Below are 72,089 nucleotides of genomic sequence, written 5' to 3'. Positions count from 1 at the left end.
CCCTTCTTGTCATTTAGAGCTCTAGTTTCCTAAATTACAAGCTTTAGTATTTATGAGAACTAAGAAAAACCCAGCGAAACAAATTCAATCACAAAATTCATCAACTGTGGAGTTTGCATTTAAACAAAATACACTCTCATCTCTATTCTCATTGGTTCTTTTTCCTTTTTGGGTGATGATAAAGGTCGCAAGTTGCGACAATATTTAGTTGTCGCAATCTTACGTGTCGCAGTTTAATTGGTACATATAGGCGACACGTAGGCTGTGAGTCATAATAATATTTTTACTATCAATGCAATATTTTTACTATGAAAATATGTAAATAAGGTAGTCGATATAAATAAGGAAATAAATTAGAATATTAAGATTTTCCTAGCTTTTTTTGAAACATTTAAAGTAGGATATATAAATTAAATATTTTAGTTTCCAATTTAAATCATGACACATAAGCATGCCATGTCATCATTGTGACACGGCTTAAAGGTCGCATGTTGCGACCTTTATCATTTTTGTTCCTTTTTACTCCCTTTTGAAGGTTAGTGTTCTTTTGTATGATGCAATATGCTAATACCGGTCTTTTGATTTTATTTATATTATTGAACTTGTTACACGTCAATTTTTCAACAAACTCAAAGTTCTTATTGTATATGTTTACCGGCGTCATTCCCCCTTTTGTCGTATCATTCATGATAAGTTTTACAAGAGCATGATATGCATGTCTAATGGATGTGTATTTAGTACAAATCTTATTCAAATCTCACCAATTGAACTTTGTTTTTGCAGCTCATCATGCATACTTATGATCTTAAGTAAGTTTTAATCAATTTTTGTTAATGGATTTATTCATCTTAACTTGCATATATATATATATATCAGATTTGAAACCAATTTCACAAAGTTGTTGAGATTAATATTATATATGTTATGATTCAGGACTCGTCTTGTAGGCGAAGTCCCTGTACCCGTTGTCACATCGTTTCATTTTCCGAAGCTAACAATGGACAAGGAAGCGATGAAGATTTACGTGTAACTTGTTACTTTAATTATTTTTTTCCTTATTTAGTCTTTTCTTTGTACTCTGATCTGATTTTGTTTAATTACAGACGAAAGTATCTGAAGAAACTTCAGGAGGAGCATGGACCATTCCCAATCAAAATGGTAAGATCTCTTTTTTATCACTACAAGAAATTGTACGATTAACGACGGGAAATCCCGTCGCGAAAGGCCAACAATCGATGATTAACGACGGGATTTCCTGTCGCGAACCCGTCATAAAAGGGGGTCGTCGTTAATAGAAATCCCGTCGTAAAAGACATTTGCGACGGTTATTCCCGTCATTGTTTGGTTGTTAGCCCCGTCGTAAAAGGCTTTTGCGACGGGATTTTTGACCCGTCGTAATTAGGTTGTCGTTAAAGATACAAATTCTTGTAGTGTATACACAGCTGTTAATTAATTAGTATCGATTAATAAATTTCTTTGTAAATCAGTTTGTTAATCCGTGCTCTTCTTTTCATCAGACACCATATAATCTCGTCATGGATGGACGTGAAGAATGGCTATCCCTGAGTGCTACTGTAAGTAATCTTGTTGGAAAACACATACATGCAATTAGTTTCCATAAAGCTAATTAAGCTAGATGAGATTTTCAATTAATTTTCTTTGTATTTTATTCTTTCAGCAAAAAGCTCCATATATTGACCAGGTCAGACAAAATAGGAAGAAAGAAAGAGAATGGAAGAAGAACAACTATCATTGTTGTTATCCCACTTTTTGGACTAACGACATAACCGTTCTAACGTTTGGTCATGTCGTGTCAGCCAGGTCATGTCGTGTCGCAGGTAAACACAGCTCCAGGGAGATACGTCCGACGTAGCATCATACGACGAGGTATAGCCGACGAAGGACAGGCGACAAAGTACAAGCAACTGAGACACGTCCTCGAGAAACGGGTTGATGAAGATAAGTTGACCTAAAGCCCATGATAGGCAGCGCCGTCAAGCTAGCAAGAACGAGTCCAAGACTCACGCGAGAAGCGCGGAAGCAGTTGAAGGCTGAAGAGACGTGTGATGAAGATACTCCTATCTTTGTGGGATTTTCTCAACCGATTAGACCGTTGAGAATACCCTATAAAAGGACGAAGATAATGATAAGCAAGCCACGTTCACTCAAGCACCGAAATTCTTAAGTTATAAACTGTTTCAGTATTCATTATTGTACTTGAGATTTTAGTTATCGATTCTCAGAAAGAAAAGCATAAACAATCATATAGAATACTTAGTGGATTGATAGCCTCATAGCTATCCGCGGTTTTTTACCTTATTCCTGGGTTTTCCGCGTCAACACTCCTCTGTGTCGTGTCTCTTTATTTGTGTCGTTGATTCTTTGCTTAGTTAGTGTCGACCCTAGCCGAAAGTCGCCCCCATACGAATTTTGGCATAAACAGTTTGGCGCCGTCTGTGGGGACATTAACTAGGTTTTACACAAAAGCACCCCTCTCACCATGACTACTGGAGAGATGACGATCGCAGAGATGAAGGCGGCTTACGAGAAAGCCCAAGCCGAACTAGCCCAAGAGAGGGCATCCAATGAAACCCTCCAGAAAGAGCTCGAATCTGTAAAGAGCAACAAACACCAGTCCCACTACAAAGGTGGGAAGCCAAAAAAGCTAACGTTCGAGATGCCCGATGACTTTGAAGACGTGACCGACGATGAGGAGGAAACCCGTGAGGAAGAAGACAAAGAAGCTCCCGATCCGGTGACCCAACGCCTGAACAAGATGGATGCACGCATGACAAAGCACTATTCCCGCCTGATGAAGTTGATGACCAGGTTCCCCGGGGCACCTACACCAGTGGAGACCGAGCCGACCGACGGATATTCCGCGTCGCCGTTCTGCGAAGCGATCGCTAGAGTGACAGTTCCGCACACACTCCGGCTCCCAACCTGGACCACCTTGTACGACGGGACATCCGACCCCTATAGGCACGTCAACTTCTACAAGCAGCGCATGTGGCAGATCGGGATTCCGCACGACCTAGTGGAACCTGTTATGTGCAAATCATTCGGCGGCACCCTTGATGGAGCAGCTTTGGAATGGCTCACGAACGTCCCTCCCAGATCCATCTCCTGTCTGTCCGACCTCATCAACGCCTTCTATCAACAATTCGCCAGCAGTCGCCAGTTAGAAAAACAAACCAGTGATCTCTATCGGTTGGTTCAAGGGCCAACCGAGTCGGTACGCGATTATTTTAACCGTTTTAATTGTGAAAAAATTGGTATAAAAAATTGTGATGTCAGGACTGCTATTGAGGCGTTCAAGAGAGGCCTCATCCCCAATTCGGAGCTATACCGGGAAATAACCAAATACCCCTGTGCAACTTTCGAAGAGGTGCGATCAAGGGCCACCGCCCAGATGCGAATCGAAGACGACGAGGTTATCCGAACAGCATCTCAACGATCGACAGGGGGCAGCAGCGACAGAAGATCGTACACCCCAAGGAACAACAATTGGCGACACCAACCATATGTTCGGCAAAACCAGGTACAAAGTGTCAATCAGTATTATGATACTAACAATGTTTACAGGAACGAGCGGGTCGAACACCCTAACATCTCCGACTACGGCTTCAACGTCGACATTGGAGGTGTGGTGAACGCCCTTCAAAATGTAGGTGGAACAGTCAGATGGCCCCGGAAGAACGACAGACCGGACTCCATGAAGGACATGAGCAAATGGTGCGACTTCCACCGCGACAACGGACACACAACCGAGGAGTGCATCTCCCTCCGAAAGGATGTCGCATACCTCCTGAAACGGGGGCATCTAAAGGAACTGTTGAGCGACAAGGGAAAAGAAACATTTTCCAAAGAGCAAACTGTTAGGTTATGATACATATGACATTACATAGATCATGCGGAAACAACCATTAACCCAGGAAACATATTATTTACACATAATCATTTAGCATAGTTTAGATGCATACTCTTTGTTGCGTGCCTTCCCTAGCTGCGCCAGAACCGAACAAGAACAAGTCTTTTAGGACTCCAAGTGTCGTCCCTCCGTAGAAAGTCCACAGCACGTCCGGATCCGCCTTAAGATTGACCAACTAGAATCGCCCTTAAGGTACTCAGAAAATTCGGCACTTTTGGGGCAAGATGGGTGTTTGAATTTTCTCTCAAAAAACTCACTTTTGAATACTTTGAAACTTGTGTATAAATTATGACCCCTAGGCCTTTATTTATAGAGTTATGGAAAAGGAATCGTAATCCTAGTAGGATGCGAATTAATTGGAATTAGAATTCTACATGAATTCTACTTAATCAATTTATCCAATAGGAATAGACATTTAATCATACACTGACTCTTGCAGATTCAGGAATCTCGCATGAGCTCAAACTCACACACACACGGCAGCCACAAGGGCTGCCCACGCATGCGAGCAGCAGCCCACGCAGCGCGGCCCACGCATGCGTGGCCTTGTGCGCGCTGGGCTGTGGCGTGCGTGCTTGCTGGGCGATGGCCTGGCTTCGTGCTGGGCCTTCGTCCGGCAGGCCTCGTCCGATGCTAATTCGTACGATACGCTTCCGATTAAAATTCCATTTCCGGAATCTATTTCCGATACGAACAATATTCAATATTTCCGATTCCGGAATTAATTTCCGTTTCGAACAAATATTTAATATTTCCGTTTCCGGAATTATTTTCCGATTCCGGTAATATTTCCGATTCTGACAATATTTCCGTTTCCGGCAATATTTCCGATTCTGGTAATATTTCCATTTCCAACAATATTTTCCGATACGTACCATGTTTCCGTTTCCGGCAACATCTACGACTTGGATAATATTCATATTTCCGATACGATCCATATTTCCGTTTCCGGCCATATCATCGTTTCCGGAGTATTCATTTCTTGCCTGTGACGATCTTAGCTCCTACTGAAACCAAGATCCGTCGGTTCCGAATATTCATAGATGGAGTATTTAATGCCATTAAATACTTGATCCGTTTACGTACTATTTGTGTGACCCTACGGGTTCAGTCAAGAGTAAGCTGTGGATTAATATCATTAATTCCACTTGAACTGAAGCGGCCTCTAGCTAGGCATTCAGCTCACTTGATCTCACTGAATTATTAACTTGTTAATTAATACTGAACCGCATTTATTAGACTTAACATAGAATGCATACTTGGACCAAGGGCATTATTTCCTTCAGTCTCCCACTTGTCCTTAGGGACAAGTGTGCATTTCCTAATTCCTTTGTCGCTCGATGCTTGCTCTTGAACATAAGGTAAGAGTTGTCATCCTTATTATGTCCAGAGGTGTTCCTCGGTTTCAGAGTTCAACTGATCAAATAAACAGATAATCATAGCCTATGATTCATCCGAGCACGGCCATGCATTTCACAGTTTCTAGCTCTCCGAGTGGCCTTGTACAACTTTTAAGCATCTCATCCCGATTTATGGGAGGACAATCCCAATCTTGCGATCTTGAGATTAGACTTCGTTTGATAGGTGATTACCTGAGCGTTGCCTTTATAGCCTCCTTTTACGGTGCGACGGTTGGTCAACGTCAAAGCAACCAGTTCTCAAACAAGTAATCTCAAATCACTCAGGTATTGAGGATTTAGTGTCTAATAATTTAATGAAATTTACTTATGACAGACTTTCATCTCTTACAGTAAAGTTTCATAGGTCTTGTCCGATACTAGTCTTCCCAAAGTAAGTATCTATGCAAATGATTATGACATTGCCATGTCCACATAGTTCAAGAAACAGAACTACTAGTCATCTTGCATTCTAATCGTCTAACGTTTTCTATGCGTCCAATTTTATAGAAAACTCCGACTAGGGACCATTTTCAACCTTTGACATTCAAGTTCACTTGATAGACATTTCTTAGTCACAGGACTGGTCCTGACAGTCTATCTTGAATATATCGTCAAGTTGAAGGGACTCATCATTTAATAAACCACAAATTAAATGGAAAAATGAATTCCTTTCATTTATTGTGAATGATTAACCAATAATGTTTTACAAAGATTTAAACTCTAAAACTTTAAAACATTAAACAGAGACATCAAAGCCATTCTCCAATATGCTTGATTCCCATAGCTGCAGTGTGCGAGTTGTGCTTCGCTTGCGGCAGAGGTTTAGTTAATGGATCTGATATGTTGTCATCAGTTCCAATTTTGCTTATCTCGACTTCTTTTCTTTCAACGAACTCTCGTAGAAGGTGAAATCTACGAAGTACATGCTTGACTCTCTGGTGGTGTCTAGGCTCTTTTGCCTGTGCAATAGCTCCGTTATTATCACAATACAGGGCTATTGGTCCTTTAATGGAGGGGACTACACCAAGTTCTCCTATGAACTTCCTTAGCCATATAGCTTCCTTTGCTGCTTCATGTGCAGCAATGTACTCCGCTTCAGTTGTAGAATCCGCAATGGTGCTTTGCTTAGCACTTTTCCAGCTTACTGCTCCTCCGTTGAGGCAGAAGACAAACCCAGACTGTGATCTGAAATCATCTTTGTCGGTTTGGAAACTTGCGTCCGTATAGCCTTTAACAATTAATTCATCATCTCCACCATAGACCAGGAAGTCATCTTTGTGCCTTTTCAGGTACTTCAGAATATTCTTGGCAGCAGTCCAATGCGCCTCTCCTGGGTCTGACTGGTATCTGCTCGTAGCACTGAGTGCGTACGCAACATCCGGGCGTGTACATATCATAGCATACATTATTGAACCAATCAATGATGCATATGGAATCCCATTCATTCGTCTACGCTCATCAAGTGTTTTTGGGCACTGAGTCTTGCTTAGAGTCATTCCATGAGACATGGGTAGGTAGCCTTGCTTGGAGTCCGCCATCTTGAACCTATCAAGCACCTTATTGATATAAGTGCTTTGACTAAGTCCAATCATCTTTTTAGATCTATCTCTGTAAATCTTGATGCCCAATATGTACTGTGCTTCTCCTAGATCCTTCATCGAAAAACATTTCCCAAGCCAAATCTTGACAGAGTTCAACATAGGAATGTCATTTCCGATAAGCAATATGTCGTCGACATATAATACTAGGAAAGCAATTTTGCTCCCACTGACCTTCTTGTATACACAAGATTCGTCCGCGTTCTTGATGAAACCAAAGTCACTGACTGCTTCATCAAAACGTATATTCCAGCTCCTGGATGCCTGCTTCAATCCGTAGATTGACTTCTTTAGCTTGCATACCTTTTTAGCATTCTTTGGATCCTCAAAACCTTCAGGCTGTGTCATAAACACAGTTTCTGTTAAAACGCCGTTTAAGAAAGCAGTTTTGACATCCATCTGCCATATTTCGTAATCGTAATATGCAGCGATTGCTAACATTATTCGAATAGACTTTAGCATTGCAACTGGTGAAAAGGTTTCATCGTAATCCACACCGTGGACTTGCCTGTAACCTTTCGCAACCAATCTAGCTTTGAAAACTTCAAGTTTCCCATCCTTGTCCTTTTTCAGTTTGAAAACCCATTTGCTTCCAATGGCTTGGTAGCCATCTGGCAAATCGACCAAATCCCATACTTGGTTTTCAGACATGGAGTCTAATTCAGATTGCATGGCTTCTTGCCATTGCTTGGAGCTAGGGCTCGTCATAGCTTGCTTGTAGGTCGCAGGTTCATCACTTTCAAGTAATAGAACGTCATAGCTCTCGTTCGTCAAAATACCTAAGTACCTTTCCGGTTGAGATCTATATCTTTGCGATCTACGCGGGGTAACATTTCTAGATTGACCATGATTCTCACCAGATTCTTCTAAAGGTCTCTGAGTTTCATCCTGAATGTCATCTTGAGCATTCTCTAGAGTTTGTTGTTCGACTCGAATTTCTTCGAGGTCTACTTTTCTCCCACTTGTCATTTTGGAAATGTGATCTTTCTCCAAAAAGACACCATCTCGAGCAACAAACACTTTGTTCTCAGATGTATTGTAGAAGTAATACCCCTTTGTTTCCTTTGGATAGCCCACAAGGATACATTTGTCAGATTTTGGATGAAGTTTGTCTGAAATTAATCGTTTGACGTATACTTCACATCCCCAAATCTTAAGAAAAGACACATTTGGAGGCTTTCCAAACCATAATTCGTATGGAGTCTTTTCGACAGCTTTAGACGGAGCTCTATTTATAGTGAGTGCAGCTGTATTTAGTGCATGTCCCCAAAATTCTAATGGAAGTTCGGCCTGACCCATCATTGACCTGACCATGTCTAGCAAGGTTCTGTTCCTCCGTTCTGACACACCGTTCCATTGTGGTGTTCCAGGAGGAGTCAATTCTGATAGAATTCCACATTCTTTCAGATGGTCATCAAATTCATAGCTCAGATATTCACCGCCTCTATCAGACCGCAGTGCCTTGATCTTCTTGCCTAATTGATTCTCTACTTCACTCTGAAATTCCTTGAATTTGTCAAAGGATTCAGACTTATGCTTCATTAGGTAGACATAACCATACCTACTGAAGTCATCAGTGAAAGTGATAAAGTAGCTGAAACCACCTCTAGCATTTGTACTCATTGGTCCACATACATCTGTATGGATTAAACCCAATAGTTCATTTGCTCTTTCTCCAACTTTAGAGAAAGGTTGCTTTGTCATTTTGCCAAGTAAACATGATTCGCATTTACCATAATCCTCTAAGTCAAATGGTTCTAGAATTCCTTCCCTTTGAAGTCTTTCTAAGCGTTTCAAGTTTATATGGCCTAATCGACAATGCCACAGATAGGTGAGATCTGAATCATCCTTTTTGGCCTTTTTGGTATTTATGTTATATACTTGTTTGTCGTGATCTAATAAATAAAGTCCATTGACTAATCTAGCAGATCCATAAAACATCTCTTTAAAATAAAACGAACAACTATTGTCTTTTATTATAAAGGAAAATCCCTTAGCATCTAAGCAAGAAACTGAAATGATGTTTTTAGTAAGACTTGGAACATGGAAACATTCTTCCAGTTCCAAAACTAGCCCGGAGGGCAACGACAAATAGTATGTTCCTACAGCTAATGCAGCAATCCGTGCTCCATTTCCCACTCGTAGGTCGACTTCACCCTTGCTTAACTTTCTACTTCTTCTTAGTCCCTGTGGATTGGAACATAAGTGTGAGCCACAACCTGTATCTAATACCCAAGAAGTTGAATTAGCAAGTATACAGTCTATAACGAAAATACCTGAAGATGGAACGACTGTTCCGTTCTTCTGATCTTCCTTTAGCTTCAAGCAATCTCTCTTCCAATGCCCCTTCTTCTTGCAGTAGAAGCATTCGGATTCAGAAGTGGGTTGACTGACCTTCCTCTTTGCAGATTTGGCGCCAGTTTGCTTAGTTGGGCTGGCCTTGTTGCCACCTTTCTTAGCATTCCTCTTCTTTCCAGATTTCTTGAACTTGCCCCCACGCACCATAAGCACATCCTGCTTATCACTTTTGAGCGTCTTTTCAGCGGTCTTCAGCATACCGTGAAGCTCAGTGAGCGTTTTGTCCAGACTATTCATACTGTAGTTCAGTTTGAACTGATCATACCCGCTATGAAGAGAATGGAGGATGGTGTCTATAGCCATTTCCTGAGAAAATTGCTGATCCAGCCGACTCATATTCTCAATGAGTCCAATCATTTTGAGAACATGTGGACTTACGGGCTCGCCTTTCTTAAGCTTGGTCTCAAGAATTTGCCTATGAGTCTCGAATCTTTCGACTCGAGCCAGATCTTGGAACATGTTCTTCAACTCACTGATGATTGTGAAAGCATCTGAGTTGATGAACGTTTTCTGCAGATCCGCACTCATGGTGGCGAGCATTAGACATTTCACATCCTTGTTGGCATCAATCCAACGATTGAGGGCTGCCTGAGTGATCCCGTCGCCTGGAGCTTCGGGCATCGCCTCATCTAGGACATACTCCTTTTCTTCCTGCATAAGAACTATTTGCAAGTTCCTTTGCCAGTCAAGGAAGTTTTTCCCGTTCAACTTCTCCTTTTCGAGAATTGATCGAATGTTGAATGAATTGTTGTTTGCCATATTAAAAACTACAATTGAAAAGAATAAACAAATAAATAACCATTCACAGTTTCTCTTAATAAACTTAAATTCTAGCATTCATGCATAATTCAATGTTTATTAAGCATTTTATTCAAGTTATGTGTTCCGGCAGGTGTGAATAAAATGATTCCAAGATCCTAAAATCATTGAAGAACTAAGCACAGTTTGTCGACTTAATCCTAGAACATCTTAGGTAAGCAAAAGCCTTTTGCTAATAGTCTAGAAACTATTCTTGGTTGATAGGTACGTCTAAGAACTTATTAGGTAAACCTATCGAATTTGCCACGACATAAAAGGACTCCTTACTTATATCGTTGAGTTTCACCAAAACTAACATGTACTCACAATTATTTGTGTACCTTGCCCCTTTAGGACCAATAAGTAACACCTCGCTGAGCGAAAACTATTACTAGATTGATGTAAAGGATATCCAAGCAAGTGTATATTTTGGCATGGCACCTTTTAACTCAATTTTTAAGTTTGGAACTTAAGGCTCTTACTATGTTGGTTAGATTTTAAGTGAACTAAAATCCTTAATCATGCAACATAATCAAGCTTTTGATCTCATGCATTTTAAGACATATTTAAAGCAATAAATAACTTAAAACATGCATAAGATATTTGTGATCTAGTATGGCCCGACTTCATCTTGAAGCTTTGACTTCAAAGTCCGTCTTGAAAATCTCCGTGGGAGGCACCATTTTCTTCAAATAGGATAAGTTATAACTAATTACAACTATTTGATGGTACGCAGACCATATTTGAATTGAAAAACAACTTTGGTACTTTAGACCAATTACATTCAAATTAATGGTACGCAGACCATATTTTCTATCCTATTTGGGCCATACTAGTCACTTCATAACCTGCAAAACAGTACATATACAATATATACCATTCACCCATTCATTATCATGAATGGCCCACATAGCTGGTTAGTAAAACACATTATGCATCACGTAAACATTTGCAGCAATTAATCAAGGTCACCAATAATCTACCAATTATTCAGTCCTTATTAATTCTAATCGAGTTGTTTTAACCTTAAGGATTTGTAGACCTAATCAAGAGTTTATGACTAAAAGCACTCCCACTCAAACCAATAAATTCATATGCTTTACTAATTTTAAACATAAAATTGTATTTCTAGTCTAACCGGAAACATACAAATTTAATTAAAATTTAAAGCTCATATAAATTTATAATTGAATCCAAAAATTTAATTTTAATTTCAGTCATATTTAAATTAATTTATGATTTTAATTTTAGTAAAATAATTAGAATAAATGCCATTTATTATAATTATAATATTCAAAATTAAAATCCAAGAAATTAATTCAAATTATTAATTTTAAAATCAATTAAAAATTACGTGAACTGAAATTTTCAAATTAAACATTCAAAACGATCTAATCGTAACGCAAACACCCTACGCGTTGCACGCCCATGGGCTGTACGCACACAGCCATTGCTGGCCATGTGCGCGCAGCCCATGCGCTCGTTGCATAGCTGCTGCTGTCCCATACGCAAGCCTCCGCACAGCGCCCACCGCACGCGAGCTATCGCTCGCAGCGCGCGCGCGTTACCGCGCTCGCTGGTGCGCGAGATCGCTCGCTGGTGCGCGCGAGCCATCGCTCGCTGGGGCGCTGCATCGCTCGCTGGCGCGCGAGATCGCGCGCTGGCGCGCGAGATCGCTCGCTGGTGCGCGCGAGTGATGCTGGGCGCAGCGCTCGTGGCACGCGAGCTTGCGCTCGCTGCGCACGAGGCTGCGCGCTGTTGTGCGAGGCAGCGCGCGCTGTGGCGCAGCTCGCTTGCTGCCCACACGCGACTGCCTTGGCTCGCCCCTCGCCCATGCCCATACGGTCATTGCTCGTGGCACACGACACAAGGCAGGGCTGCTGCCTTGTGCTCGTGCACTACGGCCTTGCTCATTGCATTCGTGCCGCACGGGCGACGAGCTCCCTTGCTCGTCGTCGCATGCCCGCATTATACAACACCCCTTAAGGGTAACACGAAGCGTCCATTGCTTCGTGCGTGCAAGTTATTTGAACGAATCGCATAAAAATTTAAAATTTATATTTAAAATTAATGACAAATTAATAAATATTATTAATTTCATAATTTTAGGGCGAAAAATCGAAAATTTATTATCCAATTGATTTCCGATTGATATGGATTCAAGTCTAGGTCATAAAAATTTAAAATTTATCGTAAATTTACAATTTTTATGGTGGTTTTTAATCATAGGTTTCTAATTAAATTACAATTAATTATGAAAATCAAATTAATTCTAAATTATTCTAATTTTCAACAAATTAATCATAATTACAAATTAGATTGCATAATTAACAAGACTAGGCATTCAAACTTGTTAAACATATGCAGTAGGTCAATCAAAAATTCAAGATTTATCAACAGGAATCGCAAATATTTAATTTAACATCTTAAATTTACGAAATTTTGCATTCGAAAAACTAAAACCTTCGAAAAGTCATAGTTAGGCTTCGAATTTGAGAATTCTGGGTTCGGCAGAAAAATACTATTTTTGTCAAAATTTTAGAATGCCTTTTACATGCGGAATTGACACAAAAATCACTCAGTTCGGATGAGTAATGAAGAAACTGCCGAAAAACTGCGTACATATAATTAAATAAACGCAATTTGCAACTAATTAACAATTACGAAAATTAATCACCCCTTTTAATTCTTGCAAATTTGTAATATTTAACCATGTTCATGCAATTTAGATTATGAAAATAATAAGGGGCTCGTGATACCACTGTTAGGTTATGATACATATGACATTACATAGATCATGCGGAAACAACCATTAACCCAGGAAACATATTATTTACACATAATCATTTAGCATAGTTTAGATGCATACTCTTTGTTGCGTGCCTTCCCTAGCTGCGCCCGAACCGAACAAGAACAAGTCTTTTAGGACTCCAAGTGTCGTCCCTCCGTAGAAAGTCCATAGCACGTCCGGATCCGCCTTAAGATTGACCAACTAGAATCGCCCTTAAGGTACTCAGAAAATTCGGCACTTTTGGGGCAAGATGGGTGTTTGAATTTTCTCTCAAAAAACTCACTTTTGAATACTTTGAAACTTGTGTATAAATTATGACCCCTAGGCCTTTATTTATAGAGTTATGGAAAAGGAATCGTAATCCTAGTAGGATGCGAATTAATTGGAATTAGAATTCTACATGAATTCTACTTAATCAATTTATCCAATAGGAATAGACATTTAATCATACACTGACTCTTGCAGATTCAGGAATCTCGCATGAGCTCAAACTCACACACACACGGCAGCCACAAGGGCTGCCCACGCATGCGAGCAGCAGCCCACGCAGCGCGGCCCACGCATGCGTGGCCTTGTGCGCGCTGGGCTGTGGCGTGCGTGCTTGCTGGGCGATGGCCTGGCTTCGTGCTGGGCCTTCGTCCGGCAGGCCTCGTCCGATGCTAATTCGTACGATACGCTTCCGATTAAAATTCCATTTCCGGAATCTATTTCCGATACGAACAATATTCAATATTTCCGATTCCGGAATTAATTTCCGTTTCGAACAAATATTTAATATTTCCGTTTCCGGAATTATTTTCCGATTCCGGTAATATTTCCGATTCTGACAATATTTCCGTTTCCGGCAATATTTCCGATTCTGGTAATATTTCCATTTCCAACAATATTTTCCGATACGTACCATGTTTCCGTTTCCGGCAACATCTACGACTTGGATAATATTCATATTTCCGATACGATCCATATTTCCGTTTCCGGCCATATCATCGTTTCCGGAGTATTCATTTCTTGCCTGTGACGATCTTAGCTCCTACTGAAACCAAGATCCGTCGGTTCCGAATATTCATAGATGGAGTATTTAATGCCATTAAATACTTGATCCGTTTACGTACTATTTGTGTGACCCTACGGGTTCAGTCAAGAGTAAGCTGTGGATTAATATCATTAATTCCACTTGAACTGAAGCGGCCTCTAGCTAGGCATTCAGCTCACTTGATCTCACTGAATTATTAACTTGTTAATTAATACTGAACCGCATTTATTAGACTTAACATAGAATGCATACTTGGACCAAGGGCATTATTTCCTTCACAAACCACCCTGCCCGGCCCAGCGACAAGCAGCGAGCGACCAGACCCACCACCGTTCAATAAAGTGGTAAATGTTATTTCCGGTGGTTCAGATATTTGTGGACTAACCTCTTCTGCAGCTAAAAAAATTAACAGGGGAGAATCTGAGACCGTAGAAGAGGGACAAACCGAAGACGAGGTCGCACTACACAGGTCCCTGACCGCAATGGCTATCACTTTCGACGATTCAGATTCTGTAGATACACAGCGGGAGCACCACGACGGGTTGGTAATATCGCTCCCAATAGGGAACGCATTGATCAAAAGGATACTGGTCGACAACGGAAGCTCAGCCAACGTACTGTTCTTGGAAGCACTACAAGAAATGGGATTAGAAGAGAAAAACATAGTAAGGAGATCAACAGTTCTGGTAGGGTTCAGTGGAGAAGCACTACGGACGGTAGGAGAAATATCGCTGCCTACATACGCAGAAGGCGTCAACATGATGACCAAGTTCAACGTCGTCGATTGTCCATCAGCGTACAACGTCATCCTAGGACGACCATGGATCCACAAAATGAAGGCAGTGCCATCAACATATCACCAATCAATCAAATTTCCAACCAAGTGGGGGGTCATGGAAATCAAAGGGCAGCAAAGGGATGCGAAGAAATGTTACGAGACAGCACTGAAACCATCCAAGTCACCCATCTAGCAATTACAGCCAGGGTCGACGTCGGACGACCCCGACGACCAACAAATCGACGAGATAGTACTAGACCAGACAAAGCCAGACCAAGTCATAAGGATCGGAGCCTCACTGCCTGACAACATCAAAACTCAGATAGTGTCGTTTCTAAGAGAAAACTCGGACTGTTTCGCTTGGTCGCACGAGGACATGACAGGAATTAGCCCAGACGTGATTACCCACAAGCTCAACATCGACCCCAGCTTCAGACCGGTAAAACAGAAACGACGTAAGTTCGCACCCGAAAGGAATAAAATCATAGACGAAGAAGTCCAAAACCTGATAGATTCAGGGAAGATCAGAGAGGTCAAATATCCAGACTGGTTAGCAAACGTCGTCGTCGTCAGCAAAAAGAACGGAAAATGGAGAGTCTGCATCGACTTCACAGATATCAACAAAGCTTGCCCCAAGGACCCATTCCCTCTGCCGCACATCGACGCCCTGGTCGACGCCACAGCCGGACACGAGCTACTCACATTCATGGACGCCTACTCAGGATACAACCAAATCCTTATGCACCCAGACGACCAGGAAAAAACATCTTTTGTAACGGATAGAGGAATTTATTGTTATAAAGTCATGCCTTTTGGTCTTAAAAATGCAGGTGCGACGTACCAAAGATTAGTCAACAAGATGTTTAAAGACCAACTCGGAGACACAATGGAGGTATACATTGACGACATGCTGGTGAAATCGAGGAAGGCTGACGATCACGTGGAACACTTACGACAATCCTTCGACATACTAAAAAAGTACGGTATGAAACTTAACCCGACTAAATGTTCTTTCGGAGTGTCCGCAGGAAAATTCTTAGGTTACATCGTCACCCAACGAGGAATCGAGGCCAGCCCCGACCAAGTGCGCGCGATCATCAACATTCAATCCCCGCGAAACATAAAAGAGGTACAACGCTTGACAGGGAGAGTGGCGGCACTGAACCGTTTTATATCACGGTCGTCGGACAAGTGTCGATTATTTTACGACGTCCTACGCAAAAACAAGGGGTTTAACTGGTCCGACGACCACGAAGCAGCCCTGCAGAACCTCAAAAAATACATGATGTCGTCGCCCCTCCTATCCAAGCCAAAAGAAGGAGAAGTCTTACAACTCTATTTAGCCGTTAGCTCGACGGCAGTGAGCGCGGTCCTAGCTCGAGAAGACGAAGCACAACAACTACCCATTTATTACATCAGTAAGTCACTACTGGAAGCAGAGACCAGGTATTCTTCACTCGAAAAACTCGTTTTAGCACTCGTTACCGCAACCAAAAAACTAAGGCATTATTTTTAAACTCACCAAATAGTGGTGATGACTAACTATCCAATCAAGTCCGTGATGCGTAGGCCAGAACTGACAGGTCGAATGGAGAAGTGGACAATGGCACTAGGAAGGTTCGACATCAGGTATCAACCAAGGACGGCTGTAAAATCACAGGCCCTAGCAGATTTTGTGGCAGACTTCAGCCCCGACTTAGAGAGGATAGCAGACGACGAAGTCAAACTCATCAACAACATAGAAGGAATATGGACACTCTTCGTCGACGGCTCATCTAACTTTCGTGGTGCTGGTTTAGGCGTCGTACTAAAGTCACCACAAGGGGACATGATAGCACAGGCAATCTGCTGCGACTTCAAGGCAACTAACAACGAAGCAGAATACGAGGCGCTAATCGCCGGAATGACATTAGCTATGGAATTAGGGGCAAGCGGACTCAACATCTTCAGCGACTCACAACTAATCGTCAACCAGATTAACGGCGACTACGAAGCTAAAGACCTAAAAATGACCTTGTATCTCGAGAAAGCAAAAGAGTTAACTTCCAAATTCAAACCCTTCTCCATCAAACAAGTCCCAAGAGACCTAAACACGCAAGCCGACGCCCTTGCCAACCTAGGATCCGCACTCAGAAAATCACCATTCTCGACCATACCTCTAGTGCACCTACTATCGCCCGCCGTCGAAAAAGACATACCACAAGACGCCAGCCTCGTCCTATCAACCTTAAACACAGACAGTTGGACCAAACCCATCTTCGATTACCTAAAGCACGAAACTCTACCCGACGACAAGCTAGACGCCAGAAAGATACTTTTCAAAGCTTCACGATATGTTATTTTGCAGGACGTACTATTTAAGCGATCAGCAAACGGAATGTTGATGCGATGTGCCGAAGAGATCGAGTGGGAAACACTATTGAAACAATACCACGAAGGAGAATGCGGAGGACACGAAGGAGGACGAAGCTTATCAACCAGAATCAAAAGAAATGGATACTATTGGCCAACAATGCTTAAGGACGCCATGAGGTACGTATCCAAGTGCGACAAGTGCCAACGACACGCAGGTATGACACATAAACCATTCGAATTCTTGCATCCAACCCTAACTCCGTGGCCTTTCATGAAATGGGGGATGGACATCGTTGGCAAATTGCCCGTCGCCCCAGGACAAAAGGTCTTCATGTTAGCCCTAACAGATTATTTTTTCAAGTGGATAGAAGCAGGTGCATTCCAACAAGTAAGGGACAAAGAGGTATGCTCGTTCATATGGACTAACATAATATGCAGGTTCGGAATACCGTCAGAAATCATCTGCGACAACGGATCACAATTCATCAACGACAAGACAAGAGCTTTCTGCAAAACATGGAACATCGAGCTAAAGACGTCGACGCCCAGATACCCCCAAGCAAACGGACAGGCGGAATCCAGCAACAAAACGATCATCGCGTCGCTGAAAAAGCGGTTGGACGACAAGAAGGGGCGATGGGCAGAAGAATTGCCATCCATCCTATGGGCCAACAGGACGACGCCTAGGACGGCGACGGGACAGACTCCCTTCTCACTCGTTTACGGGTGCGAAGCGGTACTTCCCCCTGAAGTGACGCTGCCCAGTGCACGATATGGACTCATGACGCCAGAGCAAAACGACGTAGAACTCAGCGAAAACCTCGACAACACAGAAGATCTCAGGGAAGCAGCATTGATAAGGATGGCGTCACAACAACAAATCGTGGCAAAATGTTTCAACAAAAATGTCAAAGTGAAAATGTTCAAAGAAGGAGATTGGGTACTGCGCAGAGTATTTCAAAACACGAAGGAATTGAACGCGGGTAAGTTAGCACCAGCTTGGGAAGGACCGTACTTGATCGACAAAATCGTCGGAAAGGGGGCATACAGACTCATTACCAAAGATGGCAAGTCGGTCCCCCGAAGCTGGAACGCAACACATCTTAAACTCTACCATTTTTGAAATCTCGTCGTAACCAATTTTATCAGTCGTCGTATCGTCGTCTTTACTTTTCTTCATCGTTTTATTTTAAAAACCATTACTGACTTAGGCATCGGAGGGCCGTTGGCATCCCCAACGGCCAATCCTCCTAGCGACCCCTGTTTTCTTTTGCAGAATGCAAGACGCACGACGAATGACATCCATAAGCAACAACGTACGACTCAGAACGAGATCGCAAGAGACAACGAAGTAACAACGCAGGTATGATTTTACACATCAGTCGGTTCAATACTTATTACTTGCAAAGCATCTGCTACACGAAACTAAGACATCAAAACGCAACGGGATAACCATAAAGAAAAACAAACTTAACACACACGACGCGCGACCTCTAAGGCCACGACCTCCGAAATTCAAACACTAAACATTATCCAAACACCGCGTCGCCACTACCGACGACGAATAAAAACATTCCAAACACAAAAATAAAACACAAGTCATCCAAACCACCTCGTCGCCGCCATCGACGACGAGTAAAGAAGTTCACCAACAAAACACAAAAACCAACAGAAAATTCGAAAACTACAAACTATTACATCCCTTCTTCCTGGGTAGAGACCACGACTTCCTGCTCCGGCTCTTGCTCTGGGGGCACGACTGGCACCTCCACCGACGCCACGTCCAACGTCTCGTCTTGAGAAACGACGACAAGGGCCTCCTCTTCGCACCCAACAGCTAAAACCTCCCCCTCTTGGTCCGGAACAGGCGCACTCACCACCAACAAAGCCGCATCCACCTCCTCCGAATCCACCACAGGTACCGACAGGTCAGCCATGGTACCGCCATTAGCCAGATAGTCATCCACCTCCTTTTGACACGGCCAAAGGCTAGTCTCCCCAATCAGGCAGGAATACATCATCTGCGCACGCGTCCTCCATATAGCAAGAGCCTCGACGTCCTTCGCCTCCTCCTGCAGGGCGTCGTACAAGCTCCTCAATCCATCCAGCTCCTCTGTCGTCGAGGTCAACTCCTCCTTCACTTTCTCCAGATCTTTAGCCACGTCGGCTAACTGCTTATCCTTACCTTTCAATTGATCACCCTTGGCCTTAATCACCACAGCAAGATCCACGACCTTCTTCTCAGCAGCTTTCCACTTCGCTTCCCACGACGCGGCCGCCTTCTTCGCCGTCGCTGTCAGCTGCCTTGCATTCGTCACCTCGTCGCACAGCAACGAACACTGCCTACGTACAGCCAAGGCAGCCTGCGACGCCTGCGCAAAACCAATGCCAAAACAGATTTACACAACATACATCTGTCGCAAACAAAAAAGAAGAAAAAACTAAATAAAACTCACCCGCAGACTAAGCTCAGCGGCGTCCGACGCGACAGGAAGAGGATCCACCTCGTGGTATCGTCGATACGTCGTAGGCAAGATCAAGCGATCAGCGAAAGGCCATATAACCGACGCCTCTTCATCACCCAAGAAGCTTGGGGGCAAAGTGATAACCGTATCCTCGACAGGATCCGTCTCGACAGGTCGCTTCTTGGCCGACGAAGTAGACACTTTACTAACGTCGACAGCAGCAGACGACGCCTTGAACGGCTGTGGAGGCGACGACGAAGCAATCGGATGAAAGCCTTCGGCTCCTATGACGACAGGCGTCTCGGCCGATGAACCTATCGCAGAAAACCGAGGTACGACCGTCATACCTCGTCCACCAGAAGTCGAGGACGACCTCAGTCGCTTCCTTGCACGCTCCTGAATCTCGCTCTGAGACATCCTCGACACAGGCCGAGACGAAAGAGTATGTTCTACGCCCAATACAAAAAATAAAGGTCAAACATTATCCAAAGCAAAAACAAAAATATATACAAACCCCGAAATAAACAAACGACAAATACCTGAGTTGTCAGCCATATCACCTACTTCACCTTCGGCGGACGACGAGTTTGCCACTACCTCCTCAAGCAAATCCAACCTTTTCCGACGACGAGTCAGTTGACCTGATTCCTCGTCTATCTCCTCCTCCTCGGCGACGTCGCCTGACCGGTCCACCTCCTGCTCGTCTAAAAACTCTCTGTCGCGACTGAAAGACCTATCCTCGACAGAATAACCCAAGAACTTCCGATACTTATCCTCAGAATCAGCGTTCAACTCAGTCAACGACGACGCCTTGACAACTGCAAAACAAAACCAAGTAAGGCGACGTTCAACAAAACGACGAGAAACAAAGATAAAACGACACATTTACCTTCCATCGTCCATCCCTCGACCAGAAACCGCCCTTTATCTCCCAGAGAATCTTTGCCTACAAAGACAAAACGACTCTGCCAACCCCTGTCGTTCACACCTAAACCAACACCTAAGTTCGTCTTCCCCTTCTTCGTAACCAAGGTATTCCTACAACACTTCTGCAGTGCTAGGTCGTAAGAGTACATCAAATCAGACAGGTCAAACGGCGTACGCCAGTTCGCAGTAACTCCGTGCACCACCGTGAAAACTCGCCATATCTGGGGCATCAACTGACCCGGACTCAAATGGAAAACCTCGATAAAGGACCTAACTAGAGGAGTGAAAGGAAATTTGAAGCCAATTGTGAACGGATACTCATACATAACCACATACCCCTCTGGACAGTCAAAGGCTTCCTCATCCGAGCCGGGAATCTTCACTTCCGCCGACGGCGGCAAACCAGCAAGTTCAACAAAAGCCGCCGGATCCACCACAGTAGAATATATCGGGTTAAGGGACTTAACCCGAGTGGAACCCGACTCCCCCTTTCCTCTCGCTACAACCGACTTAGATCTACCCATCTCACTTACAAAAATCTACAAGGAAATCGAAAAAGAAAGCAAATTTTACCTGAAAATCGAACAAACACAGTGCGAAAATCGACTTCGCTTTCTCCCTCTTCTCTCTCCTGCTTTCGGATCTAGAAATTTTTTGAAAAACTTGGTGTGAAGAACTTTATCGCATGTCGTGAATTGGTATTTATTACTCTAGAATTTTGAACGGTTTTATCCCACGAACTAGGCAGTTGAAGACGGTTTTTTAATTTGAATTGTTTCTTTTGCTTTGTGTGACTCCGCAAATTCACAATTGGGGGCAAACTGTTATCCCACTTTTTGGACTAACGACATAACCGTTCTAACGTTTGGTCATGTCGTGTCAGCCAGGTCATGTCGTGTCGCAGGTAAACACAGCTCCAGGGAGATACGTCCGACGTAGCATCATACGACGAGGTATAGCCGACGAAGGACAGGCGACAAAGTACAAGCAACTGAGACACGTCCTCGAGAAACGGGTTGATGAAGATAAGTTGACCTAAAGCCCATGATAGGCAGCGCCGTCAAGCTAGCAAGAACGAGTCCAAGACTCACGCGAGAAGCGCGGAAGCAGTTGAAGGCTGAAGAGACGTGTGATGAAGATACTCCTATCTTTGTGGGATTTTCTCAACCGATTAGACCGTTGAGAATACCCTATAAAAGGACGAAGATAATGATAAGCAAGCCACGTTCATTCAAGCACCGAAATTCTTAAGTTATAAACTGTTTCAGTATTCATTATTGTACTTGAGATTTTAGTTATCGATTCTCATAAAGAAAAGCATAAACAATCATATAGAATACTTAGTGGATTGATAGCCTCATAGCTATCCGCGGTTTTTTACCTTATTCCTGGGTTTTCCGCGTCAACACTCCTCTGTGTCGTGTCTCTTTATTTGTGTCGTTGATTCTTTGCTTAGTTAGTGTCGACCCTAGCCGAAAGTCGCCCCCATACGAATTTTGGCATAAACAATTGTTATTATTGTTGACCAGGTCAGAGCAGTGCTGAGGCTATATAAAGTGTGCTCAATCTCAAGCTTGGATGAATCGAAAAGACAAGTTTTAGAGGCTTGAAGGTTTTTTTGTTTTTTGTTGTATGTATTTTGGACTTTTTTAGGAGGTTGGGGCTGTATTGGAAATCTTTGAGATGCAAGTTTTTGGTTTATATTGATCCTTCTTTGCAAAGGACTAAAACCTAATCTTCGTTGTTGTGTAAAAAGACCCAAGTCAGACAAACTTGGACGATGTTTCTTTACAAAGGACTAAAACCTTAACAATATATGAAGTAGCACATAACCATTTGTTCGAGAATTCTTGGAGTTTATACTAAAACCTTAACAATATATGAAGTAGCACAGGACTAAAACCGTTAATCGATTATACAAAGACTCATTTGTTCGAGAATTCTTGGAGTTTTATGGTGTTTCATTTAACTTAGGTTGCATCAAAACGAATACGGATACGGACACAATACGGGTACGGAGATACGCCATTTTAAAAATGACGGACACGGGGACACGCGAAATAATAATATTAAAGTAATATAATATATCAAACAAAATTAAAATTATTAATAAATTAATATGCAAAAATTAATTAAATTTATTAACGACATTCGAATAAGAAAATAGAACTATACTACATAAAATGACATGATAATCATCTCCTCTCACATCCCTCATTTTTGTTCTTCCCTTGTAATAACTTTCACTCCTAAAAATTAGACGGAAATTGTTGTGAATGAACACCAAGCCTTTATAAACATAAGATCAGATTCACATGATGGATAGAGTAACCCACAAAGGAGACCGTAATTAATGTCATGGTGGCTTGTGAATCTGGTCTATGTTTATGAAGGTTGTTGATTGCTTAGGAGTTCTTCGAAAGAATTGTAAAAAAGAGATAGCAATCTGAAATATTAATTAATATTGAAATATGTGTTCAAGACGTGTCCAAAACGTGTCCATCGTGTATCCGATCGTGTGTCTCGTGTCCTAATTTTTCAAAAAAAATCGGACACGTGATTTCGCGTGTCGGACACATATTTCCGAGTGTCCAAGGCGTGTCGGTGTCCAATACGTGTCGGACACGGGACACGGCAGCCCAATGGCGTGTCCGTGCTTCCCAACATTTAACTGCTTTACACTTATTTTTTTTTATAAAACTCTTATCTTACCTAAATTTTTTTAACTTAACAGAATTTATATCAACTTATTTTAGTTATAAATTGTACTTGGTAACGGATAATCCTTATTTTTCCAGATCAGAACTGATCTGTATAGATCATGTCCAGATTAGAATTGATCTGTACAGATCATGTCCAGATCAGAATTGATCTGTATAGATCATATCCGGATCAGAACTGACCTGTACAGATCATGTCCAGATCAGAATTGGTATATACAGATCATGTCTAGATCAGAACTGAACTGTATAGATCATGTCTAGATCAGAACTGATCATGTCCAGATCAGAACTTATCATGTCCAAACAAAACATATCTGTACAAATCATGTCCAGATCAGAACAGATCTGTACGGATCATATCCAGATCAGAACTTATATGTCTAGATCATAACCGATCTATCTAGATCATGTCTATGTCTATCTAATATAAGAAACTAGATTAGATCCCGTGCACGCACGGATTTTGATCATTTTTTCACCAAATATTTAACTGAATATCCCCAAACTACTGCATAGTTATAACATTTTTAACATATTCATTTAAATTTATTAAACTAATATACATATTTAAAATGCTAATATGGTTATTTGACCAAAATATTGAGTGATATATTATCCATTATTAATATAGCGATTTAACTAAAATATTGCCAACTTAGAATAATTATTATTACGTCGTATCTATTATTGCTATAATTTATTAACTAAATTTTATTTTCATACATAAATAGTTTATAAAAAAGGTAGAGAATAAAAATAAAATAAAATAGATACACTTTTTGGAAAAGTGATTTTTGGCGGGAAAAAATCGCACCAGGAATTGACACGTGTCATTCATGGTATCTCTTTTAGTATATAGAGTAATAGATAGTTAAATCATGAGTAAAGTCAAATAAATAATAACAATATTATAAATTTGTGTAACATATATTTTATACGTAAGTCGTTTTTTTTTTTTTTTTTTGACATAGGCTGATTTTACATAAAATAAAAAGTATTACAACTATACGCTAACTTCTACAACAACACTAAGGTCTTTATAGACCATTACACATACTAAACCAACAAAATACACATGAATTAACAAAGAAAGGGAAAAGTGCTCTTCTTGCTTGAGTCCGTGATTGTTGAAAATGCCTTGCTTACACCACCTACGATTGGTCTTGCCAAGGCAATTTGCGACTGAGTTCTCTTTATAGAAGATGGTACTGATGTTAGGCCAATTTTGACTAGGAATCTCCTGAAAGTACCTGTAGAACTTGGAAAACAAGGAAAGGAGAGACAGAGAGACAATGCTATGAGCTAGACTCATAGACCTTGTGCTTTTCTCACAAGCGTCGAAACAGAAATGGTTTAGCATACTATGAAACCCCATAAAATGGGGAGCAGCGTTCAGATATTGATTTTTGAAAGCGCTAAGAACTACTCTCAACGCTAACCTGAAAGAAGGGATAACAAGAACTACCCTACAAGACCAAAGGACAACCCAACCCCAATAACACCAGACCTTCCCATAATCTATTACTCCTTCCTTAATCAAACAACTAAAACTACAACCTCCAATCCTACACCCAACTCTAAAGGACAACTCCATTATTCCAACATCATCTACGGTAGAGGGAGGGCACACACAACAACACATTAACTCCCCCCACCTAACAACCCACCTACAGACTAAATATATCTTCAAGATACATCCAATCAACACCAGAAAACTCAGACGAACACCAATACCAACAATCTTATACGGACAATACTTATCAAAACCAAGAAGAAAACAACACAAATTTTCCCAAAACAAAGTGTTAATCCAAAACATATTAAAAACAAACCTATAAACTAACACAAGGCAAAGCAGGGGAGGTGCGGGCATAAGCACAAGAGGGAAAATTTAACCCAAAAACTGAAACCCTAAACTAACCTTTACCTTTACCGTCCAGGTCGGGGTGGTTCGACACTAGAAAACGACGGCAACTACCTTTACAGTCAAGATCAGGGTGGTTCGACACTACAAGACTGCGACGACTACCTTTACCGTCCAAATCGGGGTGGTCCGACACACACAAGACGGCGGCGATTGAAAGGGCTTGGGGAAAACAAGCCACGAAATCCCAAAACAAGGGAATTCCAAAAACTTACACAAGATAACACAACCCACAAAAAAAACCAACAATTAATTCTTCCAAACAAAAACCCTAACCCTAATAGATTACCTTTACCGACGGCGGCGACTACGATTAAAGCAGGGCTGGAAGATGACTCGATTTTTTAACCTCCGAACCCAAAATTCACGAGCTTTGCTTGCTTATTCCGATTCTCAAATTAAAAACCCTAAAAACTAACAGAGATCGGCGAGAAGAGCTTCGAACTAAGAGGAGGTAAAAGCTAAAACTTGGCTCCTCTTTCTCTTCGCCATCGATAGAAAACACTATGATGCTCGCCAGCGACCCGAGTTGAGCGGCGTACTCAGGCCGCCGACGAACAAAGGAACCTAGGGTTTGGGATTTTTTTGGTTTAGAGAGAAGGGAGAGGTTTCTAGAGAGAGAAGGGGTTTTTCTCGTATGATTTTGTCAACTGACGATATATGTAAGTCGTTTAATATTAATTAATGTAGATTTTTGTTTAAAGTTAATTATGAAGAATCAGATCAGATCAGACCAGATCAGATCAGATAAGTTCAGATCAGATCAGATCAGAAAAAATAAGTTCAGATCCGATCAGACCAGATCAGATCAGGAGAAATAAGGTGAACTAAACAGGGCATAAGTACAAGTACATGTGTATATTTTACTCTGTATTATCTTTTGTTTATGTTTTTGCTAGTGTTAAGACTTGGAACGACAATGCGCATAAAACAAGTCCAGAGACTTGATATGGGAAAGGCTCCTCCTAGCCCTAGGCTCAAATCGCGGAAGTCTCCGTCTTTTCCAAATTAAAGCTGGTCATCGATGCTACGACGTGCTAGCCTGATCCGACATGACGTGAAATTATGGGAATTTGGACAACCCCCAAAAAATACTTTTACTCCAATGCTCGAATCCAGCCCTGAAATTCTCGCTCTGGCCCGGAGAGCTCGTCTTGATTTTGGTATTTTTCTGATTAATTCGGATATGAGTTTTATAAGGAGTATTGTATTAAATGATAGAGATGTATACTCCGTATTAGATTTCTAGTCATATTAGTGTTCCTAGTTCTATTAGGATCTCATATTGTAATCCCTATATATTTTTTGGTGTTAGTACCCGGTTCACCCTTAAGGCTAATCCGGATTCGGGGGGAGTTCTGGGTGGTAAGGATCCAGTCCCCTTCCAATTGTTGTTGCGGGGGATCGAACACGGGTTTTCCCTACCAAGTTCAGCCCCAATCACCACTCAACCAATAATCAATTAGTATAATCCCTATATATTCGACCTATAAAGTATTCTCCAATATATTCAAAGAGTTTATCATAATCTAACATTAAATTTCTCTTAATCCAAAATTTTATCACCTCTAAACTAATAAATGAGACAAAATGTAAAAGTGATTATTTGCGGAGTTTGGTCTTTTGACAATTTGGCCCATCCAATAAGTACGTAGTAAGTATAAATAAAAATAAATTGATTGATTAGAGAAGTCACTAAATCTGTCACATTTTAGTAAAATTCTATCACATCTGCACTTTCAACTTCACACTTCTAGAGTTTGTGCGCTGTTGGAGGGTTGAGCGGCTTCAGCAATTGCGTATTTACTCCGTTTATTAATTGCACGATTTCACGTTTGCCAATATCAAATTTTATACGTTAATATTTCTAGTTAAGTTTTAGTAAAATTTATAAAAGTTGTAATTTGAATCTTCTCCCTCTATTACGGAATACTCGCACCATTTTGACTTTTTGCATTATTCACATAATTCATTTTGACACTTTTTTATTTCTAGTATATGAAAACAAATGTTAGTATATATAATTATTGGCCTCATCTTAATATATATTTTCAAAATATTCGGGGCGTGGCAAAGTAAATGGGGCCCTGTGCGATTTCAAAAATTCGGTCCCTTTTGTATTGACCGTAGTACTTGAATATGTTTAAAGTGTCAAATTACAATTCAAACACGAAACCATAAGTATTAAAATATAAACTGATAAATAAATTACAAACTTTTAGGAAAGATCGTCTAACGCTTAGACCACGTTGTTGTCACCTACTGAAACTTTTTAAATAAGCACGGAATCATGGATAATAATTAAGTTTCTTTATTGTATTTATAGGAGGTGATTTCTTGCTTTGAGTTGTGATTCGCACAGTGGCCCCCGTACTTAGGTATTCCAGGTACGTACATGACTAGAGTGACCACCTATTCTATGAGGATTATATGATGTTTATTAATTGTGAATCATGTGAACTTAAAGTGTTGAGAATTCATGTTTGATGTGTGAACAAGCATGTTGTGAATTATTCTTGAATCTATGAATTTCTATGTGGAAAATCATGTTATGGACTTTTATAATCGTTGAATTATGTCAAGCATGTTGTTCAAGTTTATATGCATGTATGAGTGCTTCACATGCAAGCTTTAATGATTATTCTATTGTACGGGATGTCTAGCATCCTTTGAGCCTAGTGGATTTGCCTCAGTGCATCATGTTTGAGTAGAATATGTTTGGGAAGTTTATGTGAACTGGACTAAGGACTAATCGTGCTATGGGCACACCCTGCTTGTTAACTGGCAATGTCGGGTTATCTCAACAGTGTTTGAGAAGGAACAATGGGAGTAATTTCACTAGAGTCATATGTTTGATCACAGGTACTAAAGGATTAAAATAAAGTGTCATTGTTTAATTGATTGCATGTAATGTTTTGTGTTGAGTCGTGAGTCGCCTTGAACATAACATAAAAATTAAGGTAAAGTGTAACCCGAATGAGATTCAAAATTCTTGGAACGTATATACCTTGAGTATGAACAATGGGGGGGAGTCTTGCCGGGAACTTGTACTCCTTGAATGATACAAGATGTTGTTTCATTCTTTTGTTTATCGCTTTTATGCGCAGGAATATTCCGTCGGTATGGCCCGACTGTCGGTAGAAATTTCGACTCTTATTTATTTAGTGCTTGGTTGGCTCCCAACACCCTTATCTTTCGCTCTGTAGTTATTATATTTTACCCGTTCGAAGCTAATTCTTATTCATCTGTGAGTCAAGAGTCGTGTCAAGTGTCGAGTCTTGTCCCCATGATTATTTGTTTATTAAATGGCTTTTGCATGTGGATTATCGTTATTAATTCGAGTGAATCATGTTAGGATAGAATGTTATTCTAGCTTGTTCGTACTTAGCTTTTGCTGACTTCGTGCTTCATGTCTTCCGGTCATGACCTTCGCCTTAATGACCCTATGATGATCCACCATTGCATTTGCATTGTTGGGGAGTAGATTTCGAATAAACAGGTTGATAGAGATAACTTGCGAAAGAAGTTATCATGGGATTGTGATGAGAGTTTATACTTTCCTACTTCCGTATTTTATAAACTCTATTTTATTTTATAGTCATGACTACACAACTTATTTAATTATTAGTTAATGGATTTTAACGGTTTTTGTTTTGGGCCGTAACGGTTCCGACTTTGTAAGTCATACCATTAACTATTTATTATGTTTTAAAAGTTAGTTATTTTCGCTGCGTAATTCTGGTAAATAGCCTTAGCCGTTATCACGGTGTCGGCAATATCTTGGTAATTCTTTTATATTAGTGTGTTATAAATATAAGGAATTATCAGGGTGTTACATCCATGACATAATGTACAATCTATTCAACTGATACCCTTAAAGAAGTAAGTTCTACATAGCCACACAAGACTATCACAATTGAAACAGCTACGACACGACACAATCACAATTTTAATCATTGCATCTAGAGATGGCCAACGTGACGGGTTGGGTGGGTCGTGGCCTCGTGGGTGGGTTTGGTGGGTCGTGGGTCGGGGATAATTGACACAGGACCCGCCTAAGTTAAATTAGGGTGGTTCGAGTCATGGGTTGTGTCAGAAAAAATGGACACAGTACATGATGGGTCGTGGGTTACGTGGATCGTGGGTTGATGTGGGTTGTGCGGGTCAGGGAGGTCTAATGGGTTACAACTTATGGATTCTGATGGATCGAGTGGGTTTGGTGGGTTTACATGAGTTTTAGGAACTAATTGGTTAGGTGAGTTTGGACAATTAATTAAGTGTTAAAAAGCTACAAATTTGTACTTCTATGAACTTTAATTAATTTTTTATGTAGGTAATGTAGGAACTAATTTGGGTTTACTTAAATGTAGGTAATGTATATTTATACAATAAAATTAGAATTTATTAGCATTTTAAATATACAAAGTTGTTTAAATTAGGCTGAGTTTCGCGGGTTAGGTTCGTATGTTGGGTGGGTTGGGTTCGTGTGTTGGGTGGGTTGGGTTCGTGTGTTAGATTGGGTGGGTCGGGTGTGCCGTGGCGGGTTGTGTTGGATCCGATGGGGTGAGTCGAAATGGGCTGTGTTGAAAAAATTCGACCCACAACACATCAAAAAAAAATATTCGGGTTGGGTGGGTCGTATCATGGGTCATAACTCATAAGTGTGTCCGACCCATGTGACCCACCATGGGTTGTGTCAGGGTGGGCTGGGTCAAACCCGATCCACTGGCCATCTCTAATTGCATCGAACAAGAGCATAGGCGTGCATGTATATAATTGGCTATAATGAACAGACTAATTATAAGCAACGGGGGAAATCATGTGTGAATAAGGGAACAACAATTAGGAAATTTCACGTTATTCTTATTGTTTATTGAATCAGACATACCATATCAAATTAGACCAGATTAGACTAGGCCAAAAAGAAGCAAATGCACTCAACCCCAGACTTTCACGTGGTCCATCAACCTACAACAATCAATTGAGTTTAAAACCCCAAATTGAAAAACCCCCCAAATTTTACATACGAAGAACCCTAATTTCAAATTTTCACAAATTACCGACTTCACTACGCGCACCATGCTGATAATTTGGAGAAATTTTCGAAATTTGTTAGCTAATGAAATTTACTTGGAAAATTGGAAGACCAAATTGATTTAATTTGGGGAATTTGGAGATACTTTTATGGAGCAAAGTATGTTAATGGAGGAACCGATTAAACAAAGAAAGAAGGAAGGAAAGGGGAGAGAAATCTCATTTAACCGCTGGATGTGGGCCCCACAAACGGAATATTTGACGGAAGTTGTAATCAGGTGGCGATTTCCTTAATAGAGAAAGTCTAAGAGCATCTTCAACGGTAAGCTAATTTCTAAATTAGCTTGTCATGCCACATAATATATCAAGCTACTTCCCTTTTTAGTTAGTTAGTATCCCAATGGTTAGCTACTAGCTTGATATTAATGTAGTTATATTTGTCCATCAATATTTTAAATATAAATTTTATTTAATATTATTTCATTGGCCAATTTTTTTCCAGAAAATGAGCTTGATTAAGCTAATTTTCTTGGCCAAAATAATTTATCATTTGAATTTCAATGGTCAACCTAGTAGCTAAAATTGATCGAATAGTAGCCAAGTTTCTAGAGAGAAGGGCTCCTCCTTCTCTCTAGAAACCCTAGCCCCAAATAATAGGAAAAAACTCAAAGCCGTTTTTCATTCAGCCACCCATGAAAAATTAGATCCAGAAAGTGAAAAATTCAGCCAACCTCTTCTTGAATTAAGGTACTTCTTTACTCAATTCAGCCAACTAGTAAAGAAATTACCTTTCTTTAAGAATATTAATGATGGAACTAGCCTTCTTTTTATAATTTTTTCTGGTTCTTTAGATCCATCCCTTGCCCGAAATTTTGTCATTTCAAATTTCGGTAGGTTTGGTCTAAGATCTAGACTACCATCACAATCAATTTAACTCCGCGTTGTGTTCATGTTGAGAATGCCCAGCCCTTTAAATGCCTCAGTCGGCTAGATCTGGATGTTCTATAATTCATTAACCCCGCCATCGATTGTGGGGCCGGGTGATGGAGGAGCATCACTTTATCAAAATTTTAGTGAGAGTTGCCTCCAATTTCAGTTGCAACGTCTTCATCAATTTCATGAGTTTCGGCAAAGATAGTCCAAAGTCCATTTCAATTCCTTTGTATATTTGTATATATGCATTGTTGCAGTTAGGGATGGCAATGGATCGGATTCGGGTCGGATGTAGTAAACTCCAAATCCGATCCATTTAAAATTCGGACTCTAAAATTGCATCCATATCCATATCCATTTAAAATTCGGACTTCAAAATTGCATCCATATCCATATCCATATCCAAATCCATTTAAAATTTGGACTCCAAAATTGCATCCATATAATATCCAAATTTGAATCCATATCCATATCCAAATCCGAATCCATATCCATATCCAAATCTGAATCATGCGTTAACTTTACTTACATAGAACTTGTATTTCTTAATTTTAAAATAAATTAGAAATTATATTTCTCATTTACCAAAATCTAATGAGTTTCTAATAAATTAATAAATTAATAAATTACAAATGTATGCGCTTTAATTAAATATATTAGATTAAATTGGGAACTTCCTTTTAAAAAAAGTCATGTACGAAATATAATACACTTTGAAATAATTTTGAGTCGGATTTGACTCGGATTCGGACTCGGGTCGGAGTCGGGTCGGAGTCTCTGCAGACTCCATATCCGATCCATATCCATTCAGATGTTTTTAATCGGATTCGGATTCGGACTTTTTTTCTCGAATTCGGATCAGATTTTTTCCTTTGGATCGGGTCGGACTCGGTTCGGATTCGGATGTGATTGCCATCCCTAGTTGCAGTATAGTTTACTAGGGAGCTTTTTTGCATTTCTAGGGAGATATATGTTTTTATAGGGATTTTTTTTTTCTTTTTCCAGGGTAGTTCAGTCTAGGCAGTGTTCTTTGGTCTTCGGGTTGTCTGTGAAGTCGAAAGTTGTATCCTTTACCGCTCGGCTAATCATTCACCATTGTAGTCTATTCACCGAGTTATCTCGGAACTGGGGCTGGGTAGTTTGAGGTTAAAGTGTAGTTTCGTTGTTCTTCTCGATTTCATTTCTTTATCCCGGAGTCATTGTATTTCATCCGAAAGGGTGGGTCACCCGAGAGGGTGAGCTAGGTAGTCCGCCTAGTTTTCTTTCCTTATCAAACAAAAAAAAAAAAAAATGGTCAAGCTAGTAGCTTGGAATTTCTAAAAATTACAAACTAATCTCTAGCTACAACCATTGGAGATGTTCTAAAGTGATTTTTTTTTGGAAAAAAAAACTTGTAAGGTGAATATTTAAAAAATGACTATTTTAAAAGGTGATTTTATAAAAAAAATTAATGAAAAAATATTCAAATCAAACTAAAAACTAGACAAATTTGAAAAGAAAAAGCATAAATGTTACACAGTATGAAAAATAATACTTACTTCGTAATAAAATAGTGATTAATATTTAGGCGCGAAAGAAAATGACACGTGGCCACCTATGATGTCTAACATTTGTTGTTTACCATTTTCTCTCACTACTCTGACTTTCAGTGAGCTACTTCTCTCTCGGTCTCTCCTCTTGCTTCTTCGTTCTCACTGAGTTCCTTCTCACAATCGACAGATTCCATAGCCAAAGCGAAGCAGGATACAGTATATCAGCTTATTTGTTACTCAAGTAGGTATGTATGAAACCCTAAACCCTAAACTAATACCTAAATTAGGTTATTAATTATGCCTTGAATTTTATAGAATATATATGCATGTTCTTAGTTTAAAATTGATTTGTATTCAAATTCCCATGAACTTTTAAGTATATTTTAATCATGAATTGTTTGTTTTTAGTTCCGTGAATTGTTGATTTCGATGAATTAGATTTTCAATTCATGAACCGTAATTGGAATCATTTTTTCAACAAATTAAAAAATTGAATTAGGGATATTTACCTGGATTCCTATAGGAAAGTGGCAAAACCCCCCTAATTATTCTTCTCTGCTCCGAGGAAGACGAGTTTCTCTCTCTGACTGCTCCAGGAAGTACTGTTCTGCACTTCCGCACTGTAATTGTGGAAACTGCACCCCAAATTACAGTTATCCACCTCAAATTTCCCTCTTGTTTATGTGTTACGGTTAATTGCAAGGTTTGGTACTTGTGTCCAGTTCCATTTTGTCAGGCGTAAGTCTAGATGAAGTCATGCACTACTCATCAACTCATGCTATTCTTTCTAAGCAAAAGCCAAAGTATTTTATTACTTTTTTGGTATTTTTGTAGGGTGTTTTGTGTTAGAAGAAAAAAAGAGGAATGTTAGGAGGAGAAGGTAGCAACAATGCAAGAACAAGGGAGGAAAATATGTACTGGAGAAGTTTCACTCCTTTCTTCAAAGTTAATCTTCATGCTGATTTTCGTTCTGGGGTTGTAAGTAATCTGTCCTTTTCCATTAGAAAATCTGCCTCTTTTTTTCTTCTTCTTTATGTTCACATGTTTTGTCAATTGTCATGTATGTTCATCTTATTAAGGAATGGAGTATATGTTTATTTAGATTAATTTGGACAGTTATTTAACTCAATTGCATAAATTATTGATTATTTCATGTTTCACAAGGTAACTAATAATTTAGGCAGATGCTTATACTACTCTGTACTTCACAAGGGTCATGTTCATGTAACCCGAGTTCTACCGAACTTGAATTGTTATTTAGTGATTAAATTAATTGGAACTGATTTTTGGTGGTTGAATTTGGCTGCAAATTCCAAATCTGGAACTTTTCCGGTTAAATTTGACTACGACAGGGTAGAATCTAGGTGGATGGTATTGGTGACTGGGGCTAGGGTTGACGGAAAGAATGTGGGGAACCTGGGTGTTGGTGTGGGGTGGCGCTTGTGCGGTCTTGAAGATTGTGGGGGTTGGATGCTCCTGCAGGCGGTGGTGGCAGGAATTGAGATGGGAGGTAGGTGGCAGAGTCTAGGTGATGCGGTGTCTTGGAAGAGAGGTAGGGGTGGTGGGGTTGTGTTAATCACTTTGATTAATTATTTAATTGGTTGTTTAGTGTAATGGAAGTGTTAATATTATATTGAAACATTAAAAAGAAACGGAGTATTACTAAAAGGAACTCCAATGATAATTTTCTCTTTGGAGTAAAGAAATGAGTGATAACAGCTAAATGACATTGACCACTTCCACAAGTTGGAACCTTGCTACTGTATTTCTTTGAAGATGGAAGATTTTATTTACTTGAGAACCCTGCAGTTTGAAATAGGGTAGTAAATTTTCAAGAAAGCGACCGGATAATTGTGTAGCAATTAGCTGTGAACTGGGGGTGAAGCATTGATAGGGTTCTTAAACTACGTCTAGTTTAGAATAGAGTACGAATATTTAATACATTTCGCCTCTTTAAGTTGCCTTACTTGTTAAACTAATTAGCCAAATTGATTTTTTTTTTCTCTAGAAAAAGGTGTCAAGATAGTTTTTCAGCCTTCACATCTTTATTAGAGACTAGAGAGTGATGTTCATCTGTTACCAACCTTCATGCAACTGTAATAGGTTTTGTGATTGGTTGAACTATTATAATGCACTCTTTTTTCAATGTTGTCCGACGCTAATACTGGGAAATTTCCTTCTTGAATCCCATTATTATCATGATCAGGAGATTCCCCTGTATTTCTCAGAAAATGTGAAGAAGAAGTTGCCTCAGAAGGTAGCTTTGAAGGGTCCGGGTGTCGATTTTGATACATGGGAAGTTCAGCTGAAAATGCATAACAATGCCACTTGGGTGGTTGGAGAGGGTTGGGAAGATTTTGCGGCTGCTTTCTCTTTGGAAGAGAATGACACTTTGGTGTTCAAGTACAAAAACAACTCCTATTTCAAGGTCAGGATTTTCAGTGGGAAAACTTCATGTGAGAGGGAATCATCTCATTTCGTCATAAAATCTGTCTCCCAGCAAACAAAAGAAAGTCGCTCAAAAGTTGAGAAACCCTGTACCGTAAAAAAGCAGGAAACAGAAATTGGTTTGGCAATATCAGGAAGTGAAAGGGAGAAGAAAATTAATGATGATCAGGAATCAATATTAAGAGAGTCAGTGGAGAAGACAGTGCTAATAGAAGTTGATGACGACTCAGATGACGACGCACCTACATCCACGAGGATTTTCAAAAGAAAAGTTGATTCCGGCATCTGTAATAAAAGTTCAAAAGAAACGAAATTGGCTTTTCAGAGGGCTGTGAAACCGAAAATAGGTACTCAGTATTTGGTTCTGGATTTCTATCAACTAAGTTTGTTGGCATTTTAAGAAATTAAAAAAAAGGATTAGAAACAGAAGTGGGTTTGTTAACTAGTTAATATTCTCATTATCTTTTTCTCTTCTTGTGGTCTTAGAAACAGAAGGGGAGTATATATCTCCTCTGCGTGGACCGCCTGAATGCAATCAAGAAAAAGAGAGGGAGATACAAAGGGCTAGCCAACGGCTAAAAGAGATACGAAAGACCTGGCAACAGGCGAAAGAGACTCAAAGGTTCACAGAAAAAAGTTTTTGTGTATCCCTGTCACGTACCCATGTTTCCGGAAAAACTGTGAAGTTGGTGTGTTCTCTATTTGCACCTCCCTTATACTTTCTCATAGTTTCATTAAGATAGTAGTAGTGTTCATGTCTAACATCTGCATTCTGTTAGACTCTTATGTTTTGGTTGGTATATGCAGGGTATTCCAAAACAGTGGTGGACTGAGGTCATTAAGTCCAAGGGTAGTCCAACACATTTGAGACTCCGTGTGAAGGGCAACGATGAGTATGATCCACGTTTGTACGGTTGCAGGTATGATAATTCGAATTGTTCAGGAAGAATCACTACTGGGTGGAAGAAGTTTGTTGAAGATAATTCGTTGTGTCAACATGACTGTTGTGTGTTCAGTCTCGCTGAGCCGTTTGAGGATAACAATGAGATTGTTTACTTGGAGGTTGAGATAATACGTGTTATTACTTTGTACGAAGATTCTGATTAAGTGGTGATTGTTAGGAGTCGGGGACATGAATGATAATGCTTGCCTTAGCTTGAATATTTTGCCTTTTGGATGTACAGTGGGTTAGATTAGTTAGGCTAATTATACGATCCTTAATCCTTATAAGTTGCTGGGTTTTTTTGTAGCTTATTATGTAGCTATAAGAATTAAGGACCCTCGGTTTTTTGTTTGTAACTGTGGCAGGTCTAAATGTCTGATTTATGTAAGATGTATGTAAAGATGGTCCAAAGTACTAATAAGTACAAGTATATATGTATGTTTTACTCTGTATTATCTTTTGTTTATGTTTTTGCTAGTGTTAAGACTTGGAGCGACTATGTGCATAAGACAAGTCCGGAGACTTGATATGGGAAAGGCTCCTCTTAGAGTCTTAGCCATAGGCTCAAATCGCGGAAGTCTCGGTCTTTTTTCAAATTAAAGCTGATAATTATGACGTGCTACTCTGATCTAAAATGACGTGAAAATATGGGAATTCGGATAGCCCTCTAAAGATACTTTTACTCTAAAGCTCGAACCCAGCCCTAAAATTCTAGCTCTAGCATGGAAAGCTCGTCTTAATTTTAGCATTTTACTGATTAATTCGGATATGAGTTTTTATAAGGAGTACTTTATTAAATTTCGCTTAATCCAAATTTTTATCACCTCTACCCCTAAACTAATAAATGAGACAAAATTTAAAAAGGATTATTTGCCGAGTTTGGTCTTTTTTTTTTTTTTTTTTTTTTAAACGGAGAGAAAACTAGGTTAGGCCCTCGAAGTAGGCCAACCTAAGGCATCCTTTCGGATGATGAGAGAGAGCGGAGGAGCAAAGGAAGAGAACCAATAACGGAGATCTGGAGTAGTATGCCCCTGATTCGCCATGAAGTCCGCCGCTTGATTTGCTTCTCGAAAGCAGTGACGTACGGAGAAGGACTCCAAAGTAGTAAGATCCATCTCTGCATCACAAATAATATTGTTAATTTCCCATGGTATTTGCCAAACACGATTAATCGAGTTGACAACCACAAGATTATCTCCCTCAATAATCAAATTTTTTATACCAAGAAACAAGGCCCCTTTTAGCCCTTCTCTTAGGCCCATGGCCTCTGCTTGGAGAATGGAGTAGCTATTGTGGATGGCTTTAGCCTCTGCTAAAATAAGTTCCCCCTTTTCATCTCTAATTATGAAACCAAAAGCTGTTTGATGATCAGAATATTTTGAACCATCAAAATTCAATTTATAGTGTCTTGGAGGTGGGAGGGATCAAGAAATTTGTTTTTTGTCGGAATTGCGATTGACGTTCTCAAGATTATTGGTAGTCTGAGAGGGATCATCCATGTCATGATTTAAGGAATTACGCCAGTTCTTAATGAAATTACGAATGAGAATACAAGCTTGTGAGGAACTAAAGCTTTCTTGTTTAAACGTAACAGAATTGCGGATAAACCATATAAACCACCATCCAATTGTGATTTTTTCAAGATTTTCAGTACTGACATTCTGTTTCAGATTTTGGATGTTACTATAGAGGTCTAGATCAGGATCAAAGGAGGGCATAGGCCAATTTTCAGTCCTTTGGAGCTGGAAGAAAATGTCTTTTCCAAAAGGACAAGCAAATAGAAGATGAGAAGTGTCTTCTGTATGATGGTTACAAATTTCACAATGAAGGGGCACTATGACATGACTCCTAAAAAGGCGCTCTTTCGTTGGAAGGCCGTCACTAAATATTTTCCATAGAAAATTTTGCACTTTTGGAGGTACATTTAATTTCCATATCCACCTGTGAGGTACTCTATTTTTCGGGGAAAGAGAGAGACCTTGAGCTAGACAAGCAGCCGATTTAGTTGAAAAGATCCCATTAGGAGCTGGATCCCAGAATAACTTATCCGGAATGAGGTTAGAGGGGATTAAAACTCGGGATATGTCAGTGACTATTGTAGTTGGAAGGAAACATCTCAACTTTTGAATATCCCATTGTCTATCTTGAGTTATGAAGAAACTAACTGTATGGTCTAGGATTGGTGAAGTAGGGGTGCTTCTCTCAATAATTGGATTCTCATACACTTAATTATCATACCAAAAGGAAATCTTATTTCCATCTCCAAGTTGCCATCTTAATCCTTTTTGAAAAATTGGGCGTAAGGCCATTAGATTCCTCCATTGCCACGAAACGTTAGACGATGGATTATAGCTAAACAAGTGTTTATCTTTTAGATATTTCTTAGTTACCATGTTAACCCATTGGTTGGATGGGTCGGTTAATATCCTCCACAAGAGCTTCATTTGCATGGCCTTATTATTTATGTCTGCTCTTCTAAATCCAAGGCCTCCTAGACATTTGGGTTTACAAATTTTGTCCCATCCTATAAGGTTAGGGGCCTTGGACGAGGGGTCCTTGTTCCAGAAAAATTGGCGATAGATTTTATCAAGAGAGGAGTTGACTGATTGGGGAAGAGAGAAACTTTGCATTTGGTAATTAGCCTTAGACGATAGATTGCTTTGAATTAAAATCGGTCTACCGGCTTGAGATAGTGAGTTGGCTTTCCATTTAGGGAGTTGGTTTTTTGCTGAGGAGATAATATCAACAAATGTTTCCTTTGTGACTCTTCGATCAATTATTGGGCAACCCAAATATTTACCTAATGAGTCAGACTCTCTCATTTTAAGGATGTTTTTAAAATAGTCCCTTAGAGAATGTCCGAGATGATATTGAAGATATTCATGTCGGAAATGATACAACAAGCGAAGAAGTACCGCCTTTATCATGGCCAAAACATTTACTCAAGCTAAGAGGAGGTATGTTTATATAAGTTGTTCCTTTTTATTTGAATTATTGAGATGTTTTTTGGGTTTGTAATTAATATTATCCTTTTTCAGGGAATGTGAGGGTTCAATGTGACAACTTAGCTTCAAACTATAGACAAGTAACACAAGGAGAAAATGGTGATGAAGAAATTTTGTTATTGCGAAAAACCACACAAGAGAGAAATATGGAAGTCATTTGTTTGGAAATGACAAATGCACAGGTCTCCGGGTATTACCGCTTGGTGAGTTGTCCTTAAAACTGCATACTTCCTCTGTCTAGATTTACTTGCACTATACTACTTCTCTTAAAATGTCGTCTCAACTTACTTGCACTACTTCTTGTTTCAGTCATAGTGGTGCAAGTAAGTTGGGACGGAAAGAGTAATTTTTCGAACATCATTATTAATTGTATTTTGTTTCCCCAAAATATTTTGGGGGTTCTGTATCTGGCAAGATGGTGGACACAAAAAGTATTAAGTCCTGAAAATCAATATGTGATCCTTCGTCTAAATGATAAAGAATGGAAAACAAGGTACAACATGACTGCAGGAGCATTAATTACTGGCTGGAAGAAGTTTGTTCTTGATAATGATATACAAAAGTCAGATATCTAAAAGAAGTTTGTCCTCCCATAAATCGGGATGAGATGCTAAAAGTTGTACAAGGCCACTCGGAGAGCTAGAAACTGTGAAATGCATGGCCGTGCTCGGATGAATCATAGGCTATGATTATCTGTTTATTTGATCAGTTGAACTCTGAAACCGAGAAACACCTCTGGACATAATAAGGATGACAACTCTTACCTTATGTTCAAGAGCAAGCATCGAGCGACAAAGGAATTAGGAAATGCACACTTGTCCCTAAGGACAAGTGGGATACTGAAGGAAATAATGCCCTTGGTCCAAGTATGCATTCAATGTTAAGTCTAATAAATGCGGTTCAGTATTAATTAACAAGTTAATAATTCAGTGAGATCAAGTGAGCTGAATGCCTAGCTAGAGGCCGCTTCAGTTCAAGTGGAATTAATGATATTAATCCACAGCTTACTCTTGACTGAACCCGTAGGGTCACACAAATAGTACGTAAACGGATCAAGTATTTAATGGCATTAAATACTCCAACTATGGATATTCGGAATCGAAGGATCTTGGTTTCAGTGGGAGCTGAGATCGTCACAGGCAAGAAATGAATACTCCGGAAACGATGATATTGCCGGAAACGGAAATATGGATCGTATCGGAAATATAAATATTATCCAAGTCGTAGATGTTGCCGGAAACGGAAACATGGTACGTATCGGGAAATATTATCGGAAAAAGAAATATTGCCGGAATCGGAAATATTGCCGGAAACGGAAATATTGTCTGAATCGGAAATATTATCGGAATCGGAAAATAATTCCGGAAACGGAAATATTAAATATTTGTTCGAAACGGAAATTAATTCCGGAATCGGAAATGTTAAATATTGTTCGTATCGGAAATGAATTCCGGAATCGGAAAATTAATCGGAAGCGCGTCGTACGAATTAGCATCGGACGAGCTTGCTAGACGAAGGCCCAGCACGAAGCCAGGCCCACGTCCAGCAAGGAAACGCGCGCCACAACATGCCAGCCCAAGGCTGCGCCAGGCCCACCGCAAGGCAGGCCCAGCGCGCGCCCAAGGCTGCGGCAGTCGTGGGCTGCGTTGCTCGGGCAGTGCGCGCGCGCGCATGGGGCCCCTCGTGGGCTGCTGTGCGTGCGTGTGTGTTTGTGTTCACATACGAAACCTAAAACGTACAGGATTCGTTTAATGATTAAATTCCTAATCCTATTTGATAAATTAATTAAATAAGAGTTTCATTAGGATTCTAATTTAATTAATTCGTATCCTAATAGGATTCCAATTCTCTTTCCATACCCCTATAAATATGTGGCCTGGGCTCACAATTTATAACAAGTTTTTCAAGTATTCAAAGTGAGTTTTTGAGAGAAAAATTCAGTCACAAATCTTGCCTAAAAGTGCCGAAAATTATTAGTACCTTAAGGGCGATTCTAGTTGGTCAATCTTAAGGCGGATCCGGACGTGCTGTGGACTATCTACGGAGGGACGACACTTGGAGTCCTAAAGACTTGTTCTTGTTCGGTTCGGGCGCAGCTAGGGAAGGCACGCAACAAAGAGTATGCATCTAAACTATGCTATATGATTATGTGTAAATAATATGTATTCCTGGCTAAATGGTTTTTCCGCATGATTTATGAATTGTCATATGTATCATAACCTAACGGTGGTATCAGAGCCTCTTATTATTTTCATAATCTAAATTGCATGAACATGGTTAAATATTACAAATTTGCAAGAATTAAAAAGGGTGATTAATTTTCGTAATTGTTAATTAATTGCAAATTGCGTTTATTTAATTATACGTACGCAGTTTTTTGGCAGTTTCTTCGTTACTCATCCTAATCGAGTGATTTTTGTGTAAATTCCGCATGTAAAAGGCATTCTAAAATTTTGACAAAAATAGTCTTTTTCTGCCGAACCCAGAATTCTCAAATTCGAAGCCTAACTATGACTTTTCGAAGGTTTTAGTTTTTCGAATGCAAAATTTCGTAAATTTAAGATGTTAAATTAAAATATTTGCGATTCTTGTTGATAAATCTTGAATTTTTGATTGACCTACTGTATATGTTTAACAAGTTTGAATGCCTAGCCTTGTTAATTATGCAATCTAATTTGTAATTATGATTAATTTGTTGAAAATTAGAATAATTTAGAATTAATTTGATTTTCATAATTAATTATAATTTAATTAGATACCTATGATTAAAAACCACCATAAAAATTGTACATTTATGATAAATTTTAAATTTTTATGACCTAGACTTGAATCCATGTTAATCGGAAATCAATTGAATAATAAATTTTCGATTTTTCGCCCTAAAATTATGAAATTAATATTAATTTATTAATTTGTCATTAATTTTAAATATAAACTTTTTAAATTTTATGCGATTCGTTCATATAACTTGCACGCACAAAGCAATGGACGCTACGTGTTACCCTTAAGGGGTGTTGTATAGTGCGGGCATGTGACGACGAGCAAGGGAGCTCGTCGCCCATGCGGCACGAATGCAATGAGCAAGAGCATGGTGCACGAGCACAAGGCAGCAACCCTGCCTTGTGTCGTGGGCTATGAGCAATGGACGAATGGGCATGGGCGAAGGCAAGGCACGGCAGTCGCGTGTGGGCAGCAAGCGAGCTGCGCCACAACGCGCACTGCCTCGCGCAAGCGCGCGCAGCCTCGCGCGCAGCGAGCGCAAGCTCGCGTGCCACGAGTGCTGCGCCCAGCGTCGATGCCGCGCGTAGCGAGCGCTAGCTCGCACCAAGCGAGCGCTAGCGAGCGCGCACAGCATGCGCTGGCGAGTGCACGAAGCGAGCGCTAGCCCGCGTGCAGCGAGCGCTAGTGAGCGAACGCAGCGAGCGATGGCTCGCGTGCATCGAGCGCTGGCGCGCGCGCAGCGAGCACATGCTCGCGTGCATCGAGCGCTGGAGCGCGCGCAGCGAGCACCAGCTCGCGCGATGGCCTGCGAAGGGTAGAAGCAGCAGCTATGCGACGCAGCGCATGGGTTGCGCGCACATGGCCAGCGATGGCTGTGTGCGTGTGGCCCATGGGCGTGTGATGCGTAAGGTGTTTGCGTTGCGATTAGATCGTTTTGAAATTTTAATTTGAAATTTTCAGTTTACGTAATTTTAATTAATTTTAAAATTAATAATTTAAATTATTTTCTTGGATTTTAATTTTGAATATTGTAATTATAATAAATTTTATTTATTCTAATTATTTTACTAAAATTAAAATCATGAATTAATTTAAATACGACTGAAATTAAATTAAACTTTTTGGATTCAATTATAAATTTATATGAGCTTTAAATTTTAATTAAATTTGTATGTTTCCGGTTAGATTAGAAATACATTTTTATGTTTAAAATTAGTAAAGCATATGAATTTATTGGTTTAAGTGGGAGCCCTTTTAGTCATAAACTCTTGATTAGGTCTACAAATCCTTAAGGTTAAAACAACTTGATTAGAATTAATAAGGACTGAATAATTGGTAGATTATTGGTGCCCTTGATTAATTGCTGCAAATGTTTACGTGATGCATAATGTGTTTTACTAACCAGCTATGTGGGCCATTCATGATAATGAATGGGAGAATGGTATATATTGTATATGTACTGTTTTGCAGGTTATGAAGTGACTAGTATGGCCCAAATAGGATAGAAAATATGGTCTGCGTACCATTAATTTGAATGTAATTGGTCTAAAGTACCAAAGTCGTTTTTTAAATTCAAATATGGTCTGCGTACCATCAAATAGTTGTAATTAGTTTTAATTATAGCTTATCCTATTTGAAGAAAATGGTGCCTCCCACGGAGATTTTCGAGACGGACTTTGAAGTTAAAGCTTCAAGATGAAGTCGGGCCATACTAGATCACATTTATCTTATGCATGTTTTAAGTTATTTATTGCTTTTAAATATGTCTTAAAATGCATGAGATCAAAGCTTGATTATGTTGCATGATTAAGGATTTTAGTTCACTTAAAATCTAACCAACATAGTAAGAGCCTTAAGTTCCAAACTTAAAAATTGAGTTATAAGGTGCCATGCCAAAATATACACTTGCTTGGATATCCTTTACATCAATCTAGTAATAGTTTTCGCTCAGCGAGGTGTTACTTATTGGTCCTAAAGGGGCAAGGTACACAAATAATTGTGAGTACATGTTAGTTTTGGTGAAACTCAACGATATAAGTAAGGAGTCCTTTTATGTCGTGGCAAAATCGATAGGTTTACCTAATAAGTTCTTAGACGTACCTATCAACCAAGAATAGTTTCTAGACTATTAGCAAAAGGCTTTTGCTTACCTAAGATGTTTTAGGATTAAGTCGACAAACTGTGCTTAGTTCTTCAATGATTTTAGGATCTTGGAATCATTTTATTCACACCTGCCGGAACACATAACTTGAATAAAATGCTTAATAAACATTGAATTATGCATGTATGCTAGAATTTAAGTTTATTAAGAGAAACTGTGAATGGTTATTTATTTGTTTATTCTTTTCAATTGTAGTTTTTAATATGGCAAACAACAATTCATTCAACATTCGATCAATTCTCGAAAAGGAGAAGTTGAACGGGAAAAACTTCCTTGACTGGCAAAGGAACTTGCAAATAGTTCTTATGCAGGAAGAAAAGGAGTATGTCCTAGAAGAGGCGATGCCCGAAGCCGCAGGCGACGGGGTCACTCAGGCAGCCCTCAATCGTTGGATTGATGCCAACAAGGATGTAAAATGTCTAATGCTCGCCACCATGAGTGCGGATCTGCAGAAAACGTTCATCAACTCAGATGCTTTCACAATCATCAGTGAGTTGAAGAACATGTTCCAAGATCTGGCTCGAGTCGAAAGATTCGAGACTCATAGGCAAATTCTTGAGACCAAGCTTAAGAAAGGCGAGCCCGTAAGTCCACATGTTCTCAAAATGATTGGACTCATTGAGAATATGAGTCGGCTGGATCAGCAATTTTCTCAGGAAATGGCTATAGACACCATCCTCCATTCTCTTCATAGCGGGTATGATCAGTTCAAACTGAACTACAGTATGAATAGTCTGGATAAAACGCTCACTGAGCTTCACGGTATGCTGAAGACCGCTGAAAAGACGCTCAAAAGTGATAAGCAGGATGTGCTTATGGTGCGTGGGGGCAAGTTCAGGAAATCTGGAAAGAAGAGGAATGCTAAGAAAGGTGGCAACAAGGCCAGCCCAACTAAGCAAACTGGCGCCAAATCTGTAAAGAGGAAGGTCAGTCAACCCACTTCTGAATCCGAATGCTTCTACTGCAAGAAGAAGGGGCATTGGAAGAGAGATTGCTTGAAGCTAAAGGAAGATCAGAAGAACGGAACAGTCGTTCCATCTTCAGGTATTTTCGTTATAGACTGTATACTTGCTAATTCAACTTCTTGGGTATTAGATACAGGTTGTGGCTCACACTTATGTTCCAATCCACAGGGACTAAGAAGAAGTAGAAAGTTAAGCAAGGGTGAAGTCGACCTACGAGTGGGAAATGGAGCACGGATTGCTGCATTAGCTGTAGGAACTTACTATTTGTCGTTGCCCTCCGGGCTAGTTTTGGAACTGGAAGAATGTTTCCATGTTCCAAGTCTTACTAAAAACATCATTTCAGTTTCTTGCTTAGATGCTAAGGGATTTTCCTTTTTAATAAAAGACAATAGTTGTTCGTTTTATTTTAAAGAGATGTTTTATGGATCTGCTAGATTAGTCAATGGACTTTATTTATTAGATCACGACAAACAAGTATATAACATAAATACCAAAAAGGCCAAAAAGGATGATTCAGATCTCACCTATCTGTGGCATTGTCGATTAGGCCATATAAACTTGAAACGCTTAGAAAGACTTCAAAAGGAAGGAATTCTAGAACCATTTGACTTAGAGGATTATGGTAAATGCGAATCATGTTTACTTGGCAAAATGACAAAGCAACCTTTCTCTAAAGTTGGTGAAAGAGCAAATGAACTATTGGGTTTAATCCATACAGATGTATGTGGACCAATGAGTACAAATGCTAGAGGTGGTTTCAGCTACTTTATCACTTTCACTGATGACTTCAGTAGATATGGTTATGTCTACCTAATGAAGCATAAGTCTGAATCCTTTGACAAATTCAAGGAATTTCAGAGTGAAGTAGAGAATCAATTAGGCAAGAAGATTAAGGCACTGCGGTCTGATAGAGGCGGTGAATATCTGAGCTATGAATTTGATGACCATCTGAAAGAATGTGGAATTCTATCAGAATTGACTCCTCCTGGAACACCACAATGGAACGGTGTGTCGGAACGGAGGAACAGAACCTTGCTAGACATGGTCAGGTCAATGATGGGTCAGGCCAAACTTCCATTAGAATTTTGGGGACATGCACTAAATACAGCTGCACTCACTATAAATAGAGCTCCGTCTAAAGCTGTCGAAAATACTCCATATGAGTTATGGTTTGGAAAACCTCCAAATGTGTCTTTTCTTAAGATTTGGGGATGTGAAGTATACGTCAAACGATTAATTTCAGACAAACTTCATCCAAAATCTGACAAATGTATCCTTGTGGGCTATCCAAAGGAAACAAAGGGGTATTACTTCTACAATACATCTGAGAACAAAGTGTTTGTTGCTCGAGATGGTGTCTTTTTGGAGAAAGATCACATTTCCAAAATGACAAGTGGGAGAAAAGTAGACCTCGAAGAAATTCGAGTCGAACAACAAACTCTAGAGAATGCTCAAGATGACATTCAGGATGAAACTCAGAGATCTTTAGAAGAATCTGGTGAGAATCATGGTCAATCTAGAAATGTTACCCCGCGTAGATCGCAAAGATATAGATCTCAACCGGAAAGGTACTTAGGTATTTTGACGAACGAGAGCTATGACGTTCTATTACTTGAAAGTGATGAACCTGCGACTTACAAACAAGCTATGATGAGCCCTAGCTCCAAGCAATGGCAAGAAGCCATGCAATCTGAATTAGACTCCATGTCTGAAAACCAAGTATGGGATTTGGTCGATTTGCCAGATGGCTACCAAGCCATTGGAAGCAAATGGGTTTTCAAACTGAAAAAGGACAAGGATGGGAAACTTGAAGTTTTCAAAGCTAGATTGGTTGCAAAAGGTTACAGGCAAGTCCACGGTGTGGATTATGATGAAACCTTTTCACCAGTTGCAATGCTGAAGTCTATTCGGATAATGTTAGCAATCGCTGCATATTACGATTACGAAATATGGCAGATGGATGTCAAAACTGCTTTCTTAAACGGCGTTTTAACAGAAACTGTGTTTATGACACAGCCTGAAGGTTTTGAGGATCCAAAGAATGCTAAAAAGGTATGCAAGCTAAAGAAGTCAATCTACGGATTGAAGCAGGCATCCAGGAGCTGGAATATACGTTTTGATGAAGCAGTCAGTGACTTTGGTTTCATCAAGAACGCAGACGAATCTTGTGTATATAAGAAGGTCAGTGGGAGCAAAATTTCTTTCCTAGTATTATATGTCGACGACATATTACTTATCGGAAATGACATTCCTCTGTTGAACTTTGTCAAGATTTGGCTTGGGAAATGTTTTTCGATGAAAGATCTAGGAGAAGCACAGTACATATTGGGCATCAAGATTTACAGAGATAGATCTAAAAAGATGATTGGACTTAGTCAAAGCACTTATATCAATAAGGTGCTTGATAGGTTCAAGATGGCGGACTCCAAGCGAGGCTACCTACCCATGTCTCATGGAATGACTCTAAGCAAGACTCAGTGCCCAAAAACACTTGATGAGCGTAGACGAATGAATGGGATTCCATATGCATCATTGATTGGTTCAATAATGTATGCTATGATATGTACACGCCCGGATGTTGCGTACGCACTCAGTGCTACGAGCAGATACCAGTCGCACCCAGGAGAGGCGCATTGGACTGCTGCCAAGAATATTCTGAAGTACCTGAAAAGGCACAAAGATGACTTCCTGGTCTATGGTGGAGATGATGAATTAATTGTTAAAGGCTATACGGACGCAAGTTTCCAAACCGACAAAGATGATTTCAGATCACAGTCTGGGTTTGTCTTCTGCCTCAACGGAGGAGCAGTAAGCTGGAAAAGTGCTAAGCAAAGCACCATTGCGGATTCTACAACTGAAGCGGAGTACATTGCTGCACATGAAGCAGCAAAGGACGCTATATGGCTAAGGAAGTTCATAGGTGAACTTGGTGTAGTCCCCTCCATTAAAGGACCAATATCCCTGTATTGTGATAATAACGGAGCTATTGCACAGGCAAAGGAGCCTAGACACCACCAGAGAGTCAAGCATGTACTTCGTAGATTTCACCTTCTACGAGAGTTCGTTGAAAGAAAAGAAGTCGAGATAAGCAAAATTGGAACTGATGACAACATATCAGATCCATTGACTAAACCTCTGCCGCAGGCGAAGCACAACTCGCACACTGCAGCTATGGGAATCAAGCATATTGGAGAATGGCTTTGATGTCTCTGTTTAATGTTTTAAAGTTTTAGAGTTTAAATCTTTGTAAAACATTATTGGTTAATCATTCACAATAAATGAAGAGAATTCATTTTTCCATTTAATTTGTGGTTTATTAAATGATGAGTCCCTTCAATTTGACGATATATTCAAGATAGACTGTCAGGACCAGTCCTGTGACTAAGAAATGTCTATCAAGTGAACTTGAATGTCAAAGGATGAAAATGGTCCCTAGTCGGAGTTTTCTATAAAATTGGACGCATAGAAAATGTTAGACGACTAGAATGCAAGATGACTAGTAGTTCTGTTTCTTGAACTATGTGGACATGGCAATGTCATAATCATTTGCATAGATACTTACTTTGTGAAGACTAGTATCGGACAAGACCTATGAAACTTTACTGTAAGAGATGAAAATCTGTCATAAGTAAATTTCATTAAAACTATTAGACACTAAATCCTCAATACCTGAGTGATTTGAGATTACTTGTTTGAGAACTGGTTGCTTTGACGTTGACCAACCGTTGCACCGTAAAAGGAGGCTATAAAGGCAACGCTCAGGTAATCACCTATCAAACGAAGTCTAATCTCAAGATCGCAAGATTGGGATTGTCCTCCCATAAATCGGGATGAGATGCTTAAAAGTTGTACAAGGCCACTCGGAGAGCTAGAAACTGTGAAATGCATGGCCGTGCTCGGATGAATCATAGGCTATGATTATCTATTTATTTGATCAGTTGAACTCTGAAACCGAGGAACACCTCTGGACATAATAAGGATGACAACTCTTACCTTATGTTCAAGAGCAAGCATCGAGCGACAAAGGAATTAGGAAATGCACACTTGTCCCTAAGGACAAGTGGGAGACTGAAGGAAATAATGCCCTTGGTCCAAGTATGCATTCAATGTTAAGTCTAATAAATGCGGTTCAGTATTAATTAACAAGTTAATAATTCAGTGAGATCAAGTGAGCTGAATGCCTAGCTAGAGGCCGCTTCAGTTCAAGTGGAATTAATGATATTAATCCACAGCTTACTCTTGACTGAACCCGTAGGGTCACACAAATAGTACGTAAACGGATCAAGTATTTAATGGCATTAAATACTCCAACTATGGATATTCGGAATCGACGGATCTTGGTTTCAGTGGGAGCTGAGATCGTCACAGGCAAGAAATGAATACTCCGGAAACGATGATATTGCCGGAAACGGAAATATGGATCGTATCGGAAATATAAATATTATCCAAGTCGTAGATGTTGCCGGAAACGGAAACATGGTACGTATCGGGAAATATTATCGGAAATAGAAATATTGCCGGAATCGGAAATATTGCCGGAAATGGAAATATTGTCTGAATCGGAAATATTATCGGAATCAGAAAATAATTCCGGAAACGGAAATATTAAATATTTGTTCGAAACGGAAATTAATTCCGGAATCGGAAATGTTAAATATTGTTCGTATCGGAAATGAATTCCGGAATCGGAAAATTAATCGGAAGCGCGTCGTACGAATTAGCATCGGACGAGCTTGCTAGACGAAGGCCCAGCACGAAGCCAGGCCCACGTCCAGCAAGGAAACGCGCGCCACAACACGCCAGCCCAAGGCTGCGCCAGGCCCACCGCAAGGCAGGCCCAGCGCGCGCCCAAGGCTGCGGCAGTCGTGGGCTGCGTTGCTCGGGCTGTGCGCGCGCGCGCATGGGGCCCCTCGTGGGCTGCTGTGCGTGCGTGTGTGTTTGTGTTCACATACGAAACCTAAAACGTACAGGATTCGTTTAATGATTAAATTCCTAATCCTATTTGATAAATTAATTAAATAAGAGTTTCATTAGGATTCTAATTTAATTAATTCGTATCCTAATAGGATTCCAATTCTCTTTCCATACCCCTATAAATATGTGGCCTGGGTTCACAATTTATAACAAGTTTTTCAAGTATTCAAAGTGAGTTTTTGAGAGAAAAATTCAGTCACATATCTTGCCTAAAAGTGCCGAAAATTATTAGTACCTTAAGGGCGATTCTAGTTGGTCAATCTTAAGGCGGATCCGGACGTGCTGTGGACTATCTACGGAGGGACGACACTTGGAGTCCTAAAGACTTGTTCTTGTTCGGTTCGGGCGCAGCTAGGGAAGGCACGCAACAAAGAGTATGCATCTAAACTATGCTATATGATTATGTGTAAATAATATGTATTCCTGGCTAAATGGTTTTTCCGCATGATTTATGAATTGTCATATGTATCATAACCTAACATTACAACCATGGGCCTCGAACCCATCTTTAAAACATTTCATGGAATTCAAAGCTATGCTTGATTTCCAGTGCTACAATGTGAGTGTTGCTTCTCACTTGTTGCATAGGTTTAGTTATCATGCTTTGCCAATCTTTAATATCCTTTTCATCGAATGTTCTTCGAGATATGATGATAAGATCTTCTGAGTATGTTTATTTTGTGATCTAGTCTGTCCAGCTACAAGAGTGGTTCTACGCATTTTTCAATGAAGAATCATCAAGTCAGCAGACATGTGATCTACCTAAGTTCAATGAAGAACTCATTAATACAAACAACTCTGTTTTATTGCTTCTTAGGCAATAAGTACTTTTACTTCAACTGTTTAGGTTGCTAGTGATGCTTTGTTTGGATTTACTTATCCAAGCAGTTCACAGACATGTGGAAGACTTTCTAGCTGTATCTTAGAACATTAATATTTTAATTTTCCACGCAACAACTCATGGTCTCCAACCCATGTTGCCATTTCGAAACACGATGCTCTTTAGCTCGTCCTTGTCAATGGTTAACTCCAAAGGGTCTTTGCTTGATCCTTTGCCAGTGTTTATGCGTGTAGCATCAATATTTAGCATATCTTTATTTCCTTGAATCAAGAATTTATTCCTATGTACCTTTTCAAGTACCATAAGTATTCTTGATCTCAATCTAGTTGATCTTTACTTAGATCAATAGAGATTGGTATATGTTCGTCATGCCTAAAGTCATACGATACGTTTTTGGCGATCCTCATATTATATCATACATGATAAATTCTTTTGCAGAATAATTCCAATTGAATTCTATTCATGTAACTTTAGCTCATTCAATTTCAGTAGATACTGAATCCAGCTAAATTCTTTGACATATAATATAGGTTAAGAATCTTACTCAGATCCTTTGATGTTTAACTTAGTAAATGCTTATACATAGTTCAAACATTCTTTACTCATATTTATTCATATGGGTCGAATATCTCCAATAGAGTCTTTCGTGTTTGATTTAGTAAATTCCATTAATTAATCCAAAACATTAATATAAGATCTTTGTAAATAGATCTCAATACCCAGTATGTACTAAGTTTCGCCTTGGTCCATCATTGATGAATAATTTCAAATCTAAGTCATTAGTATTTGAATGTTATTTCACAATAGAGAGACATGTATGTGATACACACAGGACCAATCAAGTTTTTATGTACTCCCACTAAACTTCTTATATATCTATAAGAATCATGTACATTTTATGAAACTAAAATGCTTATTAGCTTCACTTAAAATACAGTTCCAATTCCCAATTGCTTGCTTAAATCTGTACTTAGATTTTATAAGCTAGCTTTCCTTTTCAAGCATTTATTTGGATCCACAAATCCTATGACATACCATGTACATAATTTATTCCAACATTTGATTGAGGAATACGTTTTGTCATCCAATTGCTATATGTACCAATATGCAATCATTGCTTGAATATAGACTTGAGCATTACGATTACGCATGAGGTTTCAACACAATCCACACCGTGAATTTGCTTGTAACTTTTAGCAACTAATCTAGCTTTGTGTGTGAACACAATTCAATGTTAGATGGTTTTTATCCTTAAAACAAACTTGCAACCAATAGGTGTGAACCTATTCTTGCAAATCAACAAAATTTCAATTTTGTCATCAAAACATTGAGTATGTTTTATGGCCTCTAACCATTTAAAACATTTGAGTCTATATATGGCCTCTAACCATTTTAGGGAATCTGGGTTTCGTCATAGCTTTCTTACAGGTCACAAACTCATTAATCTACATGATAATAGTTTGACTGCAAGTTGTAGGTTTCTTCACTATCTAATGGAAGAATCGCACAGCTGCAATGACCTGAACTCCATGTTTCTTCACTATCTAATAGAAGAATCTCATAGTTCCAGTGACTTGAATTCTATGCCTACTAGGGTATAGAACATCAAACAATAGAATATCAATAGCCACTTGAAAGTCCTTTGAATATTATGTTCTCCTTGAAGCACTTGTAAAGTCTTCTAAGAGATGTCTATTCTTTAAAGCCACTTCTAAAGTCCTTAAAGAATAAGTTCGGATTTTCTGAAGCACTTCGAAAAGCCTCCGGAATGTCCGTTTATGTTTGTTGTTCGCCTCGAAGACTTTCGAGGTCTATTTTCTCCCACTTGTCATTTTGGAAACGAATCTCCAAAAGGACATCATTTCGAGCAAACAAACATTATGTTCTCAAAAATTCGTGGTAGAAACAATACCCTTGTGTCTCATTTGAATAAATCACAATGAAACATATATCTATACTTGGGCCTTAGTTTGTTGAATAACAAACACTAAGCTCCCACTGAGTTTAGGAACTCTTTAGATATATTATGAAAAGATATTCTGAAATTACTTTTCAATAGCTTTGACGAATTTGGTTTAGTTTGGTGGTAGTTGAGCATTTTGTTTTAGAAATTATAGAAAAAGTCTTTATGATTCTTCATTGATCGAATCAAGTACTAATCGACTTCGATCATTCCAACTTAGATATGCCATATCTTATGGAGCTAGATTGTGAATTTTATTTCACACAATCATTGATGATCATTCTTGACTTAAGTAATCATCAACATGATCTAACCTAGATCTTTATGATTTCTTGCCAAGTGGATTTTATACTTCTGAATCTTTGAACTAGCCAAACAGATTCAACTTATATCACATTTGAGTAAATAAACCTATATTCACTCAAATCCATGTGAAATAATAAAGTCATAAAACCTTTCTTTAGCTTTGAACTCTATCGTCTAGGCGTTCTAACAATAGTTCATATTCTTTGTTACTTTCAACAAGTAAGACTAGCTTGTCTTAAGTTGATCTAGAAATCAGCCAACTTTCAAAAGTCCATTAAAATAGAGTTTGTGAATGTTAACTTGTTGATATGGTCTAAGCAACAATGACAAAGATTAATGGAACTCAAATAAAGGGTTTGATTTGAACCTAGTAAAGTTTTTATTGTTAAAGAGTTGTTTGTTTTAATCAAGCAAATTGACTCAACCCGTAAATGACCATATTCAAATAAACAAACAAACAAGAATTGTTTTTGTTCTTCTCAATGTGAGTCTTTCTGTGTTTGAAGCAGAAATTTAGGTATGCTTATTATGGAACAAAACAGCCATTAAGTTCCAGCCTTTGAAAGGACTTAAAACAAACTAGATGACCCTACAACTAATGTAGCATTGCCATGCTTCATTTCCCACTTGTAGGTCATTAGTGTAGCCTAGCTTCCATTGTTTGAGTTATTACCGAAGTAAGAACCTCAAGCGGTATATGATACCAAGGAAGTTTGATTGCCAGGTCACTTTCTTTAAACATTAACTTTTAGGTAGAAACGGAATTGTAAGTTCCTTTCACTTGTTCCTTGTTTTCCTATTTCTTGTACCCTTTCTTATAGCCTTAAGAATGAATTCTCTAGTGTTGACTTTTATACTTTGTTTAGACATGTCCAATGTTACTCCTACAAAGTTCTTACCATTTTAATTTACGTTGAATATTTTATTTCAACTAGAGGATCTTACCAGAGGCTTCTAAAGTTCTCTAAGCATCGATCTATTCGAATGTCTAGGGACTAGACTCATTCGAGAATTAAATGGACAAAGATATTAGGTTGTTAACCATTGGTAAAGCTGAGCGTATTAAACTCAATGCTTTATGATCTCAAAACTACAGTGTATTTTGAATTCACAAGCACCAATTGGTTTGCCATTCGATTTTGATTTTCGAAAACAACCGTAAAAGTCGCTATAAGAAACGTACATTTTAAATTTCTCACTTTCTCTCATTTCCGTGAATCGTTCTTGGATTCACTACCAATCGAGGAAATTTACTGTTACCTTTCTAAAAGGATTTATTGCAGTGCAAGATATTTAATTATAAACAATAATTAAAACATACATTGAAGCATGCAAAGTCTAAACATTTATCATGAATAATAACTTGAAAATGAAAGCAATCATGCAATTTAAACAAGTTATTAGCATTTTATTCGAATTATGTGTTCCGGCAGGTGTGAATAAAATGATTCCAAGACCCTAAAACCATTGAAGAATTAAGCACAGTTTGTCGACTCAATTCTAAAACATTTTAGGTAAGCAAAAGCCTTTTGCTAATAGTCTAGAAACTACTCTTGGTTGATAGGTACGTCTAAGAACTTATTAGGAAAACCTATCGATTTTGCCACGACATAAAAGGACTCCTTACTTATATCGTTGAGTTTCACCAAAACCAACATGTACTCACAATTATTTGTGTACCTTTCCCCTTTAGGACCAATAAGTAACACCTCGCTGAGCGAAAACTATTACTAGATTGATGTAAAGGATATCCAAGCAAGTGTATATTTTGGCATGGAACCTTTTAACTCAATTTTTTAAGTTTGGAACTTAAGGCTCTTACTATGTTGGTTAGATTTTAAGTGAACTAAAATCCTTAATCATGCAACATAATCAAGCTTTGATCTCATGCATTTTAAGACATACTTAAAAGCAATAAATAACTTAAAACATGCATAAGATAAATGTGATCTAGTATGGCCCGACTTCATCTTGAAGCTTTAACTTCAAAGTCCGTCTTGAAAATCTCCGTGGGAGGCACCATTTTCTTTAAATAGAATAAGCTACAATTAAAACTAATTACAACTATTTGATGGTACGCAGACCATATTTGAATTGAAAAACAACTTTGGTACTTTAGACCAATTACATTCAAATTAATGGTACGCAGACCATATTTTCTATCCTATTTGGGCCATACTAGTCACTTCATAACCTGCAAAACAGTACATATGCAATATATACCATTCACCCATTCATTATCATGAATGGCCCACATAGCTGGTTAGTAAAACACATTATGCATCACGTAAACATTTGCATTAATTAATCAAGGGCACCAATAATCTACAAATTATTCAGTCCTTATTAATTCTAATCAAGTTGTTTTAACCTTAAGGTTTTGTAGACCTAATCAACAGTTTATGACTAAAAGGGGCTCCCACTTAAACCAAAAAATTCATATGCTTTACTAATTTTAAACATAAAAATGTATTTCTAGTCTAACCGGAAACATACAAATTTAATTAGAATTTAAAGCTCATATAAATTTATAATTGAATCCAAAAAGTTTAATTTAATTTCAGTCGTATTTAAATTAATTCATGATTTTAATTTTAGTAAAATAATAGAATAAATAAAATTTATTATAATTACAATATTCAAAATTAAAATCCAAGAAAATAATTTAAATTATTAATTTTAAAATTAATTAAAATTACGTAAACTGAAAATTTCAAATTAAAATTTCAAAACAATCTAATCGCAACGCAACAACCTCACGCATCGCACGCCCATGGGCCACACGCACACAGCCATCGCTGGCTATGTGCGCGCAGCCCATGCGCTGCCTTGCATCGCTGCTGCTCACCATCGCAAGGTATCACGCATGGTGCTCGCTGCGCGCGCCAGCGCTCGACGCACGCGAGCCATCGCTCGCTGCGCTCACATCATGCGAGCCAGCGCGCGCTCGCCAGCGCTCGCTGCGCGCGCTCGCCAGCGCTCGCTTTATGCGGGCCATTGCTCGCTGCGTGCGCTCGCTGCGCGCGCTTGCCAGCGCTCGATCCTGCGAGCCATCGCTCGCTGCGCGAGGCATCGACGCTGGGCGTAGCACTCGTGGCACGCGAGCTTGCGCTCGCTGCGCGCGAGGCTCCGCACGCTTGCGCGAGGCAGTGCGCGTTGTGACGCAGCTCGCTTGCTGCCCACACGCGACTGCTGTGCCTTGCTTTCGCCCTTGCCCATTCGTCCATTGCTCACAGCCCACGACACAAGACAGGGCTGCTGCCTTGTGCTTGTGCACCATGGCCTTGCTCATTGCATTCGTGCCGCATGGGCGACGAGCTCCCTTGCTCGTCGTCACATGCCCGCACTATACAACACCCCTTAAGGGTAACACGTAGCGTCCATTGCTTTGTGCGTGCAAGTTATATGAACGAATCGCATAAAATTTAAAAAATTTATATTTAAAATTAATGACAAATTAATAAATAATATTAATTTCATAATTTTAGGGCGAAAAATCGAAAATTTATTATTCAATTGATTTCCGATTAACATGGATTCAAGTCTAGGTCATAAAAATTTAAAATTTATCATAAATTTACAATTTTTATGGTGGCTTTTAATCATAGGTATCTAATTAAATTATAATTAATTATAAAAATCAAATTAATTCTAAATTATTCTAATTTTCAACAAATTAATCATAATTACAAATTAGATTGCATAATTAACAAGGCTAGGCATTCAAACTTGTTAAACATATACAGTAGGTCAATCAAAAATTCAAGATTTATCAACAAGAATCGCAAATATTTAATTTAACATCTTAAATTTACGAAATTTTGCATTCGAAAAACTAAAACCTCCGAAAAGTCATAGTTAGGCTTCGAATTTGAGAATTTTGGGTTCGGCAGAAAAATCCTCTTTTTGTCAAAATTTTAGAATGCCTTTTACATGCGAAATTGACACAAAAATCACTCGATTTGGATGAGTAACGAAGAAACTGCCGAAAAACTGCGTACGTATAATTAAATAAACGCAATTTGCAATTAATTAACAATTACAAAAATTAATCACCCCGTTTAATTCTTGCAAATTTGTAATATTTAACCATGTTCATGCAATTTAGATTATGAAAATAATAAGAGGCTCGTGATACCACTGTTAGGTTATGATACATATGACAATTCATAAATCATGCGGAAAAACCATAAAGCCAGGAAAACATATTATTTACACATAATCATTTAGCATAGTTTAGATGCATACTCTTTGTTGCGTGCCTTCCCTAGCTGCGCCCGAACCGAACAAGAACAAGTCTTTAGGACTCCAAGTGTCGTCCCTCCGTAGATAGTCCACAGCACGTCCGGATCCGCCTTAAGATTGACCAACTAGAATCGCCCTTAAGGTACTACTTATTTTCGGCACTTTATAGGCAATTGTGTAATTGAATTTTGCTCTTAAAAACTCACTTTGAATACTTGAATTCTCTCTGTAAATATGTGACCCTAGGCACCTATTTATAGAGTTATGGAAAAGGATTTGGAATCCTATTAGGATACTAATTTATTTAATTATAATCCTACTAGGACTCTAATTAAATAAACTAAATCTTTTAGGATTAGATTAAACATATGACAAATCCCGGCAGCTTTAGGATTCGAGTAGCACACAAACACACACGCACGCACAGCAGCCCACGAGGGGCGCCATGCGCGCGCGCGCGCAGCCCGCGAGCTCGCAGCCCACTACCGCAAGCCCACACGCTGCCGCAGCGTTGGCGCGCGCTGGGCCTGCCTTGCGGTGGGCCTGGCGCAGCCTTGGCTGGTGCGTTTGTGGCGCGCTGGCTTGCTGGGCGATGGCCCGGCTTCGTGCTGGGCCTTCCTCTGGCAGGCCTCGTCCGATGCTAATTCGTACGATACGCTTCCGATTAATTTCCCGATTCCGGAATTCATTTCCGATACGAACAATATTTAATATTTCCGATTCCGGAATCAATTTCCGTTTCGAACAAATATTTAATATTTCCGTTTCCGGAATTATTTTCCGATTCCGATAATATTTCTGATTCTGACAATATTTCCGTTTCCGGCAATATTTCCGATTCCGGCAATATTTCCATTTCCGATAATATTTTCCGATACGTACCATGTTTCCGTTTCCGGCAACATCTACGACTTGGATAATATTTATATTTCCGATACGATCCATATTTCCGTTTCCGGCAATATCATCGTTTCCGGAGTATTCATTTCTTGCCTGTGACGATCTCAGCTCCCACTGAAACCAAGATCCGTCGATTCCGAATATCCATAGATGGAGTATTTAATGCCATTAAATACTTGATCCGTTTACGTACTATTTGTGTGACCCTACGGGTTAAGTCAAGAGTAAGCTGTGGATTAATATCATTAATTCCACTTGAACTGAAGCGGCCTCTAGCTAGGCATTCAGCTCACTTGATCTCACTGAATTATTAACTTGTTAATTAATACTGAACCGCATTTATTAGACTTAACATTGAATGCATACTTGGACCAAGGGCATTATTTCCTTCAAAGTCTTGTCATGGTACCCTGTTATGTAATTGGTTATTTTTGTCAGCTCATGTCCTAGTCATCTCCTAGTCACCCCCAAAATTTTCAGCCTCATTTTAAATTCGAAATTCAAAAAAAGAAATAAGAATTCCTTCTATTTTTTTTCTTCTGAACTGTCGATGAAACCTAAGATTTTTCAGATCTCCCCAAATTTGTTGATCTTTTCTGTTAATTTAGACTATGTTCTTAATCTGCGTTCGAGATCGATTTATCCTTGCTTCTTAATCTGGGTTCAACATCGTTTCAACCTTGCCTCGTCTATAATAAACCTTGCGATGTTACCAATGTTGAAGAGGAAATGTTGTTTATCAGTTGAGAGAATTTTGTTTTGAAGATTAGGCAAGGTTTATTAATTGGTTGTTTTTATGAAAGATGTTGTTTGGGGACAATTCAAAGATTTGGAAATTTTACAGGCCCAAAAAAAAAATGGAAAATAGAAAAAGGGGGTTGTGGTTATCTGTAAATCTGCAGAATGTGTAAAATTGAATTTTTTTTTAAAAAAATTTAAGATGAAAATTGGGCTGTATAATATTTGGGAAGGAAATAAGGCGCTGAGAAGCCCGCTGAAGAAGACCAGAAAGGCGCAAGCAGTGAAATTTTCCCCCCCTTAAACATACATTTTCCCCCCTAAACCTACTTTTTAGTTGCTTACTTGTGCATCCCTGATTGCAGGGTAAGTCTACTCATCTTACCCTCAGGGTAAGTGTATGATTTCCCAGAAATCTCAGTAGATTTAGGCCCTGTTCTGTTCACCTTATTTTCACTTATTTCAGGAAAAATAAGTTAAGATAAGTTCAGTTAAGTTCAGATAAGTTCAGATAAGATAAGTTCAGGAAAAATAAGTGTGGGCCAAGTACAAATCATAACTAAAATAAGTTTTGATAAGTTTTAATAAGTTCAGATAAGTTCAGATAAGTTCAGATAAGTTCAGTTAAGTTCAGATAAGTTCAGATAAGATAAGTTCAGGAAAAAATAAGTGTAAATCAGGTGAATAGAACGCAGCCTTAACAGTGACGTAAGTGGGACCCATATTGATAAAAAAGAATGTGGACCATGGGTCACGTAAATGGAAGTTCAGATGTTAGCCGCGGAAGTCAGAAATTGTTGGTTGTCGATGCATGTGAGACAAACTCTATTGTTTTTTTGATTCCAATGAGCCACAAGGGCAATATAAATTACAAATGGGGTGGGGGATTCAAACCTGAGACCTATTGTACACAGGCCCTCAGTCTTAACCACTAGGCCAAGACATCATTGGTAGACAAACTCTACTGTGACTCGTGCTTCAGAATATCAAAACACGTAGTGCTAGGATAAATTGCATATCCTTGGGCCTCAAGTAATGTGTTCAAATAATAAACTGCAGACGAAAACATGTTATTTTAGCTCAAATATCACAAATTCTTACTTATCAATGGTGTACCATAAATATTATACATCGGGTTAAAAATTAATTTAAAATATTTAAAATTTACTATATATATATGTAAAAGTTATCTGTTTTTAGTGATAAAAGTTTTCATTTTAATAAAAAATATTTATTTAAATTCACTAATAGTGTATAATAGTAATCATTTAACCCTTTACAATATTTATTTATGAAGTTTTTAATTGATAATATAAAAGTTAATCAAAACTAGGTTAAAGTTACAAAAAATTAGGTTAAATTACAAAAAACAGGGTAAATTATCTTGATAATGACATGGTTTTACAAGGGTGATGATAAAAGTCGCAAGTTGCTACAACATTTAGTTATAGTACTTTTATGTGTTGGAGTTTAATTAGTACATATAAACACCGCGTAGGCTACGTGTCTTCAGAATATTTTTACTATCAATGCAATATTTTTACTATGAAAATATGTAAATTAGGTAGTCGATATAAAGAAAGAAACTAATTTGAATGTTAAAATTTTTCTATCTTTTTTTTTTGAAACATGTATAATATGTAACATAAGTTAAATATTTTAGTTTCCAATTTAAATCATGACACATAAGCATGCCATGTCATCATTGTGACACAGCTTAAAGGTCGCATGTTGCGACATTTATCATTTTCGTTTTTACTAATATTATATCATTTCTTTCACTTAACCAAAGAGTCCAATATATCCTACTTCCTAAAACAATATTAATTTTTTTAACACTACTCAACCCCCCCCCCCCCCCTATTTGACACATTTATCACTAACTACCCCTATCAACTACCACCCAATAAATTAATAAATCAATTAAATTGTTTAAAGCTTTGTTTCGGTTAAACCAGAGCGAATATTAAGGGACAGATGGAATATAAGATATTTTATCGCAACAACTGTATAAAGTAGGTTATCACAACAATTGTAAGGTTGTTTATGAAATTTTATTAAGTATATCCGCAATGGAAAATTGGAAAAATATTGTACATGATTGTTGGACCCGGCCATTTGGAGGGAGAAAAAAAATGTAGTGGGTATAACATAAAAGAAATGCCTATATATATTTTTGTTAGATAATGCCTTGAATCGGTCAAGTCCCTTACTGCAACGCCCCAACACGAGGATCTCGCTGTCCCGATGGAGGTTCGGGGGCAACGCCCCCGAACTTTACGGTATCTATTATTTTGGACACGGGTTATCTGTTGTGGGCCTATTTTCTGGGCTTTTCCGCATCTCTCTAGAGAGTAATATATAAACTCTTTAGGTCATAACCTAGCCGTATTCTGTAATCTGTATTCCTCAAGATCAATAAAACTTTTCTCCCCTCTGCCTGTGGACGTAGCTAACACATTGTTAGTGAACCACGTTAAATCTCTGTGTTCTTTAATTACGTTAATTTAATCTTTTTGCATCCGTTATAACAATTTTCTAACAAAAAAGTCGATATCATGATATTATTTACTAGACGAGTTGAATAAAAAAATGTACGAACACTACTACAAAACGCGTCATTTTTCGACGCTTTTTTGGCTATTTTTCGACGCCTAATTGCGTCGAGAAATATTTTCTCGACGCCCTAACCTAGCGTCGAAAATTGGCCGTAGAGAATTTCTCGTCGCCCTGCCGCGTCGATAATCTCGACGGTTTTTGTCGCCTACAAAATATTTTGGGTTTTTCTCTTTGGTAGCCATGAACTTTTGCAAATTCTCAATGGTAACAAAAGTTTTGCCATATTCTCTTAAATAACATTAGTTTTTAAAAGTTTCTCTATGGTAGCATTGTTCTTGTAATTAAAACTTAATTAAAAAAAGACCTTTCCTCTTTGCTGGAAGAAGACCCATTTGATCATTCAGATGATTCATATGGTGCAGTTTCTCCCACCGCTTATCTTTGTCTAATTCAAGCTCTTTGGCAATGCTGGCCTCTGGCATGCTTGAATCAATCTGTTAAGGGTTCTCATCGCAATGGGCTCATGGGGAAAAAGGTTTAAAGAACTGACGCAAAAAAAAAGTTACTTTAATTTTACAATTTGTTATAAGAAGTCCCCATTTGATCAATAGATGATTAAACTTTACTTTTACCATAAAAAAGTTTTAAAAATCGAAGCCATGGTTTATGGCAAGAAGAGCAAGAAGACGGGTGGAGTTTAAGAGAGGAGTAATGAATTTCCTTTTTCTTTTATTTAATTATTTATAATTAGGTTAATTAGCTACTAATTATAAATATATTGCTATATTAGAGAAACTTTTAAAAACTAATGTTATTTAAGAGAATATGGCAAAAATTTTGTTACCATTGAGAATTTGCAAAAGTTGATGGCTACCAATGAGAAAAACCCAAATATTTTTGGCGCCTTTGTGCGTCGAGTTTCTCGACGGTTTTTAGTGTAACTATATATTTCTCGACGGTCATCTGCGAAGTAATATTTTTTGCGGGTTTACCAACAATTTTTGCGCGAATCATGTTTTGACACTATATAGCGTCGAGAAATTAATATTTTTTTTTAATCGTTCATTTTATCCCAAAGCAAAATCAACCTGAAACTAATTAATTAAAACCAAACCAAACATATGCAATTAACTACCTTTAAAATTATAAATGACAAGATTATATATTAATCTATATATATATATATATAATAATACGTATTAGCTCGCTCCAAATCCTCATATCATATCATCAAATTAAGTTTACACATGTCCAAACTATTAAATTAGCTAGCTATATATCTCCAAAACACAAATTTAATACCAAAAGGTATGAACAAAAGTATCTAAACAACGAAACAGCAGAAAAAGTTAGAGGAGTACAGACCACTCCCTAACAACCAAACACAACAAACGCAATAAAAGGGTACGCAACATAAGATTGCACACAGCAGCAATCGAACACCACACTCCCTGTAGACCTGACTGCAACACCTGGACTCCCTGCAGAACAGCCTGCACACATCAGGAGCACAACCCACACCCTGCAACAGCAAGAAGCAACACCTGTGCAGCTGAAAACAGCACCAAACACCTGCAGATCGAAACAGCATTGCAGCAATAAACAAAGAAAAATTATTGGGGTTTCAAAGAAAAAGCAGAGGATAAAGTAGTTCTGGAAGTGAAACATGGTAGTTATTGGGGTTGCACAAATCTCAAACTTACAACTACACGAGAATAGAAAGAAAAGTTCGTCATATCTGCTGCCGATCTGAAGAAGTCGGAGAAAAAGCATCTCCTTTCGATAAATTCAAACTAGAATACCATACTCAAGAAAACACATGAACATGAAAATAATGAGCTTAAAATGGGAAAAAATCCATTCAATACAGTTCAAATTTCATCAATCAAAAGGCAACATTTCTGGTTAAGACGGTCAATTCTAAACTTGCACATACATTTCACTAATAAACAAAGAAAAATTAATTGAAAAGTACCCAAAAAAGGGTTGAACAAAAAACAAAAACATAGAAAAATTACATGCTTGGCAGCGTTAACAAAAACAAAACTAGTAATTTTGGGTTCATGAGCAAAATTGGCAGTAGCATCCGGCTGCTGCTGCAGTTGACCTTGTTACAATATAGTACTCTACAGCAGTACAACATACATGATAGAACATATTTTTTTTTACGGATTTTGAAAGAAACACTAAGGTCAAAGTTTAGTCCATTTTCTCAAGTGTTCACGTGAGATAGGCTCAAAGTCTAGTGATAGATTCGCTCCTAGTTATCCCACCTAACATCAAAGGAAACTGAAGGAAGCAGACACAACATGCAAATAAAATATGACAGTGATCTCTGTTACAGAGTTCACAACATACATATCAAAGTAATTAGTTATACTCTATTTGCTTACAGCTATGTTACTCAGACACGGGTGTCGGTGTCGTGTCCGACACTTCAATCCAAATATTTGCAGACACCCCGACACGGTCAAAGGGGTGTCTTGACTTGTTTTTTAGACACCGCTCTAATACAAAGTGTCGGATAAAAACACGACACTTTTATTTTTAAATACAAAAGAAATTGTTAAATTAAAAAATGAGGCATTAAATTATTAATAAAAGCTACTTAAATATCTAAATGCAAAATTTATTAAAGTAAACTAACAATAAATGAAATACAGGAAAAAAAAACTAAAAAAAATGAATGGGAAACATACTCCCAGGCACATGGGTTTGTCATCACTCTACAATAAATGAAAAAAAAAAAAAAAGTAAAATAAAACATTGAGTGGGAAAGGTAGGTAGTAGGCACGTGGGTTTATCTACTTCCCACACCACACCTTTACTTTAGTAACAAAAAAGTAAAAAAAAGTAAAAAAAAAATAGTTAGAAACCGTCCACCTTCCCCACCCAGGCAAAATTGCAGAAACAACTCACACACCAAAACGACGGGATAGAAGCCATGGCATGGTTGTTTCTCAAAGAGTTAATTTTTAACGAAAAACAAAATTGAAGAGGGAATTCAAATCGTTTTTTCTTATACAATAAAAGCCCCAACAATATTTTTCTTTTCTCGCCTTCTCCGACCGTCAATTACTAGAGCTAGGGTTTCGAATTCTTCAAGATCTAGTGTCTTTGGTTATGGGTAAGACAAATTTTAACACCTACGATGTATATCTTAATCTTGAATGATAAGTTTTGAATTTTTTTTTCTACTTTCTTTTTTCTCCTTCCGATTCCGACACTGTATTCGGGACACTTTTCCGACATCGGTGTCGACACCTCCCCGGACACGTGTCGAGCGTCGTGTCGCGGGTCGGGTCGTGTCGACACCGACACCAGCCGTCCGAGGGAGTGTCGGAGTAACATAGGCTTACAGTGTCCTGCCTAGTAAAGGAAACAATTGGAAGCTCACTAAAGACAATTGCAGATTTGCAGCATTTCTAAAGAAATAAAATTCGAGAAATGAAGTAGTTTAATTTATAAAAGCAACTAAATGTAAGAATATACCTATAAGTAAAGAAAAGAGGTACTCTAACATAATTGTGAAAACATTAACTAATCAAATGCAATCAAAAGTCTTGACTTGTTTACTAATTGTATTCTTCTTGAAATTTAGTTTCGGGAAGTATTATGTTTTGGGTCCTAAATTTTGAAACAGTAAAACCTGAATCTAATCTAATTTACAATACTCCTTCTTTACAAAGTTAAATTTCAATCCTACTCAATTTGACTATGAAATTTCCCTGAGCAAGAAATTTAACCAAATATACTAATCTAAAACAAAAACAGAGAAGGGGGAAAATTAAGTTACCAGCGACATAGTAGAATCAGATGAAAAATTGTAAGTACCTAAATAGGAGTAAATGTAAGAGAAATTAGCAGACTGTGCAAATAAATAAAGTTAAGGGCAAAGAAATTTCCCAAATGATCCGAATTGAAAATATAAACAATGACTTTTAAGAGGTAATTCACAAGTGTGAATAATTTCCTAAATGTTACGAATCATAAACAAAATATATTAAAAGCTGCAATTTCAGAGAATAATTGAAAGAATACAAAAGAGAAAGAGAGCTTGAGAGGGGCGAAAATCAACCTGTAATTGGCGAGAAAGTTGGTGGCCAAACTTGTGAATCCTTGAACAGACCTGGAGATGGGGGTGACGAATGTTAGATCCGAAGGAAGTGAGAGTTCAATTTCAAACGAAAACACAGTTCAATGGCAAAAAATTATGATAAAAGAAAGAAAACCTAAAACATACACAAATCAAAATTTTAATTATCCATACCAAATAACAACTAAACAAATGAGAGAAGAAACTTGAAAAATAACCGATTGCTAACGGGATTTGAATCAAGAACTTCAATAACAAGACCTGAAAATAAATTCGATTCGACATATATAATTAACAAAAACAAACCCTAGAAATTGAGAACTTCAGATGAAAGATAAAAACTTGAAGATACTTCATACATTATTCGAGCAAGAAATTAACTCTCAGATCCTGAAAATTAGAAGAAAAATAATGAGAACTGATTTTAGGGTTGGGATGATTTGAGAACTGATGAGAGAGAAGGTTTAATGCGGCTGTGGAAACGAGGGGCGTTCTTTTCCCCCAAAAGTTGTAGTCACGAACTGTTCAGGTCACGTGTGGAGCACATGGGGAATTGTCGACGCTGTTATAAGTAGACAAATTGTTTCAACGATATAAACCGTCGACAAAACACGCGGACTGCTTTTCCTTCCAAGCGGTTTCCCACAGCGTCGACCCCATCGCGTCGAGAAAGCACGCATTTTGTAGTAGTGTTGTATTATAAAGGAATTCAACTCAATAACTTACCAAATCCATTTACACCAACATATGGTACCATCAATTGAATCGAAGATCTCTCCTAATACATTTGTATAAAACTACAAGAAATGCAAGGAAAGCTCAGTATAACACTTAATTAACCAAATCAGATAAATTCTTTCCAGTGTAGGATTGCTTGCCTCGAGCCACAACCATATCAAAAATTCTACATAACATTACATACAGAAGATCTTTGAGCTTATTTGTTGGTTTATGTTTAAAGTATATGTAAAGCCATGTTAATAATCTCCTATGATATGCTTACTGTTGTTTAATCACATGTCTCTTTAACTTTACTTCAAAAAATTATTTCCCTTCACAAAATTCGATAATATGTATGCTTTTGTTAAAGGTGGTAATACAACGACATTAACATACAAGAAAAGTAGCACACTGCAACATCATAACAAATAGATCAAACAACCCTCGCAAAACCAGAAGATTTTATCAGAGACCTGGACAAGAGGCATTCCCTAGAAAATTGTGTCTCTCTGTGATTTCATATTTTCATCTGCCATCCATGTTTTCTGACCAGATTTTAAATACACTAATTGCGAAATATTAGATAATAATCCATCAGAATAACTAACACTTTTAAATTAGAAGATGCATATACAAGTTAATCTAAAGATCAGAACCCAACTCAATCAATTACCCCAAGCACATCACTTGCTGAAACACATGCGGAGAAAGTGCACTCAGTTGTAAAGGACTAATAGCCTTGTTCAATAAAAACTATAAATGTTTAAGCGCCTTAAACAGAGTTATAAAGGGAAGGATAAACTTATCGGACAAAACGAATTTTCCAAATTCCTGGAGAATTCATTAAAAAAATAATTTATTCAAACTCAATCTACAGGAATATAAGAATTCTACAATAAGAACCACTATGTCTCTAGGCATAATGTACTTCACATACTAATCAAAAGCAGAAATATTGCTGGAGTAATACTCATTATCCTCTAACATATAAAATAATTCAAACTCTCAACAATTACTCATACAATTGGAGGAAAAAAATCAGATCTTGAAAGAAGAGAAAATTAGTACCTGAAATGAGATAAAACTCTGATTCCATAGAAGGAGAGATCTGTTATGAACCTATATAGTCGTTCATGATCTCCTGATTGAAGTTCAAATGCCGAATTTCATCAATTTAACATCGACCCCATAAAGAGAAGTTTTAGGGCAATTTATAAACCTAAATTCATATGAAAAAACGGAATAAAATTTATCGAAATCAATAATTGATATTCGTTGAGTTGCCAATTCACCAAAACAGAAAAGCAAATCCCTAATTGCACAAATTTAAACCCAAAATATGAAAGAACGAATTTCAAATTAAAGATTGTTCACGGATAAATTAAAATTACTTACCAAACACAAGACCTAAAATTGCAAAATCCACCCAGATGGTCGAACAAGGTCTGCAATCTGAGAGAAGTTAGAAGTTTTATAACATTGGAGAGGACATAGGTGTAGCGGGATTGAGTAAGAGTGACACAAATCACAAGGGAAAACAAATTTGCAGGGGAAGAAATTTGCATCTCCATTGAGAAATGGCGGATTTTCTCAGCAGTACGGGTGAATGAAGGAGATGAAGGCGGTGAGGTGAGAAGTTGAAAACCAGAACGAGTGTTAGGGTTTACCTGAGCGGTTTTCCCTTCTTCCCAAAACAAATGAATCACGTGTTATAACCGTGCTATCTCGACACTGTACTCAGTCGAGGAATTGAATAGACGTTAAACACCGTCGAGAAATAACGCGGACCATCTCCACTATGCTGACGGTAATCCGCATCGTCGAGGTAATGTCGTCGAGAATTAAGGCCTTTTGTAGTAGTGGAAGTAAATGAAAAGTGAGTCGATTAATCGATTATCATACCAGATCCTCTAACAAAAATTTAGATAAATAGAACACGTACACTCTTAGAAGTCTTGACGTAGTTTTATTTTCATTTCAAGAAAAACATTGTGACTTCATTAGTGTAGTCTTCATTCTTGGTACTTAATACTCCGTACTTTAGTTTCAGTGAGTCTCATGTGTGACCAGCCACACCATCAAGTTGATAGTGTGACGCGCGTAGCTAATATGGAGAAAGTTATTGACGGGTGTTACTTATACATTATATTCGCTGTTACTTTTCTTGTTTTTCTGCAGTTTCTTGAATTTCATGTTAGAGGTTCCTTATATAGACTAGTATTACTTGATTTTCTATGCTGATGTTACTTATACATTGTATTCATTGTTACTTTTCTTATTTTATTGCAGTTTCATGTTAGAGGTTTCTTGTATATACACCGATGTTACTTGACTTTGTATGATAATGTTACTTATACGTTGTATTCGTTGTTATTTTCACCCTTATCCTACAAATTTTTGAAGTTCATGTTCGAGGTTCCTTATATAGACTTGTGTTACTTTAACATTTTATGATGGTGTTACCTTTTAGTTATTGCAGTTTATTCAATTTCATGTTAGAGGTTTATTATATAACTGATGTTACTTAACTTTCTATGCTAGTGTTACTTATACATTGTATTCGCTGTTACTTTTCTTGTTTTATTGCATTTTCTTCAATTTCATGTTAGAGGTTTTTTGTATTTACTGATGTTACTTTATTTTCTATGCTGATGTTACTTTATATTCTTTGTTGATGTTACTTTATTTTATGGGCTTTAAACACGTTGGGCTTATTTATAAGTGTGAACATGTCACACCATCAAGTTGATGGTGTGGCTGGTCACGTATAGGACTTGAGGCTTTAGTTTATAGGAGTTGTTTCCAATTTTAGGTAAAGTCCTAAATAAAATATCAAAATGTAAGAACTTTGTTCTCCATTTAATTTAATTCTGCCATGTTTAAACCAACAAAATTAAAAAAATTAAATAAAGATGTGTTATATATGAGTTACGGAGTACTCCGACGACTTATGATATGATGAATAGATCTACTCCCTTCGTCTCGGAATACTCGCAACGTTTTGACTGGATACGCTTGTCAATGCACAACTTTGACCACCTGTTTAACTACATAAAAACATATAAAATATTAATATTTTAAATATATATTAAGAAGAAGCAAACAATATATTATATACTAACATTTATTTTCATATACTTGAAATAAAATATGGTTAAAGTGAATTATGTGAATAGTGCAAAAAGTCAAAACGTTGCAAGTATTCCGGGACAGAGGGAGTATATTCTATAAACTATGAAGGGCAATATACTTGTATTTACACTATAGTAAACCCGGCCCATGCTATGGACCAGGGTATTATAGTCTTTGCGTTGTTGCGTGCGAGAAGTTGCGTGTAACTGCCACGTGCTTTCCTAATTATATATATGTTTTTTTTTAATTTCCTTTTTTCCCGGCTTTTGAACTTCTCACTCAACTTCTCTCTCTAAACTGCTTTCGAACTTCTCTCTGAATTTCTCTCTCCATTTCAAATTTAATTTCAGTGATTATTTTGATCAATTTGCATCAAATTACTCTTCCAATTTGCATCAAATTACTCTTTCCAAATGGTGAAGAAGGCGGCACCGAAGAATCCGGCAGCGAAGAAACCGGCAGTGAAGAAACCTGAAGTCGATAATGTCGTCGCTGAAGTGGCAGTTGACGGTCCTCGAAGGCGAGGAAGACGGCCAAATCCTGTTCGTAAAATAATTCCTGGTAATTTGAACTTACTTTTTGTTTGATTTTGAATTATTGAATTATTTGTGGTTTTGTTGAAATTAGGGTTAGTGTTTCATGAAGTTACTGTTTCAAAGATATAGTTACCTTTTATTTTATTTTACGAAGTTTTTAAGTGCTTTTATTAGTGACTGGAATGTTCATAGTGCTAGTAGTTTTTTAGAGCAATTAAATTTTGTAAAAGGTTGCTATATGTTTTAAACAGTAACTATGTTTTTAAAATAGTTACTATCTTTTTTAGAAAGTAAATATAACTTTAAAACAGTAACTATGTTTTTAAAATAGTTACTATCTTTTTTAGAAAGTAAATACAACTTTAAAACAGTAACTATGTTTTTAAAATAGTTACTATCTTTTTTAAAAAGTAAATATAACTTTAAAACAGTAACTATGTATTATAAATAGTTACTATCTTTTTTAAATATTATTATAAATTTAAACAGTTAGTATGTCTAATAAATAGTTACTATATTATATGAAAGGTTACTATTATGTTGTACAATAGTTACTATACTATTTTATAACTTATTATTTGTACATTAGTTACTATATGATTTCAAAGGTTACTATATGTTTGTCATAGTTACTATATGATTCTAATGGTTTCTATATTCTATTATGGTTGCTATATGATTTTATTGGTTACTATATGATTGTAATGGTTACTATATGATTGTAATTGTTTTGTTTCAGTTGCTAAGGAATCTGTAGCTATAAAAAAGAACAAAAAGGCTGGCAATCCGATAACAAAAGATATTGAGTTTGAACCTGAAACAGAACCAATTGAAGAAGAAGAACCTAATCAACAACTAGTATTACAAAATTCTTCTTTGGTTGACGTTCCACAGCCTGAATCTCATCAACTGCATGCACAAGTATTGAAAGAAGTTGGCGCTGATGGTCTGCCAATTGTGTAAGTGTTAATTTAATTTATATATAGTTACTATATGTTTTAAGTAGTTACTATATCTTTGTAATAGGTACATGTTATCTTTATTTTGTAAACAGTTACTATATGTTCTAAATAGTTACTATATGTTTTAAATGGTTACTATATGTTTTAAATAGTTACTATATGTTTAAACATGTACTATATGTTCTAAATAGTAACTATATGTTTTCAATAGTTACTATATGTTTTATACACTTACTATAATGATTCCAAAGGTTACTATATGTTGGTAACAGTCACTATATGTTCTAAACAGTTACTATATCTTCTAAATAGTTACTATATGATTCCAAAGGTTACTATATGTTTTAAATAGTTACTATATGTTTTAAACAGTTACTATATGTTCTAAATAGGTTCTATGTGTACTATGTTTACAATAGTGACTATATCAAAGGTTACTATATGTTCTAAATAGTTACTTTATCTTTTAAACAGTTACTATATCTTCTAAATAGTTACTATATGTTATAAATAGGTTCTATGTGTACTATGTGTTGTATAGTTACTATATTATTTGAAAGGTTACTATATGTTTTAAACAGTTACTATATTTTCTAAATAGTTACTATATATTTCTAATAGTTACTACATGTTTTAAACAGTTACTATGTGTTCTAAATAGTTACTATATGATAGGATTTTTTGGTATTTACTACCTTAAAAATATACCACTTTTGTATTTAATACCTTATGAAATTTTTATTTTAAATTACTACCTTAAAGTTCCAATTTTTATGTATTTACTACCATTTTATAGTTTTCTAATTTTAAAATTGAGATATCTCTTTCGTTTCTTAGTCATTTTAAGTGATTCAAAACCCATTATTCTCATTTATGTGTAAGGATTCCATAGGTATCTTGCTTTTAACATTTTATGAAATGTAAAACTAATTAAATATTATTTGTAAAATATTAAAATATTTAATGAATTATCAAACGAATTGTTTTGAAATGTCGTTCACAATGAAATCCCTATAGAAAAAGGAAAATAATGAACTTTGAATCACTTTAAACGATTAAGAAACGGAAGAGATATCTTATTTTTAAAATGAAAAAACTGTAAATTGGTAGTAAATAAAAATAATTAGAAAGTTTAAGGTAGTAATTTAAAATAAAAATTTCATAAGGTAGTAAATACAAAAATGGTGTATCTTTAAGGTAGTAAATACCGAAATTTCCTATATGATATATAAAGCTGACTTACTTTCATTATTCATTTTTTTCAGGTTTAATTTTGATACACAATGTTCAGGAG

At 38.1% G+C, this 72,089-nt stretch overlaps 5 protein-coding genes across 17 annotated transcripts; 3 read left to right on the top strand and 2 right to left on the bottom strand.

Moving 5' to 3' along the window:
- Nucleotides 1-924: 924 nt before the first annotated feature.
- Nucleotides 925-1,873, top strand: LOC130471305 (uncharacterized). Its single transcript, XM_056841352.1, has 3 exons — nucleotides 925-1,158; nucleotides 1,518-1,574; nucleotides 1,679-1,873. The coding sequence occupies exons 1-3, from the start codon at nucleotides 925-927 to the stop codon at nucleotides 1,871-1,873; spliced, it is 486 nt and encodes a 161-aa protein (XP_056697330.1).
- Nucleotides 1,874-2,500: 627 nt separating this feature from the next.
- Nucleotides 2,501-3,889, top strand: LOC130471304 (uncharacterized). Its single transcript, XM_056841351.1, has 2 exons — nucleotides 2,501-3,210; nucleotides 3,298-3,889. The coding sequence occupies exons 1-2, from the start codon at nucleotides 2,501-2,503 to the stop codon at nucleotides 3,887-3,889; spliced, it is 1,302 nt and encodes a 433-aa protein (XP_056697329.1).
- Nucleotides 3,890-32,667: 28,778 nt separating this feature from the next.
- Nucleotides 32,668-36,423, top strand: LOC110780269 (B3 domain-containing protein REM16). 4 transcript variants are annotated; one of them, XM_056827239.1, is made up of 5 exons: nucleotides 32,668-32,825; nucleotides 33,415-33,558; nucleotides 34,787-35,375; nucleotides 35,521-35,717; nucleotides 35,836-36,423. In XM_056827239.1, the coding sequence occupies exons 2-5, from the start codon at nucleotides 33,445-33,447 to the stop codon at nucleotides 36,133-36,135; spliced, it is 1,200 nt and encodes a 399-aa protein (XP_056683217.1). In that variant the 5' UTR covers nucleotides 32,668-32,825; nucleotides 33,415-33,444; the 3' UTR covers nucleotides 36,136-36,423. The 4 variants fall into 4 exon arrangements, with proteins under 4 accessions (XP_056683217.1, XP_021840385.1, XP_056683216.1 ...); XM_021984693.2 differs by having other exon boundaries at nucleotides 35,515-35,717; XM_056827238.1 differs by having other exon boundaries at nucleotides 32,674-32,821; nucleotides 35,515-35,717.
- A 474-nt stretch (nucleotides 36,424-36,897) lies between these two features.
- LOC130471303 (uncharacterized) lies at nucleotides 36,898-37,689 on the bottom strand. Its single transcript, XM_056841350.1, has 2 exons — nucleotides 37,425-37,689; nucleotides 36,898-37,328 (listed from the first exon to the last, which is right to left on the bottom strand). The coding sequence occupies exons 1-2, from the start codon at nucleotides 37,687-37,689 to the stop codon at nucleotides 36,898-36,900; spliced, it is 696 nt and encodes a 231-aa protein (XP_056697328.1).
- Nucleotides 37,690-62,546: 24,857 nt separating this feature from the next.
- LOC110780046 (uncharacterized) lies at nucleotides 62,547-67,963 on the bottom strand. 10 transcript variants are annotated; one of them, XM_056826772.1, is made up of 6 exons: nucleotides 67,561-67,963; nucleotides 67,234-67,306; nucleotides 65,428-65,478; nucleotides 65,146-65,183; nucleotides 63,053-63,142; nucleotides 62,547-62,921 (listed from the first exon to the last, which is right to left on the bottom strand). In XM_056826772.1, the coding sequence occupies exons 2-6, from the start codon at nucleotides 67,259-67,261 to the stop codon at nucleotides 62,721-62,723; spliced, it is 408 nt and encodes a 135-aa protein (XP_056682750.1). In that variant the 5' UTR covers nucleotides 67,262-67,306; nucleotides 67,561-67,963; the 3' UTR covers nucleotides 62,547-62,720. The 10 variants fall into 10 exon arrangements, 8 of the variants coding, with proteins under 8 accessions (XP_056682750.1, XP_056682749.1, XP_056682755.1 ...); XM_056826771.1 differs by having other exon boundaries at nucleotides 67,234-67,384; nucleotides 67,561-67,896; XM_056826777.1 differs by lacking the exon at nucleotides 63,053-63,142 and having other exon boundaries at nucleotides 67,234-67,384; nucleotides 67,561-67,879.
- Between the last annotated feature and the right edge of the window lie 4,126 nt (nucleotides 67,964-72,089).

Source organism: Spinacia oleracea, chromosome 4, assembly GCF_020520425.1.
Source record: "Spinacia oleracea cultivar Varoflay chromosome 4, BTI_SOV_V1, whole genome shotgun sequence".
Taxonomy (NCBI): Eukaryota; Viridiplantae; Streptophyta; class Magnoliopsida; order Caryophyllales; family Amaranthaceae; genus Spinacia; species Spinacia oleracea.
This window is presented reverse-complemented; position numbering and strand designations above follow the sequence as displayed.

Coding starts and splice junctions, on each gene's coding strand:
- LOC130471305 (XM_056841352.1), top strand. CDS start 925: ATGATTCAGGACTCGTCTTGTAGGCGAAGTCCCTGTACCCGTTGTCAC. Junction 1,159..1,517: donor GACCATTCCCAATCAAAATG/GTAAGATCTCTT, acceptor TCTTTTCATCAG/ACACCATATAATCTCGTCAT. Junction 1,575..1,678: donor GGCTATCCCTGAGTGCTACT/GTAAGTAATCTT, acceptor TTATTCTTTCAG/CAAAAAGCTCCATATATTGA.
- LOC130471304 (XM_056841351.1), top strand. CDS start 2,501: ATGACTACTGGAGAGATGACGATCGCAGAGATGAAGGCGGCTTACGAG. Junction 3,211..3,297: donor CAAACCAGTGATCTCTATCG/GTTGGTTCAAGG, acceptor TTGTGATGTCAG/GACTGCTATTGAGGCGTTCA.
- LOC110780269 (XM_021984693.2), top strand. CDS start 33,445: ATGTTAGGAGGAGAAGGTAGCAACAATGCAAGAACAAGGGAGGAAAAT. Junction 35,376..35,514: donor GGCTGTGAAACCGAAAATAG/GTACTCAGTATT, acceptor TTGTGGTCTTAG/AAACAGAAGGGGAGTATATA. Junction 35,718..35,835: donor CCGGAAAAACTGTGAAGTTG/GTGTGTTCTCTA, acceptor TGGTATATGCAG/GGTATTCCAAAACAGTGGTG.
- LOC130471303 (XM_056841350.1), bottom strand. CDS start 37,689: ATGCCCTCCTTTGATCCTGATCTAGACCTCTATAGTAACATCCAAAAT. Junction 37,329..37,424: donor TAATCTTGAGAACGTCAATC/GCAATTCCGACA, acceptor ATCATCAAACAG/CTTTTGGTTTCATAATTAGA.
- LOC110780046 (XM_056826770.1), bottom strand. CDS start 65,730: ATGTCGAATCGAATTTATTTTCAGGTCTTGTTATTGAAGTTCTTGATT. Junction 65,479..65,619: donor ATTTGTTTAGTTGTTATTTG/GTATGGATAATT, acceptor CCCCATCTCCAG/GTCTGTTCAAGGATTCACAA. Junction 63,143..65,427: donor AACTTTCTCGCCAATTACAG/GTTGATTTTCGC, acceptor ATGGTATTCTAG/TTTGAATTTATCGAAAGGAG.